Source organism: Vicia villosa, unplaced genomic scaffold (assembly GCF_029867415.1).
Source record: "Vicia villosa cultivar HV-30 ecotype Madison, WI unplaced genomic scaffold, Vvil1.0 ctg.001812F_1_1, whole genome shotgun sequence".
In the NCBI taxonomy this organism is placed as follows: Eukaryota; Viridiplantae; Streptophyta; class Magnoliopsida; order Fabales; family Fabaceae; genus Vicia; species Vicia villosa.
This window is the reverse complement of record NW_026705738.1, coordinates 295,172-367,260: the sequence shown is the minus strand read 5'-3', so window position 1 is coordinate 367,260 and position 72,089 is coordinate 295,172. Positions and strand designations below refer to the sequence as shown.

General features: G+C 34.8%; 4 protein-coding genes across 4 annotated transcripts in view; 1 reads left to right on the top strand and 3 right to left on the bottom strand.

The window, feature by feature from the left end:
- Window positions 1-25,117: 25,117 nt before the first annotated feature.
- On the top strand, window positions 25,118-30,622 carry LOC131636704 (auxin transporter-like protein 2). The gene is made up of 9 exons (XM_058907314.1): window positions 25,118-25,438; window positions 25,603-25,818; window positions 25,904-26,089; window positions 26,325-26,437; window positions 26,555-26,738; window positions 26,834-26,931; window positions 27,642-27,849; window positions 28,333-28,590; window positions 30,061-30,622. Exons 2-9 carry the CDS (start codon window positions 25,633-25,635, stop codon window positions 30,292-30,294), a joined length of 1,467 nt encoding a protein of 488 aa, XP_058763297.1. The 5' UTR covers window positions 25,118-25,438; window positions 25,603-25,632; the 3' UTR covers window positions 30,295-30,622.
- A 6,960-nt stretch (window positions 30,623-37,582) lies between these two features.
- Window positions 37,583-43,483, bottom strand: LOC131636713 (T-complex protein 1 subunit beta). The gene is made up of 11 exons (XM_058907323.1): window positions 43,327-43,483; window positions 43,180-43,236; window positions 43,019-43,084; window positions 42,812-42,923; window positions 42,487-42,615; window positions 41,908-41,979; window positions 41,627-41,742; window positions 40,858-40,934; window positions 39,942-40,427; window positions 39,105-39,420; window positions 37,583-38,048 (listed from the first exon to the last, which is right to left on the bottom strand). Exons 1-11 carry the CDS (start codon window positions 43,330-43,332, stop codon window positions 37,902-37,904), a joined length of 1,584 nt encoding a protein of 527 aa, XP_058763306.1. The 5' UTR covers window positions 43,333-43,483; the 3' UTR covers window positions 37,583-37,901.
- Window positions 43,484-49,248: 5,765 nt separating this feature from the next.
- Window positions 49,249-49,875, bottom strand: LOC131636714 (uncharacterized). The gene is made up of 2 exons (XM_058907324.1): window positions 49,690-49,875; window positions 49,249-49,608 (listed from the first exon to the last, which is right to left on the bottom strand). Exons 1-2 carry the CDS (start codon window positions 49,870-49,872, stop codon window positions 49,336-49,338), a joined length of 456 nt encoding a protein of 151 aa, XP_058763307.1. The 5' UTR covers window positions 49,873-49,875; the 3' UTR covers window positions 49,249-49,335.
- A 20,888-nt stretch (window positions 49,876-70,763) lies between these two features.
- LOC131636712 (pentatricopeptide repeat-containing protein At4g28010-like) overlaps window positions 70,764-72,089 on the bottom strand; it is a 2,525-nt gene continuing 1,199 nt past the window's right edge. The window contains exon 1 of the mRNA XM_058907322.1: window positions 70,764-72,089. This exon is cut by the window's right edge and continues 1,199 nt beyond it. Within this exon, the coding sequence (XP_058763305.1) occupies window positions 70,936-72,089 (1,154 nt within the window). The 3' untranslated portion in view covers window positions 70,764-70,935.

Genomic DNA, 72,089 nt, shown 5'->3' with positions numbered 1-72,089 from the left:
AACCTTGTACAATTAAATTAAATAAGAAAACAAATCTATTGATGAACTCAGGAATTCAAAATCATTACAGAGTCAAATCAGGGACACCCCCTAGCATTAGGGTTTAGTTACTCATATTGTTCAAAGAAAACAAATTATAAAATAGATACATTACAAGAATTGAGATGAAAGTTGATCTTCAATCGCTTCCGTTCATGAAGACCTTCTTCTCTCCCAAACCCTTGTTTTCTCCAATCTTCAACCGTGTCTTCTCCTAGCCAAAAAGTCCTCTAATTCATCGTTAAAACTCTTCTAAATAGTGCAGACTCACTTAGGTTGGTTGGAAGTACCCAAAATGCCCCTTGGGTCAACACTTAATAAAAAATCACAAAAATCAGCAAAATCAGCGTTTTAGCCAACACTGGCCGTGTCAGGCAACACGGGTGGCCGTGTTGGCCTCCTGAACTTAATTTTTCAAAATCACACTCAGCACTGCTGACACGGGTGGCCGTGTTAGGTAACACGGGCCGTGTTGGTCCTTAACTTCAGAATTTGGATTTGCGTTCTTCATGAAAGTTGTAGCCCTTTTTGTTAGCGAAATTTTGCCACCGGAACCGCGTCATTCCGTGTTACGAAGCTCCAGTTATGATCAAAATACTACACGCCTGTCACGGTGAGAAACATGCTGAAAATTTCTAGATCTCACACTTGCTAACACGAGCCGTGTCAGCCCCGTGAATTTCATCTCTTTTGCATTTTCTTGGCCACGCTTCATTCTAACACTGCCAATTTCAGGTGACACGGGTGGTCGTGTCAGACCTAATGTCGCTTGATTTTTCACTTCCTTCGAAACTCCCCTTTTTGTACTTTTTCGCATTGATTTGTCTCGATTTATTCCTTTGAGCCTGCAAACAGTAAAATACACAACCAAAGCATAAAATGTAGAATAAAGAAATAAAACACTCAATAACATAACTTAAACATACTTAAAAACAACGGTAAATATATGTGTGAAAACCACTGATCACCTATAATTTTACTCCATGAGGCCAACTTTGAACAAGCATAACTCCTAGCTCAAAATGAATTTGGAGGAGGTTGAGCACAATTTGGAAAGCCCTAAACATCTATTTCAATTCACTAGTTTGGGGTTTCTTCATAATCATTTGGGAAAATTGTGAAAAATGATCCCCAAGTTGGAAGAAAACTAGGTCAAAAACACTTAGAAAAATTTCCTAAGTTTTTAAGGCCTATAACTTCCAAATCTCAAATCTCTTAAATGATTGATTTCTTGAAAAAAGTTGCATTGTAAGATGTTATTTTATTTTGCAAGATCTACAACTTTCATGTTGGAAGTTTTTTGAGTTGTGTAGGTGAAATTTTGAGTTCCCATAATGCCCTCAAAAACCCTAACTCCTAACTTTTTGATCCATGATGAATTTTCTTGAATTTCTTTTGCCAAATTACTTTAATAATCATATATTGATGATATTGATCTTTAAAAGTCATGGTTTGACTAAAAATCCCAAAAGTCAAAGGTAATCTTGTACAGTTGACTTTTTCCAAATGAAGTGAAATCTTGGATTTTTGTGATGAATCAAGTTCTCCTCCTTAAATGAGTGATGTGAATGGATTATATTGAGGTGATAGAATTTCTTGAGCCATGTTTTGATTTTTGGATCCATGTCCTGATTAAAAGTCAACTATCTTGGTGAATTAGGTCAAAAACCCTAATTGTCGACCAGATGAAATTGATGACTGTAGACCTTGAATTGAAGTATAATGCCTTATGGATATTGTCACATGGATCATTTGAAGATGATTGAAGCCTTTGAGTGATGTCCTGGAGTTCTCCAGGGTTTCCCAAATGTGGTCCCTGATGATAGTCCCTGATAGGCTTAAAACCCTAAATTGGTGATCTGAGTAAACCTGAGCCCTGATGACTAGTGTCTAATCAATCATAGGTGAATAAAAATGAAGCTTTTGAGTCCTATGATTGTATTAGAGACTAATCCTTCTATTGATTGATCCTTTTCCTGAGCTCTTTTGTCCTTGAACACCCCCGATTAAGTGCCAGATGAATAAGTGACTGCTCTGAGCATTTGCTTTAATCTGATGAAAAGTCTGGAGGTGTGACATCTCAGGGGGGGTCAAAATTAGGGTATGACAGATGGTGAGTTGTCTCTTGGGCCCACCAGAGACGCACGCGTGAGAAGGCAATTGGACGGTCAATAAATCTTCCTCCTCTCTCACATTCTAATTGGTTTGTTTCGTGCGATGGGGCCCGTGAGATTTGTTCTTTTGACTTTTCCAATTTCCATACATTTTTAATATTTGTGTATTTACGTTAAGTTAATTAAAAACAAATAATTATGTCTCAGTTGGCAGGTGGCGTGAACTGATCCCACAAGGGGCCTGAGTTCGAACCCAGCGCAGTTGGCAGGTGACTAGGATTTAATCAATTTAGTCCTTAGATTTTTTTTAAAAAAATATTTAGTTAATTAATTAATTAGGAGTTTAATTTAGAATTAGGATTAGATTACTAATTAAATTAATTTAGGTTTTCATCTAATCTCCTTAACCCTGATTTTTCCAAAGCGATTCTCTTCTCATCCCATATTCTATGAATGTCACATGCTTGTTCTTTGTTTTTACTTATTTAATTTCCGCCATTTAAATTCTAGAAGGTGTATAGGTCGCTCATTCGATTTTTTTTTATAATAGTAAATTAGGATTTAATTCCTGCCTTTACTTTCCGCATCTCCCCGGCAGGTTTTTATTGTAATTCCCCCTAACCCTCGAAGCCTTGCAATAGCTTAGGATTTATCTTTCTGCATTTACTTACCGCACATTATAACTGCTATTAACTGCGTGGTTAGTAAAATAGGGAGTGACAAAACAATTTATCGAATTTAGCTCACTTAATGCAAAGATAAATATCTGAATTTAACTCACATGATTGATACATCCACACACCTCTAGGGTAACTCGTCTTCGTTGCCTTTCGAATAATAGTCAAGTCCCTTCGAGCGTAGGGTTACCTTAACAAATGCTTCCTTCGATTCAAATCATCGTAGTCCCTCCGATAAAAGATCACAGTCCCTTCGAGTTGCCTACAATTAAACATGCTTTTGTCCCTCGATGTTGCCTCGATAAATGATGAACGTCCCTTCGAATGCTAAGGTATCTTTACTGGTTGCCTACAAATGACTATTCACATCCTTTCCTAAAGACTTCCTGCCTTTCTTATGGTATGGATAGCCTTATGGCGAACGATGACCCTTGATGACCCGATACATCCAATGAAAAGACTAAAAGAACAAGACACACTTAGGGTAGGTGCTCTTAATTGTTTGCTCAACATTCAAATCAAACTTTCAAATGCTTTTCACACCTCTATTCAAAACAATTTCCAAAAGGATACACTTATTTACAAGTTAAAGTCCTTATTCAAGAATCGTTGTTATACACACACTACACTCTTTTCAAACATTTCAAACAAAGTGAGCTAAGCAATTAAGAGCCCACGGATAACCATGGATACAAAGGATGCTTACACCTTCCCTTTGTATAACCTACCCCTCAAACTCAAAATCTTTCAAAGGTCTTTCTTGTTCTTTTTGCCTTTCCAATTGGATAAAATAAAAGTCGGTGGCGACTCTTGCTATCCGCAACTGAAATTCTGGTATGACAGACTCATGAGGTCAATCACGATGTCAAGACATCTGATCTGTAATTAGCTTAGCTAAGGCAGGACAGAATGATCCCCAATTTTTAATTACCCCTAAGAGGAAGGAGTCAATGAGTACTGGGACCATGTTAGTTCAGTCAACATAACTAGATAGTAAACTTTATTGGTTCTATGATAGGACACACTGATAAACCAGATCCTAATGTTATACACGATGTTATAACATCCACGACTGAACAAATAATACATTGCAGAAGATAAATAACACAGTGATTTTTTAACCCAATTCGGTCTAACTACCTACTCTGGGGGCTACCAAGCCAGTAAGAAGATTTCACTATCAGTAGTACTATTTTATGCAAACAACCTCTGGTTTACAAATAAACAACCTCTAGTTTACCTAGTCACTACCCAATGTAACCTTTATCTTAGAACTTCATCCAAGACAAGAGAACCTCTGCTCACTCCCTAGTGATACCTAACTGTTACAACCCTGCAACAGCTATTTAAACAATTAACAATAAAAGCTTACTTGATATTGCTTCATAGCTTCAATCAAGAACATAATACTCAACTCTTACCTACAAGTTTCGAGTGAGAATAATAACTTCTCTTACCTACAGGTTTCGAGAAGGACATGGCGGCCATCCCACAACCTGGGTGGTCTACCTTTACAAATCCTAATGACTACATCTTTTCAATACTTGGTTTGCTTACAAAACTAGGTTATAAAGGTTTCTATTTATAACCTATTCCCAATTGGACTTGGGCTTACAATCGCAGCACTACTAGCTGTTACAAATCACCAGATATCTTCTACTAAAAGAAATGTCTTCAATCACAAGTTTCCTAATTTATCTCCTAAATTAGAAACTGCTGAATCTTCAATATTCTGATTTGATTATTCAATATTTTGACTTGATTCTTTTGACCTTTAAATTTGTGCCACATAGGATTACATAATATTCCATAGAATATTCTATATCTGTTGAGTATCAGACTGAATCTTCATTCCAGTTCTGCAGGCGCGATGTCATGAGTTGATGTCATGACATTCCATATAACATCTTGCTTTTGTACCTGTTTTATTCTTTCATATTTGCTAGACTTATACAATATATTACATTTTGCTGCTATTATATTTTAGCCAAACATAGATGCCAATCAGCCAATAAAACATCAACAACAACATTTCAAAAAGTCAGTTCTCCCATCGTATTACAATCTTGTTTTGGTTTTGTCGTTAAATATTGATAAATGTTATTGTATATTGTTGTTGTCAATAAATGTTTCTCAAAACAAGAACAAAATATTGCTAAGTCAAAAACAATGAGTGTGGTTCACAAATGTTTTGTGTTGCTATGGAGAAACAATACAAGAAGAATGAAGCTATTGTGAAAGCTTCATCCTCCTTGTATTATTTCTTTATTGAAACACAAAATAGATCAACTTCAGTCCATTCTAAGACAAGTAGATCATTTCTTCATCTTCATTTTCCATGAATCTTTGCAATAAAAGGTACGTTCGTAAGACATTTTATGAGTTGATATATTGTTATAAGTTGTTGTTATTTTATTGATCAATGTTGATAAACGTTGTTGTATGTTGTTGTTATTGATAAATGTTTCTCTTAACAAGAACAAAACATTGCTAAGTTACAAGAAAAAATCTTTCTTGTGACTTAACAGTATTTTGTTTTTTTGAATCTTGCAGCATTAATTTCTTATGTAGATTGAAAGAAGATCCATGAGAGTTTGTTATATCGTGTGTAGATTTCTTATTTCACAAATCCTTCACTGAACATGTATTCATTTAGATCGATTTAAAAAATTATAATATGAAAACTAAGTTATATTTGAAAACCAACTTAGATCAATCAATACTTTTCGATTTACATGCATCTCGTAATTCATATCTCGCTCTTTGCTAGTTTATTTTGAAAAGCATTAATTTGTTGACTAATTCAGAATCATCATCATTATTATTAAATGATTATAACGATGATACTGATGATGATGAATCTGAATTAGTGAACAAATTGATGCTTTTCAAAATAAACTAGAAGAGAATAAATCACTGCTATGAAGAACTTAGGTCTATGGATCAAATTCTCTATGTTAAAGAGCAAGAGATGAGTTACGAAATGCATGAAATTCAAAAAACAGTGGTTCGTTTAAGTTGTTTTTCAAAAATAATTTAATTTTTCTGATTATTATCTTTTACATCAATAGTTGTATATGTTCACTGAGGTGTAGGGAAAAATAAGTAATCCACATATTTTATAATAAACTCATGTATACATACCACAACAATTATCTTTTATAACCGTTGTTATAGGTAGTGCGCTACCTACTTTATTACCACGGTCACACGTTTGTGGTAGAAAGTAACATACTTACAATCACATTGTGCCTAATAACGGATGTACAACCGTCATTATATGCATTTTAACACCGTTGTGAATAGTGTTTTCCATAGTAGTGAATATGGTTGAAGGGTTGCAAGACTCAGAACAAAAGACCTTCGGAGAATTAGTCAAAATAAAAGATAGTCAAATATTCTTGATGGCGGTAAATTATGAATTAATTCACTAATGAAGAAGCATATTCAGGAACTTCAGAGACCATCTAAGAAAAAAGGTTGGTTGTGTGTATCTTCAAGAAGAAGGAAGGTATTACAATAATTGAAGAACCAAAGTTTAAGACAAGATTCATAACAAAGCGTTTTACTCAGGTGAAAGGGATTGATTAGAATGAAATTTTTTTTCACCTATGGTAAAATATTGTGGTATAAGGGTACTTATAGAAATTATAAATCAAATACAATATTGGGCTGGAACAAATAGATGTTAAAATTACTTTCTTACACAGAGACCTTGAAGATATAATCTACAAGGAACAACCTGAAGTTTTTATAGAAGATAAGGCTAAGGTTTGTGTAACTTTAACATGCTTAAGCCGGGTTGATGCAGTAAAGCGGCAAGCAAAAGATTTGGAAGTATTACTCCGGGATTTATCGTGTCCACGGAGAATGGTCTGATAAGAATGTCATTCAACGGTTTCCGCGTTATTGAGATTGGGTTAAAACGAATTAAAAGTATAAAGTATGAACAGGAAAATAAAAACATTCTTTAGAGAGAATAACTTATCCGACATGAATATACACTATGAAGAAACGAAAAACACAATAAGGGGGTTGGATTGGGTTTTTCAACAAATTAAAAACTTATGACACTTTTAGTTATCCTGGTTCGTTTGAACTCAGACTACTTCAGTACACCCTGTTAAGGTGATTTCGCCTCTCTCTTACGAGGTCTTAATCCACTAATCAAATCTTTGATAAAAATATCACTTAAACAACTGTTTAAGTCTTCTCAAGAACAACCACAATCCGGTTTTCTCAAGGTAACTATTACACGATTAAAACTTTTATGTATTTAAAGAATTGCTTCTAATAAGCTATATCACAACTGTGATATGTACACAATTTTTAGCACAATATACAAATATGAATAAGATAGAATGATAATAAAAATTTGAGAGCTCTTTGAATTCGTGCGTGCATGAGATGAAGTTCTACGTTTTCTTCAGCGATGACTTCTTTATATAAGATGAGCTTTTTGTTCCATTGAGAGACATGTGTTCTTGATTTGGAATGTTGATGAATTGTTGATTAAGGCTATTTCAAAAAATAAAGACTCTGCCCACTTAATTAATTTCGAGTCGTTATGAATTGATCTTGCATTAAAGATTGTAACATTATAGATCTTCTGATCATCAGAGTATTCTTTGCCGCTTTTGTTTTGTTGGCGCTTGAAGCGTTTTAAGTATCAGTATTTAAGACCTTTTCGTTTGTCTTCATAACTTCTTGTTCTTGTAAACTTCCTTCAATCTCTAGAACTTCTTGTTCTTATACACTTATCTCAACGTCTAGAACTTCTTATTCTCGTAAACTTCTCTCAATGTAGCCTTCTGCTTATGAGAAATCACTTTAATATGCTTCATAACTTCTGCAAGTTAAACCATACGATTAGAGTGCATATTTGTTCTTATTGAAAATTATGTGTTTGTTATCATCAAAACTCTTTCAAAGATATAGAACCAAACTGTGTTCTAACACACTACTCGTCACAGACTTAAATTTATCAGTCAATTGCACTTAACCTACAATACTTATCAAAATCATCACGTATCTCTCACTTAGTGTCCATTTCTGCAACACCTACGAGACTTATCATAACCAAGGTTATGTCTAACACAAAGTTGCAAAAACAAACATATTCTCGCGTCGAAGATGTCTCACGCAAAACTCAAACACGAAATCATTAAGTTTCGATACAAAAGTGATTGTTATCCCCAAACCTATCTCTAAGATCTAGAAACTAACAAATTTCTTCCCCCAATCAAGACTTGTGATTTCTATTTCTATAACAACGCAAATCCAAACATAAATGCAAAAAGATTAAGGAAAACATCAAGATTGATTTGTAAATAGGATTTTATACAACGCCATGAGCGATAAATATACATAAGCTCAGAGTAAATATACAAACAAAACCCAACAAAAAATACACAGAGAGGAAGAGATAAAAACCAAACATCTCACAGGTTGTCAGCTCTGATTGATGAAGAGTCCACCTCCAATCATCCAAATGCAAGACTCGATTGTTGTTTTCTAAGATAATCTAACCTAAGAACGAGATTGATAGAAGCCTAAGAGATATAAGTCAAAACATTACAGGTCCTTCTAGAAACTCGCAAAAAGATATTTTTTGTCAGGAGCCATATCTTCAAGATAAAATCCTCAAATGCAAAAAAGGTTCCAAAGTGGCTTATAGAGGACATCTTGAGCTTTCCAAAAAGTCCTAGAACACCTTCATAAGACAAAAATTGAGAGAGTTATGATTGGTGCAAGTTGGGAAAAATTGGAAGAATGCATGAAACCATAATTGACAAAATTCAACCTTTTGAGTATTGGGCTTTTGATGTTGAGTTCTCCACGTGATATTAAGGTTTTAAGGAGCCCATAAATCAACTTCCTGTAATTTTATGATTTTATTTCTTTTATTTTTGATTTTTTATTCATTTAAAATCAAATTAAATTCAAATAAGTCATAATTAAATGGGAAAGATTATGTGAGGCATTTTACCAATATTTAATCAGATTTTTATTGATTCAAAAGGCCAAGGATACGTGGAAAGCGAGCATGAAAATAAATTTGTATCAAAAAAAGAAAGTTTTCATGCAATTTTCAAAACAAATATTTTCTCAATCAAAGCAATTGGTCCCTTCCAAACTTGTAACCCTAATATGATGCCCTATATATCCCCACTTGATTCAGTATCAAAGGAGGACGAGGTCAGCAGCCAAGGAGCTAGGGTTTGCATCAAAAATTTCCAAACAAAGTTGCACCATCAAGTTTTATATTGGAACCAGTTTCAAACACTTTCAAGTACATATTCGTGTTCCTGAGGTAAAAGAGAGTAAGAATGCATCGATTTCTATAGCCAAAGCATTCTGAATCATGCCATGTATGAACATGTTTACACGTTTCTTTTTCTTGAATTCGTATTTTTTAATTACGTGATGATTTGATTGAAACTAACGTGGCCAATGTGTTCTTGAGGTTCATTAGAACAGTTTCGATCCATTGTTTGAAGCTTTCTGGGGCTGAAACACACTCTACCATGGCTAGGGCAAAACAAAGCTTCCTTTTCGTTCTTATGATTGCTGACATTTTCAGGCCCCAACGATCACACCATTGAATTCTTAGCGTCCTATTTGGTAGATCTGGACGCCCTTGTTCTTCCACTAACACGTTTTATGAGCATTTGTTTGTTTTCCAAAAGTCGCAGGAAAATTTCGCAGGAAAAGACATAGAAAAATCCGCAGGAATTTCCGCAGGGCTGGGGGAAGATGACGATGAACAGTGCATGGTCCTCTGACTCGTATGCGTGGCGCTTCTGCGCATTGGGATTGGTTGGTAAGCGTTGCTGAATTTCTTGTCCGTGCGTGGCATCTCCTAAGTAGCCAGTCAAATCTTCTAAGAATCTCTCTCCACCTGCGATTGGTTCGTCCAAGGCACCTGGGGCCCACGCGTTTGATTGTGTTGAAAATTCCATTTGCTTTCAATTTGTTTTATATAATATTTTCAACCAATGCCCTAACGACTAATGAGTAACAACACTATTGGCAAAGTCATTCTTGACTTACCATTCTAAACCTGGGTTTGATCCTGGTTGGAGTGGTATTATTTTTCTATTTTGCTTGATTACAGATCCCACGCGCCTAGCTCATGCACGCTCACCGTGGACCATCGCTTCTCAGCCATGTGATGCTCCAAGATCCAAATCTAATGTCTACAAACCTGCAAGTCCACCGTAGACTCTCCAAGGCCAACAACACTGAATTGTCGCCTGGTCCATTTAAATTCTTTTTATTAGTTTTTTTTTATTTCAATTGTTTTTTTTTCTCTTTTTCCCCTTTACTTAAATGTTTTTTTCCCTTTTAAAAAGACGTTAGACTTTTTTTTTACCAAATTAGTTTTTAGGTTAATTCACTTAATTAATTTTTAAATCAACAAATTAACTAGTTTTTTTAATTAATAGAATAATTAGGTTTTGTAGTTTTTAATTAGGTTAATTAATTTAGATTTAAATATTTAAGTTTAATTTTAATTTAGTTATAATTAGATTTTTTTAGGTTTCCTCATTAGCCCTAATTTTCCTTAACTAATTTTCCTTCGCGATTTCTCTTCTCACCTCATACTCCAATGTTTGACGCATGCTTGTTTTAATTGTAATTATTTAATTGTTTATTTATTTATTTAAATATTAGAAATCAATGTATAGGTTGCAAGGTTTTTATGTAATAACTTAGAATTTATTTTCGTCGCACGTTTACTTTCCGCACTCCCCCGATTTTTGGTTATGTATCCCCTAATCCCGAAGCCCTGTAATAGCGTAGATTTATTTTTCGCATTTTACTTTCCGCACATATTAACTGCTGATATAACTGTTTAGATGTATGTTCTAGGATTGTATGCTCAAGACTAAAATCAATCGCTAGCTAACTTTAACTCAAAGATAAATCAAATACTCGAATCTAACACACTCTTCGCACCCACGCACCTTTAGGGTTTCCCCTCTTCTGTTGCCTTTCGGAAAATAATAGTCAAGTCCCTCGAGTGTAAGGATGCCTTAGCATATGCTGCCTTCGATTTAAAATCACCATGTCCCTCCAATTTAAAGATCATAGTCCCTTCGACGTCGCCTTTGGTATAAATGATCTTGTCCCTCGATTAAATGGCGATAGTCCCTTCGATGGCTAAGGTATCCTTACTAGTTGCCTTTATGACTATTCATATCTCATAGGACTTCCTACCCTCTTTATGGTATGGATAGTCTCTATGACGATTCGATGACCCTTCGATGACCCGCACATCCAATGTATAGGACTACCTACCCTCAAATGGTATGGATAGTACTATCGCCCAAGGAAAACCTTAATGAATAGGAAAGACCTTACAACTTAGGGTAGGTAACTCTTAAGTGCTTGCTCACAACAAATCAAATGCTTTTCACACCATGTTTTCTAACATTGTCTTTTCAGACATTCTCAAAATCAAACTGTTTTTCTAAACACACACGACACCTTTCAAACATTTCAAACAAACAAGTGAGCTAAGCAGTTAAGAGCCCATGGATAACCATGGATGCAAAGGGTGATTACACCTTCCCTTTGCATAACCTACCCCCCGAACTCAATCTCTTTTCAAAGAAGGTCATTCCTGTTCTTTTATGCCTTTCCTAATTGGATAAAATAAAAGTCGGTGGCGAATCTTGCTTACCGCGACATTTCTTTAAAAGTCAGTTCTTCCACCGTATTACATTGTCACACTAATCGTGCTACTTATTTGCACAATTATTTTATACTTCTTTTTTTTCCAAAACTTTTCTCTTTTTTCTTTCTTTTTCTTTTCTCAACCTCGTAGAAATAACCAAATAAGTAGCAAACATTTCTCTCCCTAACTTGAATTCAACCAACATCAAAGTGTGAATACTCCATACTTTCTAAGGCAAGGTAAAATTTCAAACCAAAGATCATGGTTGAGGGTTCAAGAAAATAAAGAAAAATCAAAATCCATGCAAAAAAGGAGAACTAAATACTCATAGACAAGCATCGAGTTCAAATAAAACATGGATATTGACTAAAGCTCAAGAGGGTTAACAAATGATCAGACACTCATAAGGTGAATTAACTATTTGGTTAGGGTGATTGTGCTCAAAATGAAACAAATGCCTTGATTTTTTTTCATGCTTTTATACAATCAACAAAAATAAAAGATTAAGCATAATAAAATCCAGTCAAAACAAAGATTGTGGCCTCCAACATATATAAACAATGGAAAGCTTCCTCACATTTTGGGTTTGGGAACTAAAGTGATTCAATAAAAAACAAGTAATGCAAAAGAATGAGTGACATGATAATTATACAAATAATTTTTTTTTCTAAACATGTTATGCTCTAGAAATTGATAAACGAGTATACTCTTGCATATTTACTTTTGTCTTGCATTTTTATAATATTGAAGGGAGTAGAATATACTATCTAATCATGTAATGGGGAGTTTAAACACTCAAATTTTTTATTCACATGTTTTCTCTATCAGCACCTCATTGAGAGATGTGTTGTCATCATAAAAAGGGGAGAATATGAAACTATAAGCTTGCAGGTATAATCAGGAAGTAATCAAGCAAGACTGACTTGGCCCGGATAATGTCATAGTTTTGATAAAAAAAAAAAATTTATACTGGTTGAGCTTACAAATCAAATTGGCGATTTAGAAACTAAATCCACAAATAAAACTTTGGTTTATTGAGCTTTACTGGAAAAAGTTCTGCTTTTGGTTATTGAGATCAACCTGAAAATCGCTAAGAAGGTTCGTTAGCTTAGCATGGGGTAAAATCTATATTTCGTTAGGCTAAGCTTGTAAAAATATCAAGATTAGCTTGTATAAAGGTTCGTGGGCATAACCTTCAAAAGCCTAAAGTTTATAGTCAAACTCTTGACAAGACCTCTTAGGACAAAACTAGTCCAACATTCGGCCAAACTTGTTTATATTCACTCTTAAGAAACTGCTACCACGATATTAAATGAGAAAAATATAAAAGTAATCAGGAATTTTAAATACCACAATTCACCTCCCTCTTGTGCTTGAAGTCACATGTCCAAAAATTTCTAACATTCCTAAGTTTGGAGAAACATTTATCAATAAAGCATTCATCTTATTCTCCTTATGTGTTCATTTATTCTTGTTTGATACTTAGAGAAACCTCATATATTGCTTCAAGAGTATCTCACATTTCCTTGACATAATTGAAATTAGAAACATAAAGGAGTTTGCTATCATCTAAGGACATTACTAGTAAATTCTTGCTTTTAAGATATCAATTTCAAATTTTCTCTTTTCCTCTATGGTCCAAAGAAAATTAGGTTTATATACTACTTCTCCATATATTTGGTGAGTAGGGATAAACAAACCAATGATTAGAGTTTCCCACAATTCAATATCAATACTTTAAATAAAAATTTTGAACCTAGCTTTCCATAGTTCAAATCTATCACCATTAAATAGTGGACGTGTGTCTAGGAAAAATCTCTTGTTAGAAAAGGTGTGGGAAGTCATCTTTCCCCTGAGACGATTAGTCTTTGAACATAATTTAGGCTTTGATGCCATTTGTTCGACATGTGACTCCACACACAAGAGAGGGTGAATTGTCAGTTTTAGAAAATTTATAATTTGGAACTATTTCATTATCATTTTCAAAGTTTAAAACTATTTTTAAAATGTTTTTAACAAATAGCAGCTGAAAGTAAATATGGAAAAAATTAAGAGTTAAGGGTAAGAGAAATGACACTAGATATTTATACACGTTCAGTCAAGAAAACTCAATCATGTCCCCAAGATTTGATCTTGAAAGTATCTAACAATGCTTAAGATCTTTTAGTAGGTTAAACTTTTTAACCTCCTTAAACAAGGAAAAATGAACTTTCAGACTAACTTATAACCAAACAACAAACAACAAAGAGAAGTGCTTAGCGTTCCTTCAAACCATGAACTTGTGGAGAGAAGCAATTAGTCTCCCTTCCAAACAAAAACGTGAAGAGGTTAGTCTCCCAGCTAAACCGAGATTTTCTATGAACTTATCTCATACCAAAGTGAGCTTTTAACTAGGTCGAACTCATGAACCGACCCACAATTTCGGCCAAGCTGACCACGAATCAATTTTAGATTTTAAACCATGATAATCTTGAACCAAAGTGAGCTTTTGATTAGGCTTAACTCATAAACCGAGTTGAGATTTTAAATTGAGCTGATCTCAAACCAAAGTAAGATTTTAACTTAGGTTGTGCTTACGAACCAAATTAGTGACTCAGAAACTAAATTCCTAAACCAAATCTTTTAAAGTGTTTAGCTTTTAACCCAAATAAACACTCCCTTAAGGATAAATCATTCAACCAGGAGAAAAATATTCTTTAGTGAATTTATAATAACACCCTATCCAGAATACAAACGACCATACTTAAACATAATAACTTTCTTGAAGCTTTATGGCTAAATAGAAGTGAGAGAAAGCAAAAAAATTGTTTTTCGAGAGATAGCGAGGAGTGATATAGAGAAATCATGTTTCTTAATGATAAAATTTTAAAATAGAGGCTTCTATTTATTGGTTAGAGGTTGGCATACAAAAGGAAAGATTCATGGGCTAAAATAAATGATACAATCGATTAAGAGCCCTCAATAATCATTTGCAAAGGCTAAAAATGGAAAGGATGGATACATAGACGTTTCCCTTCATTAAAACAATGTCACAGTCTCTTATGGACAACGCTTGCATCGACCCAAATGATTGACCCAAAACATTATGATAATTTCAGATTCAACTGGATATGCTACAAAATGCTTTTGGGTTGTTTACTTTGATAAATAAAGGCTTCAAAAAATTTAGTGTGTGTGATTTAGCCATAGTTCTTTACGAGAATTCATTTTTATTTTTGCAAAACATTGTTCACTCAGACACGACTAGACGAGCTTTCATACTTCCTCTCTTTCACACTTTGAAGCTTCAAGATTTTCCAAATATACTAATCATACAAGAACTTGCTTGAGTCTTTTTGGATATGAGGCTTGAAATGTCTTCACGTTAAATTCCATCATCATATAATTTTTGCAATGATCACCAAACCTTAATCCGACTACTTTCATCTTTAACCGTTTATCATACTTGAATCCCCATAGGTTATAAAGGTTATCATTAGGTTGTTATGCAAGTTGACATTCAAGTTGTCATAATCAAAACCACATCCTCAAAGGAAAACCCTAATTTTCATATTTTGGCTTTGATCACTTCTTTAAAAGATCTGCAAAACATGTTTCCACATAAGGGGGTTTGTTGGCTTAACCTTATAAAATCACTCAAATATTATTGAATACTCTCAAGATAAGTTCTTGAGGAAAGGAGTATGTCACTTCTTTAAGACCGAAACTTTATAAATATCTAGTGTTATCTCTCTACCCTTAAATCTTTTATTTTTTGCTTTAATTTCGATGCATACTTTTATTTTAAAAATTTTAAACATTGTTTTAAAAGATCATTTTTTAAACTATCGTTTTTCAAACCTCCAAAAATCACCCCTATTGTGTATGGAGCCACATATTCAAAAAGTGACATCAAAGCATAACTCATATTTAAAGACTAATTGACTCCAGAGGAAGATGAGTTCCAACAATGTTTTTAACTACACCTGCCATTTAATGGTGATAGGTTTAAGTTCTGAAAATCTAGGTTTAAAATATTTACTCAAAGTCTTGATTTAGAATTATGGGAAACCATAATCAATGATTTATTTATCCATATTCACCATGTAAATGGTAAGGTAGTAGATAAACCAGATTATCTTTGGATCATATAGAAAAATAAAAAGTTTAAAATTGATTTATGGAGTTTCTTGAAATTTGGAACAATCTTGAAATGATATATGGAGTTTCTACAAGTGTCGAGAAAGAGCGAATAAACACACATGGTGAAGAAGATGATTGCTTCATTCATAAATGATCTTCAGTTCTTAGAAATGTTAGAAATAATAATAGAACCTTCGTTACTACTAAATATTTAACAATTAGTATCAGAAATTTGATTCAATCCTTAAGCTGAGAGATGAGAATGTTAACGATTTTCAAGAAAATCCTAGAAGTAAGAAATTATCGAGAAGTTGAATAAATTATTTAAACTGATAAAGGGTGAAGGCTTGAGCTCAAGTCTAGAAGAATATCTAGTAATTTTATCAATAAAATCCTATGAAGACAGATCAATTCCAACAATCTACTTCAAAAGACCAGTCTCAGTGGTTAAATGATCCTCGGAGAATTCAACATCATATGAATGAACTTAATCAAACGAAGAATATAAAGAAGAAGCCTCGTCCAATGGAATATTCGAGACAAGATGGAAGAAGGAAATCTCAACAAACAATACCTTCAGAGACTTAACCTCAAGGAGACACGTAGGAGAGTCAACCTTTTGTAGAACCTTCGAAGAATCCTCTTTCAACGAGGAAGATGAAGTTTGCTTGAAAGCTTCTCACGGAGAAGATGAATGTGAGGTAACAGAGTTATCATACACGCAATTGTTTAAGTTAATTCTAAGTTAATCAAATACAATGATAAGATTAAGAAGCGTCATTTAGATCTTAAAGATTATCTTAAATTTCTAGAAAAGAACAACGAAACAATTAAGCATGAAATAACTAATATTAGAAATCTAGATGGAAAATGTGATATTTGTGTTTCAATGAAAAAGGAAGTAAAAGATTTGCATGAAACCCTATATAAATTTACTAAGGGGAAAGAAAACTTTGACTTAATTGTATCAAGTCAAAGGGCTTCCTTGAATAAAATTAGATTAGGGTTCAAATACAGTGGAACACATAGCAAAAGGAAGAAAGCAAATTGATTTGTCTATAAATTCTCTCACTACAATAAATTTGACCATTTATAGCCATTTTGTTATGATAAACTAAGAAGGTCTAAATGTAGTAACCCTAGACCTCTTCTTAATACTACTAACACACCAGGACCCAAGAAAATATAGGTACCAAAGGTAAAAACCTAGTTTATGTTGCAGGGATGCTTTTCAAATTTAATAAAGTTGTAGTGCATATTAAAACAAGTTATGCAAAGCAAAGGGAATACCATAAAGTATACGACAATGTATGTTAGAATTGATTCTTGTGGTCCCTTAAAGATCGCTAATAGTGTATATCAACGATCATGATCAAAGAAAATTTAGCATCTCTGATCTATGATTATCAACTGACCTCTTAGTAGGTGGAGATATATTTGTCTGAAGTGGCAAAGAAATACAATGCCTTTTCATCTCCATAACAAAGAAAATAGGCTAGGGGGCTAAACACCTTGGTAGTTGTTAAACCTTTTTGAAACTAGATGGACTCCTCATGTTGATGATAACTTGATACTTATCAGGTTTCACTTCTATCCCTCTTTTAGTTATCATGAACCCTATGAACTTTCCTGACTGCATGTCAAAAGAGAACTTGGCGGGGTTTAAGTGCATGCTATACCTCATAAATAACCCTAAGATATATTCTAGATATGTAACATAACTTTCCCCTTATGATGTCTTCACAATCATATCGTCAATGTAAACCTCAAGGTTACGCCCTATCTGCTTTGAAAATACTGTGTCATTAAGCCTTTGGTAGATGGTTTCTGCATTCTTAATTCCAAAAAGACATGGCATTATAGTAGTAGCTATCATAGTTGGACATGAATGCTTTCTTGGGCGCATCCATGGGTTCCATCTTAATCTGATTATATCCAGAATAAGAATTCATAAAACTCATTATTTTGTAGCCTAAAGACCAATGAACTAGACGATCTATGTTGGGTAGTGGATATAAATCTTTATGATAGGTGACATTTATGTTAGTGAAGTTGACGTACATACGCCATATGTTTGACGACTTACACACCAATACGATATTATCCATTGAAGATGGATACTTAAACTTTGTTATAAAGTTGACACTTCTCAGCCTTTAAACCTCTTAATCAATAGTTTCTCTCTTCTCCTTCCCACCTTGAACTTTCTATGAGATAGTGGCTTCATGGTGGAATCAATGGAAATGTGATGGTAAACCCCCATTGGCATATATCCCTAAAATGTTGGAGGGCTCCCAAGCAAATAAATATACATTCCTCTATAATAAGGCGACCAACTCTTCCTTCTTAGCATCAGATAAAGATGTGTCTAGCTTGGTGATTTGATAGTCTAAGGATCCAATATAGGCCTCAATTAGGCCCTATGTGGGAGAGATCATTTTGTTATTTGCCTTCAATCTAGGACCCTAACTTGTTGCATTTATTTCCTGTGTGCCTGGTTGTGGGGCGGGGATTGCAGCGATTTGTTCCATTCTCATTTCCAAACTACTTCAATTGCATTATTGGGCTATATATTGGTCCCTCTGAGCTACCTCAACTCACTCGTTGGCAATCGGTACTTCATGCTCAAATCGAGGTTGGTCATAACCTTTCCTAATAGGTTGAGGGCGGGCTGTCCCAAGATGGCGTTGTATGGTGATGAGGCGTCTAATATCGGATATTGTGTCCTGACAACTTTGTGCTCACATCTAACCCAAATGTCCTTTCAAAGGGTTTTGTGACTTTTCACATATACCTCCTTAAGTTATAGACTAAATAAGGAGGCTTAGAAAACACAAATTTTGTCTAGGTAAATCTGGAGCCTCTTAAAGGCGTTCTAGGACAAGATGTCTGTTGAGACTTCAGGGCCTATGAACTCTGGTTTTAAATCCCAATTATCATAGTGCATCATGATGACCATGGGACCATTGTCGTGAGGGGGGATGCCAATGGAGTTCTCGTTGGAAAAGGTGATTTTGACTCCTTTTCCAAACCTACTTCTAGAATGGCTAATACAGTACTTGCCATCAAAATTTGCTTGGCATATTTCTAGCGGGAAGAACTGGATCCTCCACCATCGGCAAAATTACGGGGTATGGTACTGGGGATGATATTTGAGCTCTCTGTTGCCATTCTTATGGATGAGATGTCCAATGAGACTAGTGAATGACAATGAGTGTGGCTCGTGTTATTTTTACTGGGGTCCCATGATGGGTGCCAATTGTACTTACTAAAAGTACAATGAGTGATAATCCCTAGTTGTGTAAGTAAACAATGCACCTAAGAGGGGGTGAAATATGTGCTTTGATCGATTTTGGTTATAGAGATGTGTTAATTTAATTTTCTAGTTTTATGGTGTTTATGAAAACCGTAAAGCGCGTAAATGTAAAGAACACAACGGGATTATACAAGTTCCTCTCACAGTCTGAGAGTACGTCTATCCCCCTTACAACATGTACGAGATTTCAATAGTGTTATAACCTTGTACAAACCTAATCTCAGTCTCTATACACAAGTTATTAACCAAATCACTAAGGTAAATCACCTTATGATTCACCCAAGTAGAAAAAATAACAATCCTCTCTTTTTCACTCTCTTGCTTCCAACAATATTGGACAGCAAGGTATACAAACACAATTTTGGATTTTTATAAGAAATTTGAATATGTAATAAGTATATCAATTACTAGAAATGATCTTCCCTTTCAAATAAGCAATTCACAATATGTTACGCAAGTGCTCAGAAGTAATGTTGAAACTTTAAATGATGCAATGAAATTGAATGCAGTAAGTTTCACACAAAGGTTTATGACACAAAGCACTTGTTTGAAATTTGAGAGAAAACGAGTTTAAATTAAATTGAAAGAGGTGAGTTTTCAAAATATGAAACATAAAGTATTTATACATGCATTATACTAGTATGCAATAGTATAATATCATGAATCAATACCTTGATTGATGGATGAAATTTGAAATGCGTTTGAATCATATTTTTAGCCAAAAAGTGTCACTACTTTAGTGGTAACCGGTTAACTCATCATCATAACCGGTTACAGCTGAAGCGTTTCATAAAATTTGAAAATTTTGCATATGTAACTGGTTAACCAAAAGGTGTAACCGGTTACACATGATACTTTTTCTGAAAAATGCATTTTTACAAATATGTAACCAGTTACACCTGCTACCAACTTGAAAAATACATAAAAAAAATCAGTTTGTATGCAAATTTCATAAGTTCAAAATCAAGTTATGCATTTGAATGAAACTGACATGATATTTCTGAGCACATAATGGACTTGTAACCTGTACCTAAAATGATGATCAAACTCCAAAGAGGTCTAAGCTCATCTTGACAAAATTGCTTAAGATACAAGTCTTAATTCCATAGCTTTGACTCATGATGCTTATTTTCATAATTTTACATTTTCACAAGGTCTTGAGATATTAATGTTATCTTCATCAAAACCTAAAGTTAGAGAAGCTCAACTTTACATTCTCCCCCATTTTTATAATGACAACCATTGAAAGTCGAAATGTATGAATCTTGTAAGTGAATGCTCTCCTTAATTTTGATAACTCCCCATCGATCAAAGCTCTCCCTTGATTCATAGAGAATTTGACATCTTTATTGCTGCAAAAGTTAGAGACAAGCATACATATATATCTTCTCCCGCTCTTAGCAAAAAGAGTGTGGAAAAGAGTTTAAAGTTGATGTACATACATAAAAATAGAAACTTGAACACAATGATATAACATAACAAAAACTTCATAACATACTTAACATTGTTTAGGAGTACTTACCGAAACATACGAAACAGAAACAACATAGTACGAGACAACGAAATGATTCAGAAACAAAAACAATGTAACAACATGACAGTTCTAGACCAATAAGAAAAGAAAAAAATAACAAAATAGAATAATGCAATATAATGGCCTTCTAGTTACTATCTTCCTCCATCTCTTCTTTCTCACTTTCCTCCTCTCGGTTTTGGTTACGAAGCTCGACTATTCCAAGGAGGATGTCATGAAAACGAGTAGTCACAAGGGTCTCAATAGAGCATATCTTGTTGTAGATAACCTCATTAGTGTAGCTGTCTTCGAGAACTGGAGCATCTGAATAAGAAGAAGAAGTAGAGTCTTTATACTTGAAGATGTCATCCTTGTCTTTGAAAATTCCCATGTTCTTGCTTGTAGCTCTAAGAGTGATCTCATATTCTTTTAAGGTCATTTTCTTATTTGATTCTCCTCTTAAGTAAATGCCATACAACTCCATAATCTTGGTTATCAACCTAGCATAAGTAATACCACCACTAAGCCCTCTTTGGTGATGCATATGATACATGATAACGCACACCCAGTTGATCTTTAGCCTATTATTCATCGTATAAATGATTTATATCTCTGCATCATTGAATTTGGAGTGGTTGGAATGCTTAGACATTAGGATGTAAGCAATGAATTAAGGGAGCATCCTATCACTGACGGACGTGTTAGAGGAGTACAAAATGAGCTGGTTGGAAGCAATGTAACGAGCTCTCTTGTTGTACATTTTGTGCCCAGTTAACCTGCTTATGCTAAAATAATAGTTGAGTTTACTATATAGATTCCGATCACAAGTAAACCATGAAGGATTCGTTCACCTTCAAAAGGAACACCTAAACTCTGCCCAAATACTTCCATTGTTGGCAATATCTCTTGTCCCTTGACAAATGAAGAGACAACACACCCATTTTAAATTGAAAAATTGGAGTAAAAAGTCTTAACCAATTCAGGGTAAATTGGTCTGGAATCAGCAATTAAGTCACTTAAACCTTGATAATATAACAATGCTGGAAAATCTAAATTCATAGGAGGGAAGGTTTATAAGTTACCATACTTTGGTGGTGTGAGAGTTTTGTTCCTTAAACTAAGTACCAATCTCTTTTCTTTTGGGGTTTGCACCAATCTTCCAAGGTTGAGAGGATTAGGAGCTTGGTCAGAGGAACCTTCACTAGCTTTTCCCTTACCTTTCTCTCTTCTAGTAGGAGCCACTGAAAGCTATTTTGAAAAAGTTCTTTTTTGAACAGTGTAACCGGTAACAGGTATTCTGCTAACCAGTTACCAACACACGTTGGGCAAAATGATTTAAAAATTAAAAAAAGTTTTCCAAGTGGTAATCGGTTAACCAAATGGTGTAACCGGTTAACCAAATGGTGTAACCGGTTACATGCAGAGAAAATTTGATTTTTTTTTAAAAGTGTCTGCATAACTAGACCATAATGAAACATAAAACAAACACGATACTTCTAACACACAAAGAACATATAAAGACAACATTTAAAATATTCTACATAATGATGATATATGAAGAATTGTAATAAAAAGCATAATTCACAAATGAAATTATGAATTGTCACAAAAATTATATGAGATAGCATGTACCTTTTATGTATGAGAGTTGATGTTCTTAAATTATGATTGTAGAATGTCTTTGTATTGATAATTACACATCATGCTCATCCAATAAGCCTAGTTCTCTTTTAATCTCAAAGAGCGATTCATTTGCAAGCGGTTTTGTGAAAATATATGCTAATTGGTTATGAGTATCCACAAATTTTACTTCAGCATCATCCTTAAGTACATGATCTCGTAAAATCTGATTTCGGATGTCTATATGTTTGGTTCTTGAGTGCATGACAAGATTTTTGGTTATAATTATAACACTTGTATTATCACATTATAATGGAATGCATCCAAGGTTTACGACGTAGTCGCTAAGTTATTGCTTTAGCCAAAGGATTTATTCACAACAACTTCCTACTACAATATATTAAGCTTCAGTTGTACTAAGAGCCACACTAGTTTGCTTTTTGTAGGACCAAGAGACTAGAGAATTTCCTAGGATATGACATGTATCACTTGTGCTTTTATGATCAGTTTTACAGTTTGCATAATCCAAGTCTGAATAATCAATTAAGTCACATACACTACCTTTAGGATACCATTGACCGAAGTTTGTTTTCCATTTGAGATACTTCATGATTCGCTTCACAAAGGCAAGATTTGATTCCTTTGGATTTGCTTGAAATCGAGCACAAAGACAAACACTAAACATAATGTCAAGACGACTTTCCGTCAAATACATCAATGAATCAATCATACATCGATATTTTGTAATAACAATTGAAACACCATATTCATCTTGATCTACATATGTTCCAGAACCCATTTGAGTAGCCATTGCTTTGCAGTTGTCCATGTCAAATCTTTTCAACAACTCTTTGCAATATTTGGATTGGTTTATAAAGATATCATTCTTTAATTGCTTAATTTATAGTCCAAGAAAATAATTCATCTTACCCATCATAGACATCTCAATTCTCCTTGCATCATCAATGAAAATTCTTCACATAGATCTTGGTTTGTTGAATTGAATATGATATCGTCAACGTAGACTTGAACCAATAAAGTAAGACTTTTAATTTTCTTTATAAACAAACTTTTATCAACTTTACCTTTTACAAATCCTCTTTCACATAAGAAGTTGCTTAATCTATCATACCATGTTCTTGGTGCTTGCTTCAAGCCATAAAGAGCTTTCTTCAACCTAAAGACATGTGAACGATTCTTGAAGTCTTCAAAACCGGGAGGTTGTTTGACATGGGCTTCCTCATTGATGCATCCATTCCAGAAGGCTCTTTTGACGTCCATTTGGAAAAGCTGAAAACTTATTGAACATGCATAAGCAAGTAATAAACGAATAACTTCTAACCTTGCAACCAGAGCAAATGTTTCTTCAAAGTCCATTCCTTCTTCTTGATTATAACCTTGAGCCACCAACCTTGATTTGTTTCGAAAAATTATACCATTCTCTCCAAGTTTGTTCTTAAACACCCATTTGGTACCTATGATGTGTTTACCACTTGGCCCAGGAACAAGTTCCCAAACTTGATTTCATTTGAATTGATTTAATTCCTCTTTCATGGCAAGTATCCATTGGTCATCTTCTAAGGCTTCATTAATCTTCGAAGGTTCTATTTGATAAACAAATGCCATATTCAAGAAAGCATCCTTGAGATTTAGCCTTGCTGAAACTCCTTTGCTTATGTCACCAATTACTTTGTCAATTAGATGATCACGATGGGTTCTTCATTCTTGAGGAAGATCACTTTGATTTGACCCTTGTTGTGAAGATTATTTTTGGTGTTTTGATTAATTAACATTGTTATCTCTGGAAACATTTTCTGAAGGCATTTTTAAAATATCATCATCACCACAAACAACTATGTCCTCATTAGACGTGTTAGATTCATCAAAAGAAACATGCATAGATTCTTCAATAGTTAAAGCTCTTTTGTTATAAATTCTATAAGCTTTTACTAATGAGAAAGTAACCTAGAAATATATCTTCGTCGAATTTCCCATCAAACTTACCGAGATTTGATGTGGTTGATTGTCTGGTGACAAAAAAATAATTTTGAATGAAATTGCAATGTTGATTAAGATTAAAAGTGAATTGTTTGTAAAAGATTAAAATTTGGATACACTTTTATAAGGAAAGAATTGAACAAATAAATTTTAAATATAAAATCAAAGTTGAATTAAGAAACTAGATAGTAATATATTTTAAGAACTTGACAAATCAACAAATAAGTGAAGATATTGGATTGCTCACCCTCCTAACCGATGCACTACTAGTTGATTTTAGTCGGTTCTTACTAGTTAAATAATTTATCCGATCCAACTATCAAACAAGACCAATAATACTTTGTTTTTCGAGTTCGATTGATTCAAATAGGCTCTCAAATCCGATTTTCAAAACACTTCTGCATATTTATTATACACTTCTACATATTTATTACTCCTACCTTGTTTATTACTCCTACCTTGTTTATTACTCCCTATGCTAAAGAAGAATTCAATTAACCAACCCTATGCTAAACAATGTAAACACAGATTTTATTCTTTCAATAAAAGTGTAATCTTAACCTTTCCCATTTGAATCTTACTTTTTGTTGCCTATCAAAACCACAGTACCTTTCCTTCACTTCACTTCTCACTTACCACACCAATATCTCACTCTCTTCAATCTCCTAATTTCTGCGTCATCTCTCACATCACCACTAACCACACCCATTTCTCTCCCAAAAATTCCAAATCCAAACCCCAAAAAGCAACAAAAATAAATTCTCCATCACTCACAAGTCACAATACTATTCACTAGCACCAATCACACATTGTACTAAATAATACTATACCCTTTGTTGCTTCATTTCAATCTTTCTCCTACTTTACTTTACTTTTCACTATAATAATAATACTAAACATTTTAATATTATAATAAAAAATAAAAATAAAAAAATCATCCACATTCATTAATCTATTTCAAAATATACTACAGTAACAAAAAGAGTCTTTTACACTTCTTTCTCTCTCTATATATAATATAGTTCAGTTTAGTTTCTTCAGAACAATAGAAAAAAAACTCAGAGTCTAGTTTCTTTTCCTGCTTTTGCGGCTTCTCGCCGTCTTTGCCTGCTTTTCTCTGTGCCAATTGGTGGCGCACATTAAAGTGTTGCCTTTTATTACTCTCTTCATTGTTGCAGTGAGCCTTCAAATTTGCATTTAAAGCTTCTTCTATGCACAAAAAGAGGATTCTATTGCCATTAATCTCTCTGCCACTTTTCTGAAATTGCTTCTACATATTCAATTACTCAAGCGGTTTCCTTCTTAAATAAAGGGCTGTGCTTTGAAGATAGTGAGATAGAAAGAGACTCTATAAAGGTTGGTTCATAGTGTTTTGCATTACAAAGTTTCTCTGGCCCATTTGATATTTTGGTTAGAACTTTTTATTTTTGATTCAAAGTTGAGATTTTTTTGAAGTTTTTGGATCTGGGTTGGTGTTTTTTTCTTGTGAAATTGATCATGTTTTTTTTTGTATGTTTCAGATCCATAAAGTTTGTTTTTGAGATAGAACAATGTTGGGTCAGAAACAAGCAGAGGAAGCAATAGTTAGTAGCAGCAGTTTCAATGAGACAGATCAACAAGAAGGAGTACTAGGAAAAGAAGAGGAACAAGAACAAGATCATTCATTCAGTGTCAAGAATTTTCTATGGCATGGTGGTTCTGTTTGGGATGCATGGTTCAGTTGTGCTTCTAATCAAGTATAAGCAACTTTTTAAAAAAAATAACTTTTTTTTTCTTCTGTTGGGTTTTCATTTTGACTCATTTTGATGGTGTGTTTTTTAGGTGGCTCAAGTGTTGTTGACACTGCCATATTCCTTCTCCCAACTTGGGATGCTATCTGGGATCTTGCTTCAAATATTCTATGGAATTCTTGGAAGCTGGACTGCTTATCTTATCAGTGTTCTCTATGTTGAGTACCGAAGTAGAAAAGAAAAGGAAAATGTTAATTTCAAGAACCATGTTATTCAGGTATGTTTCTTTTTGTTTTCTTCCTACAAACCACTAATTTCAAGATCATAGTTTTTGCCACCGTCACTCCAATACATAAAAGGCCTAAACAAAATAGTATTGTTGGTCCAATAAACAAATCAGTTGATAGTTGTGTAGAGACATGACTGCATGGCTCGGTTGATAATCGTGCAGAGACATCGGAGTTTATTGTAATTAACAAATTTTGATTGAAACTTGTTGAAATGATTTTCAGTGGTTTGAAGTGCTAGATGGATTACTGGGTCCAGTTTGGAAAGCATTGGGGCTAGCTTTCAATTGTACTTTTCTTCTCTTTGGATCTGTGATTCAGCTTATAGCTTGTGCAAGGTTAGTTCTTTCTTTTTCTTCTTTTCATTTCTCCTACAAATTTGTCAACACTAGAAATATGATTTCATTGATTATTTTTCTTACAACAATTTTTTTTACATATTGTTATTTAAACAGCAATATCTACTACATAAATGACAACTTGGACAAAAGAACTTGGACTTATATATTTGGAGCATGTTGTGCTACAACTGTGTTCATTCCATCGTTTCATAATTACCGTATTTGGTCTTTCCTTGGACTTGGAATGACCACTTACACTGCTTGGTATCTCACTATAGCTGCTATTGTTCATGGACAGGTAAATTAATAAAATTAAAAATCTTTATAATTAAAACTATTACTCCGTATTATTTTTAGTATATATTTATTTATACTAAGATATGAATTTTGCAGGCAGAAAATGTGACACACACTGGTCCAAAAAAGCTAGTGCTATATTTCACTGGAGCAACCAATATACTATACACATTTGGTGGACATGCTGTCACAGTGTAAGTTAATAGAATTAATTTTTTTTCTTCATTTTCATCATTTCAATCCATTTTTTCTTCTTCTCTTACCAGCTTTTGCCGGTAAAATCTTTATATGAGATTATAGGACAAAAAATCATGGAAAGATCCTTTGTTTTTTTTGGAAGGAAGAAAACTATTTCAAAGGGAAAGATATTATTATAGTGGATAATAAAATTTATGTAAAGTGTATAATGTAATGTTTCACTAGGTAACAAAAAATCATTATTATAGTCTATAAACTAGATGTCGTCATGTAGGGTTATAGCATAGGCTTTAGTCATAATAGCATTTGTTCTTTTGTTAATCACCGTTACTTAATTTAGTTAATGAAATACAATAATGTCCAATTCAATTATAATCCATTGGAGTAATTTTTGAATCCATCATAGTTAAGCATGTTGCTCCTAAGTAAGATATATAGATTTTTTTAATTTATATTTAACCTTTTTTTTGTGGTTTTTATATTTATTCTAATTTAAATTATGAGATGATATTTGGTTGGCTCCACACCTTTTTATGATTGCAATGTAATTGAAATAATCTTGTAAGTAAAAACAAAGTGTCAATGGTGTCAAAAGTGTATTATAAAAGTTCCTTTAATTTTCTTTAGCTTTTTATAGAAATTCCAATGTGACCAATAATTGTGATTATTCCATTTTCTAACTGAAAAAATAAAATTAAAATTGCAGAGAAATTATGCACGCAATGTGGAAGCCACAAAAGTTCAAATACATATATTTGCTAGCAACTTTATATGTCTTCACCTTAACAATTCCATCAGCCTCTGCTGTTTACTGGGCATTTGGTGATGAACTTCTTAACCATTCCAATGCTTTCTCTCTTCTCCCCAAAAATGGATTTCGTGATGGTGCTGTTATTCTCATGCTCATTCATCAGGTAATTTGATTTTTTAATATTAAATAATATTTTTTGTATTTTTGTTACAAAATGTAACAATTTCATGAATTGATGTTATGCCTTGTTATAGCATTGCTTTTTATTTTATAGAAAAGGTAGAGGAATAAATAAAAGGGGGAATGTTTATAAACTTTATGTAAAAAGAAGAATATAATTCCGTATTTATTTAAACTACTTCAATAGATGCCTATTACATCACTTTGTCATGTTAACATATAGTAATTGGAAAATTAGTATGTGAATTTTTTTGTTACAATTATTAATATGTTTAATTTGATCAAATAATAAAATTATACTAGTCAAATCTCGAAGTGATTAAAAAACAAATTTATACAACAAAAGCAAAACAAATAAATGCAGTGGTTGGCATTGAAACTTGCTTTAATTAAATTATTGAATATTTTTTTCTATATATGTACGAAAAAAAGGATTCTAATTTTTCTATCCAATAAATGTGTGCAGTTCATCACATTTGGTTTTGCTTGTACTCCATTGTACTTTGTATGGGAGAAAGTAATTGGAATGCATGACACAAAAAGCATTTGTTTAAGAGCACTAGCAAGGTTACCAGTGGTGATACCTATTTGGTTTTTGGCCATTATTTTTCCTTTCTTTGGACCCATTAACTCTGCTGTTGGAGCTCTTCTTGTTAGCTTCACTGTCTACATCATTCCTTCGGCCGCTCATATGCTCACTTATCGAAAAGCCTCCGCGAGACAGGTAAATCACCCGACGATTTCTTAATATTTAAGTATCCGTTTAGTTTGTGAGTATGATGGGTGCTAAGTCACTTGGCGATTTCTAAATTTTTAGTATCTATTTTAATTTTAGGGTTTTTCGAACGTTCGCAGCCTTGCACGTGAGAAACCCTAAATATAAATTATATTATAATTTTAAAGTGAATATAGAAAATGATGTCACAAACAATATTTTTTGCTAGACACTTTACATCATAGGACTAGATTTAGTTTTTGCATTATGTAGATTCATGTGGTGACATAGATGTGTACTATTAGGATAGTTATACTTTTATAGGCTTTTATTTTCATGTGAGTCTTTACATACTCTAAGGTTGGTTTTGTTTGGGCATTTGAAAAGGTTTTAATTAGTATGATCTTATGATTGTTACCTAATCATCTTATTAATAGTCAATAAGATGGCTTTTCTTTTAATAATAAATCTTAATTAGATGTGTTAGGGTAATGTCATGTCACATGGTTGAATATGCTTTCTCTCATAACATTTGACTTATTCACATGATTGAAATAAGTGTAATATATAGTATCATGATATGATTGTTGCCTAATCACATGCCTAATAGCCTTTTAAGATGTTTTTTTTAATGAAAAATGCATTATGCACAATTAGAGTTATGCTATCACATAGTTAATAACTAAGTGAGTGGTTAATTATGAAATCAAACTTATACGTTATGTGGTCAGTTGTTCTTTCACAATGGTCAATTGAACCTCTGTAGTCAGTTGTTCTTGTATAGCGGCCAACTGAGCCGATTTCACACGATATATTAAAAAAAATTACACATGGCGTTAATGTAATAAAGAAAGTTTGAAGGAGGGTATAGATGTAATTTAACATACCTTGGACATGATGGGGACTTTCTTCTATATTCCACCATTAAATTGAAGTGACAAGTATAGTTTAAGAGAGAGAAAGAGCAGAAAATGTACAAAAGCATTTAAGACTTGAATTTGGAACATTAGGAGAAGAGGTGGAAACTGGTGAGATGTCATTTTCGTTTAGTTATTTGCTACATACACACTACACTTTCACTACCGTACCATATCTCTTATTCAGCTGGCTTATTTCTTTCACATCTTTCCCCAATTATTCAAAAACTTTGGAACAAAAGTCCAATAATATATTCAACATGATGCCCTTGTTCTTGTTTGCTATACATATATAATTCTTAGTTCTATGTAGTTTCATCATTGCTTCCTTTTTTGGCAATTTTCTGAGTAATTCAATAGTATGTGTTTTGATCTATCACAATTTTTAATAATGTAGATATTGATGTGTCTATGTCGCAACAAGTGTTGAGTGTTGAATATCAACACAACACTGATACCTTTGTTGTATTTTATATTGACGTGACAACACTGGTACCTATGTTGATGTGTCAGTGTCGTGTCTGATATATTTACGTGTCTCTAACTTGGTATTATTTTGTAGAATGCTGCGGAAAAGCCTCCATTTTTCATGCCAAGTTGGACAGCAATGTATATTTTGAATACATTTATTGTGGTATGGGTTTTGGTGGTTGGATTTGGGTTTGGAGGATGGGCTAGTATGACAAACTTCATTAGACAAATTGACACATTTGGGCTTTTTGCAAAGTGCTACCAATGCAAGCCTCCACCACCACTAATGGCTGCAGCACCACCTCCTCATGCTCTTCATCATTGAAATTACAACTTACCCACTTCAAAATCATACAAGAATCTAGCTCAAGCTACTCTTTATTGTAATCTCTCATGGGTCCCTCAATATTTTGTAACATACATGGAGGGGTATAGTAGTAATACTCAACCTTCATTTGGTGTGTGTGCTGGCTGTGTGTTGTGCAAGTTTTTTTTCTTTCTCCTTTGTTTTATTATATAGTTTTTTTTTCTTTCTTCTACCCTTTTAAGATTAGTTGATTAAAAATAGTGTGGATGAATGAATGGTTATGATTCCTTTGCTATAAATGCATAGGCTAATTAAATTACATGTGTTTTGGTATCTTCCTTTATTATTATTTGGTATCTTACTTTCTTTTATGTCCACTTTTGAGATAGTATAAAGATTTTGCTTCCTTTTAATTATGCTTTAAACAAATTTTTGATATCTTCAAATTGATCACATAGACTCAAGAACAACTTGGATGACATAGTAAATGATCTTAAAAGATTAAGTCAAACCCTAGACACGCATCATTGATAAATTTTATTGAAGGAGAATTTTGTTGCATATTCGGATCTTTGATTCGAGGAATTAGTCTCTATAGTTGCACATGATATAACAATGATAAGTGATAAATTTTATTGAGGTAGAATTTTGTAGTCTAATGTGATTCTCTCTTATTCGAAAGACTAGTCTAAAAGTTAAATTTTATTGAGGGAGAATTTTGTAGTCTAATATGATTCTCTCTTATTCGAAAGACTAGTCTAAGAGTGAGTTGCACACTAGTCTAAGAGTGAGTTGCGCACAGGATAATCAATTTTTGAAAAAACACATACTTAGTTGGATTGAATCCTCATTATTACTTTGCATGTTTCCAAAAGATACCAATGTGCAAAGGGAAAGGTTTTGTAGTGTTAATGGGTTATGTGTGGGACTTGTATAATCACTCACTTCATACAATACTCTTTAGATTTGATTCCACACTCTTTCATTCATAGTGAGAGGAATTCGAACGTGGACCCGTTTTTATTTATTCACATGGGCAGCATGTGATTTCTTTTGCTCTTCATGTGCTATTATTGAGTCACCAATATTTAATTTATACTAAATTATTTTTTATGTTTCATTATGTCATAATTCATGATTCATGAACCACTCTGCCAGCATGTTACCCATATTTTCTTGTCATTGCATTTGTTTATTTGTCTATTTGGTGTTCATATTATATTTTGGGAAATGGAGTTTAAATGAGTGAATCTCAAATTTGGGGTGGAATTAGATTTAATTGGTTCCCTAATTTGAGGCATAGAAGGGGAGTCGTGGGGTTTTCTTTATTTGGAATAAAGTGAAACTACTTGAGTCTCCAAGAGCATCTCCAATGGTGTAACCCATTTTTGGGTTCTTTATGGGTCCCACTAGCCACATCATCTTAAAATAATTTTTATAATTTTTATTTTAATTGTATAATTCTAAAAAGTTATTATTGGGCCCACAACTTTACCTCATAAACTAATTTGATTGGGTACCACAATTTTTTCATAGTTACATTGCAATGCAATGGTACTATGATGTGGCATGTCTAGGTGGAGAACTCAAAAGAAAATACCACCATTGAAGATGCTCTAAGTTAATAAGATAAACCTAATAGTACTCAATTGACTTGGTAAAGTAAACTATTTTAATGTATATTTATTTGGTTTTACTTTCAGATATATTAAAAGATATTTTGAAATTTTTAAGTAAATTTAAATTTTGTTTATTTTATTGCTATTTGAAGTTAGAATTTATAATTTATTTATTTTTGCTCGAAACACTTTTTTATTTACACCATCAATATTCAGTTTATTAAACAGCCTAATTTGATTCGGAGTCAGTTCTAACATCAAATAATTTCAACCATCTTCCAATTACAGTTGCAGGAAATTGAACTGTAGTCCTCCTTATTAAATTCAGCGTCAATCACCACTTAACCAACTAATGATTGGTCGAAACACATCTTTTTACATATAAATGTTTTGTTTGAACTCATTGTTTTTGGTTAATTCAATCATAAATCAATTAAAAGTTACTTAAGTTGATTTTAACTGTTATAATTAACTTTGTGAATGGTCGCTAGTTATGAAAGCTTGTGGATGAGGTAGTTCAACTGATATGTTAGTTGAGTTAAATGAGTGTAAATTACATATTTAATATTTAATTGTTAGCAACAATATTTATTTATATTAATACACAAATTTTTAGTTTACAATTCTTTTCAACTAAGTAAAGATGACCGGTGGTATTGATCTTCCTAACACACTTCCAATTCTTAGTAGTAATAATTGGAAAAGGCGATACAAACAGATGTAGGCTTTATTTGATTATCATGATACTCATGAGGTAGTTACCGATAAATTTCAAAAACTCCCCTGCAAATGCAATCGAAACATAGAAAATTCATAATAAAGATGAAAAGAGAAAGAACTGCAAGGTTTGTATTCAATTCAAGGTGATCTTTTGATCTAATACTATGAAGGGAGCAAAAAGGTAAATAATGTGAAGTTGCAATCCCTTAGATGGGGATATGAATTACTACATATGGACAAGAATAAAATTGTTGCACCTTATGCATTAAAGGTTCAAGGTCTAGTGCACATTATAAAGAGTTCTGGTGAAGAGATTATTGGAAATATGGCAATTGTAAACGTAATGAGAATACCCATTTTTCACTATGATCATATTATAGTTTCTATTCAAGATTCTAGTAACTTAGCAACTTTGAAGATGGAAGATGGAATATCTCATATGGTCATCAGAACTCAGAAGCACGGGAATTAAGGATTCTTGAAAGAAAGAGAATGCAAGAATAGTTTCAAGCACCGCAAGCTCGAACATTCAATAGAAATGATGATTTTGAGAATATAAAGGTAAAAATAATCTCAAGAGAAATCCAAGGAATGTGCAAGACCAAACTTATAGAATAATATGTTTAGCGGTGAACATGAATCCTTCAAGAAAGGAGGGGGGTATCAAATTTAAATCAACAAATGAGTAAATGCAAGGAAAAGAAGCGCATTTAATGTTATAAATGTGAGAAATGAGGTCCCTATGTTTCAAGTCGATAGAAAAAAGGAAAGGAGAAGACTCGAGACAATATTGTTGAAGCCAAAATGGTACAAGATGATCTGATGATGGCATTGTAGTTTTTCTGGATACGGGTTCAGAAGATAAACATCAAGTTGTTTATAGGCAATTTATTACGTGTTGGCCAAATTGATGGGTTACTTCCGTAATTTATTGCTACAATGTTTATCTAAGTCGGTCGTTAGAAGGTTTGGAATAAACATAACAAAATAAAATAACAAACTTTGAATAAATTCAGGGATATAATAATGGAATGCGGCTCTCATCGAACAACAATACTCTTATTATTTCTAAGTAAGATTACTTACGGGGCAATATTTTCTAAATTATACCATCCACTCTCGCGTAATCGGAATCGGATTTTACTCTCTTAATTATACCATCCACTCTCGTGTGCCCGGCGCCTTATGCGTTAAAGTAGCAAAACCCATTTTATGAAATTAGCTCCTTTACTCAGTTGAAAAGTAGTTTCGATTGGAAAGTTTAACTTAAAAGGGTTCCCGACTTTCGCTCGGATAACCGGATCCTAAAACTATGAACGCTTCCGCATATAGTTTTAAAATCACTTTGTAGAGATATTAAACTCTCCTAATTAATTAATAAAGATCTTTCGCGGTGTTTATTAACCAAAAACAAACCAATTTTAGTCTTAAGTATCAGACGACTTTCGATCTTACCCGACGTGTTCACGGTTCTACTTTCGTAGTAACCAATCAAATTAAGTTCAAAAAAATGCATTAAAACCGAAACATCCCTCAACTGTAATTCTAAAGAAACAACAGACATAGTACCACTGAATCAACGGTCCTCACATTCCAGCACTAACAAATTAGCTGGACATGCTTATGGTAAACGTTAAAGCTTTGGATTGAAATGCGAAATTAAACATTTTAAGCAATTCAATTTGAAATAAAGAACAAGCAGTGGAATAAATTAATAAAGTTGTGGGATTAAAGTAAAGCAAGGAAATAAGCGTGCGAAATAAAATAGACAAAGCAAATAAAACGTAAATAATGTTGAATATAATAAGAACCTACTTCAAACGTGGACTTGAATCTGGTACAATGGAAATAGACGGAATAAACTTCAACGAAATGTAAATGGCGGGAAGATCAAAACCTTCATAATAAAATGCTCCAAACTTAATGACAACAACAACGCAATAATTCTCCGATGCAAAGAATTAGAGCTTTCAAAATGTAACTTTATGCCTAAGTTGTACTAAGTTTGAATGCCTTGAAAAGTGAAGTATTACTTCTATTTATAATGTTATAAAACCCTAAAATGTCAAGTGGTCGTTGTTGACTTCGTGTGAGAATGCAGGGAGAAGTGGAAGACCATGCAGAGCTCTTTTTCCAACTACTGCAAAATACAAAGGATGGCGAACACCATCCCCTTATGGAGAACGCCACCTTCACAAAATGGCATGACTTGGTCTTTGTGACCGTTAGAACATGGGACACGTCATTTGCCTCACGGCCACCTCCATGGCGAACGTCATGTTGGACGCCGTGAGTGCAAATTACTCTTTTTTTTTCATTTTTCCATTCAATTTGCTACGTTTCTCCGCGTATGATTCTCATATGGTCAAGTACCTGAAACACAAACAAAGCACCAGCATAACACTAGAAATAAAGATAAAACAACGATAAAACGTTTGCAAGTCGAGTCAAATATGTAGTGTATTTCAGTGTTATCAAACTCTCTCACACTAGCATCTTTGCTTGTCCTAAAGCAAAACAAGCCAAACAGTGGTGTTCAGATAGTTATTTCAGACTATAAACTTTGCATTGGTCATGGTTGTGTCGATAGGTACTAACCCGAAAATTAAGGAGATCGTAACAACATATTCTGCAGTTGCGGTCATAAGTCTCATTCTTATACAAATCGATCTGCATCATGTTATTGTGCTTATGCCTAATTTACTCATCTCATTTTTCTGTCATTTTCATTCAAGCGCAATCACGTTAAACTCATTATCCATAAATGAATTTAGTTACTCCCTTCGCCTCTAATATACGTGGGGGAAATTGAGAGTCTTACAAAAAGAAGAGGAGAAAGGAATACAAAATTTGGTGTTTTTGCATTAATTTTATTCAAATACATCTAAATTAGTTTTTGTATTTAGACATAGAAGTATAGTATTTGCAGACAATTTGAGATGGATAAAGAAATATTTGTGAACTGAAATACTAATTAACAAAATTATTATTTTCTAGGTAAATAAAGAATAAAATATCCTTTAACTTTTAAAATGCAACATTATATTCAATTCTCGATACAATTACTCCCTCCGTTTTAAAATGAGGGTCGTTTTAACAAATAAAACTTGTTTAAAATAAATACTTCCTCTATTATTTGGATGATATAAAGACTAGATACATCATTTATTATTTAATGAATGTAAAAAGTTAAAATTGGTTTATAAATAGGAATGGAAGAAATATAATTTTCACTTTTCAATATAGTGATGATTGTTTTTTTCCAACTATACCTAGAGCTATCAAAATGGGCTCGGTCCATCGGGACCTATATTTTAACGTGGGCCGGGTTACAAAAACCTTTAAAAACACAACCCTAACTTTTTGAACAACCCATCGGCTTATGTTTTTCTTGGATCGGGTCGGACAAGCAGTCTTCGGGCTAGCCCATTTAAAATAAAATTTTAAAGTAATTTTAATTAATTTTAGAGAAAAAATATTGAGTTAAGATATAATTGCATAAGTGTATTTCAAGTGAAAAATAAAAGTTAAAAAGAATGGATATATGTTTCAAGATGATGATTAAAGAAATAGTTACGAGATAAATAGAAAATTTGATATATATATATATATATATATATATATATATATATATATATATATATATATATATATATATATATATATATATATATATATATATATATATATATATATATATATATTGATTTGATGAATATTTTATGCAAAATGCTAAGAACACTTTCTTTCCAACACTCTCTCAAACACTCACTCTCTTGTTGGTTGAAACACGTGTGGGTCCTATCATTTTATGTGGGACCTATTTTTAAAGTGAGGAACCCACATATGTTTCAACAATAAGAAAGTGGGTGTTTGAGAGAGTGTTGAAAAGAGAGTGTTGCTAGCACTCCTCTTATTTTATATATCACTTAATTAAATTTATCATTACTCTCTACTTATGTTATGTAACTTTTATCTATTACATCCCTTTTATAAATTTAAAATTATAATATTGAAATCCCTTTTATAAATTTAAAATTATAACATTGAAATAATATAATGATGGGTCCATCAGGCTAGCCCGCCGACAACTCATCAAGTAATTGGGTTTGGGCCCCCGGGCCGAAGCAGACAGGGCCGAGCCAGCCTATTTGAGAGCTATAAATATATTGTTTAATTATGACTCTATACACGACTTTCAATACATTTATAAAGTTAAATTAATAAAAGTGTAGTGTTTTATGACAGGATCATTACATTCTTCAAACTATATGCATTTTTTTTTGGATACAGAGAAGGCCTAAGTCCAAAAGGAAAAACAACTACAGAGGATCATATTGTAAGAAGAAAGCCCAATAGAATCAGCAATCAAATAATTGGATAAAAAGGGAGGAACATTGCTATAACTAACAAATTTCCTATCAAGAAGAGCACGCTTTGCTAGCATATCCGTACAAGCATTCGCATTACGATAAATATGAGAGACCACCACCGTATCTAACTTCAACATAGCCTCCAAATCTTACGAAGAATGGCAACACATTCCACCTAATCTCAATACCCTTGTACCCATATTGAACAGCTAAATTAATACCTTCCAAAACTCCCCAAAACTCTGCCAAAAGAGCATTGCAATTCACCATGTATTTACTAAATCCTCCCTTCCAATTACCTTTGTAATCTCTTAATACTCCACCACAGCCAAAAACTTTTAAATAACAATTATTTTGAAATAGAGGAAGTATAAACCATGTTTGGTTTATGATACGGCAGAACAGAAATTGTTTGCCAATTGTCTTCGGAATACAAGGAATACGAAGTACATAAACATGTGTGGACTGAAAACTATAAGAATCATCGTTTTTTTAATAAATAGAGAACGGCGGTAAATTTCAATTTTTTTTTAATTGTGAAAACACACTATGATATTATAAGAAGTCTATACTACCTAAAACAATAAATCAAGATTAGACACCTAATACAGTCATAGAAGATTCAAATAGTCAACTCCAATCCGCAGCTTCACTGATGCACATTACAGACACATGAAATATAACAGAATATTTCAAAGAACAAAAAGCTAGCACCAAGGCGAAGCAGGAGATATACATAATCATCAAAATTTAAACAAGCACAAAAAGTTCAATAGCGACCACTGGATTTTAACTGTAAGGGCACCAACTCTTTAGAGATTCGCTTTTGGTTGCTGTTGCAAATAACAATTTTCTAGAATAAGTCAGAATTCGCCGACGCGTGGCAAGCATCTGATGTTTGATGACCACTAGATTACATTCTGTCTTCCCTCCTCCTTGGAGCACAAGTTATGATTTCATCAACTCTAAGAATCATCTCAGCTGCCTCTGTTGCAGATAGCAATACAGCCTGCTTGACTTTGAATGCTTCACAAATGCCCCTTTCAGACATGTCTCCAACCTATCAGAAGTACACACCAATCAAACTATATTTGCGAAAGAATACTTCCCTAAAATACACAACATAAACATTGGTAAATCAGCACTGTTCTTCATCTGAGTAATATTACACAGTTAAGCCCCGATAGCAACCCTTAAAATCTAGAAGGGTGTGTAGATGGGGAAGTTAACCAAAACCTAAGTGAATAAACCAAAAATAAGGTTGGCTTTTAATTCCATTCAAGTTAAATCGGTTTATTTTAGTAAAGCAGTTTAAAACAGGTTCAAATTCAGTTTATTTTTTGTATATGCTATAGTCAACTTCACAGTTTTATTCTTTACTCTTCTATTTAGTAGGTGTTGAATCCGCCTTATTGTTCAAAAAACAATAAGTGCCCATTCCACTGTTATCTGGTTGCATTCCATTTCAAACAACCGACCTTAACCAAAGGGATATATTTTTTCTAGATGTTGTTAACTGCGGAGGGATCTAATCTTGAAGAACCAAAGGAGAGGCTGGCAGATATATGCCTGTTATGAACAAGTTACAAACCTTAACCTCAAAAGGGCATTGGGTTTCTTTGCTTTTGGGTTTAGAATACCCAGTTTAGATTTTTCTAAAAGTCGGTTAGGGTTCTTTTAATTGGAGCCAGCCTGGTTAATGAGTCAGTTAAGGGCACCCAATTTGTACACCCCTAGTTAAGGGGTAAGAACAAACCACGTGAGTGCTCCAATAGGCATCTCATAAATACTACTCAATGTTGGATTTAGGCACCCATAAGTCCCACTTAACTCCACCAGCACTTAAGCACAACCCTTCCCCCTAGGATGGACAACGTCTACTATGGAGTAGATCTAATTTAGAAACGCCTACATGAATGCAATTATCAAAAACAGAGCTGCTACCAACAAAGAGACAACAAATCAATATAATCAATTCAAAAATTAAGACATTCCTGCTAATTTGCATCTTGAAGCAATCAAACCAAAAGAAAAAAGAAACGATAGTAGAAAGATATATTAGGCATTTAAATTAATTTCCAGACAAATAAAGCCACTTATTCACTATTGTACTTACAGAACCAGAGATGACATCAATTCCAGAATTACATCCCTCATTCTGGTGCTCTGCACGGAGCTGAGAAATCAACTCAGCACTGTCCAAACCAGCATTATCAGCAATGGTTGTTGGGATAGCCAAGAGTGCCCGGGAGAATGCCTCCATTGCGAGAGACTTTTTACCCGGAGTTTTCCTAGCCAATGCATCCACTTCCTGTGCCATCACCATTTCAGGCCATCCGCCTCCAAGCAACACCCTGCTGTCATTGACAGTCTGAGATAGCACACACAAGGCATCATGCAATGATCTCTCAGCTTCATCAAGAACATGGTGGCTACACAAAAACAGATGTCAGACTTAAAAAGGGTTTCTAAAAATGAAAACTTCCAATCAAATATGTTGATATATAGTTCTCTACATATGCACGCAAATAAGTCTTACACTTATACATGCCTAGCTCAAATGCACTAACTGAAACAAAATCTATAGGGACAGGACAATTTAAGGACATAAACTAACTCTGCGTGATAATACAAGAACATGTGTGCATAAAAGCAATAAATATTTGACATTACATCAGTCTAGTTAAGCCATTGGACTCAATAATTGTAATCTGAAAATTATAAAATATTTTATACGAACAAAATTATAGTTAAAATCCTTTAGCCTTTGAATAAGCAGCACATAAACTGAATAAAATGGTCATTTGTGAGGTGAATTTTTGTTTGTAATACAAATGACTCTTCTATTACAAACATGATGATCGGAAGTGATATGTTGTTAGATTAAAGTCCCTGAATACGTAAAAGAACAACATTGGAAAGGAATTTACAATAACAACATATGAAAAAGTACCTGGCACCTCTCAGAACTATTGTGCATGCCTGCCCCATTGCAACACCAGAAAACTTAATCAATTTATCCTCACCAATCATAATCTCTTCAATGAGGTCACAATGCCCTAGCTTAACAGACTCGGGATTGTCAAAGGTTGAAGCAATATCACCACCAGTAACCAGAGCCAGACGCTCAATACCATCAAAATCAGCATGCTCAATAGCCAATATTCCAGCATCAGCAAAGAGCTCCTCTGGAAAATTGTATATCAACTGTCTATTAACAAAACAGTTGATGCCATGATTTATTATCTTGTTCACCTTTTCTTTCATTTTCTCTTTCTCAGCTCCTTCAATCTCAGCAACTTTAGCCATAGAGTCAACACGGACACGGGCTCCATAAATCTTCACCTTGTCTGTGTCCATTGCAGTGTTTGCAACTAGTATCTTGGCATTCTCTATGCGTTTGGGTTGTCCAATCCCAATTTTCTTGTCAAGAATAAATCTAAACAAAAACACAATCCAACTCAGAAAGACAAAGATTATTTATTAGCCAGAGACTAATGCAAATAGTTCATTTTACAGGATAGTGGTGTTGCTGATAATCATTTGGTCTAATCCAAATTACTTGAAGACTACCTATGCAACTCAAAACAATAGAGAAACTTCCGGATTTCAAAAAGGATAGAACAGAAGCATGTGATACCAGTGTTATTGATGGCGGTCCATGGCGGAAAGCCAAAATCCCACCATATCAGCCGCTTTGCTGCACTGTTATAGCGGATTATGGCAGGAAAACCCACAATACCGGCTGATATTAACCATTGCACAGAAACCAAAAACCACCATGTATTCCACCATAGCGCCGCCACGGCTGATATTTGATAACATTGTATGATACTCAAACTAAATATTCTAATTGTCAGAAATATTACCCTTCATCTAAAAATGAGTCTATCAGTGATCCTCCAGGCTTCTTTATAATCTGGATAGATTCTAAATTTGTGCTTCCCTGCAATTATAAAATAGAAATGAAAATGTGAAAAGGTGTATAATTAATTTTATAACAATAGAGACCGCTACAAAAGAAAGAAAAAACCCTAAATACATAGCTAGCATAGAAGCACAATAAACAGGAATCACTATAAAAATGTAAATTGGGGAACATTTTGCATTTTAAACCATTGGAAAAAATGGGAAAACCATTGTCATAAACGAAATATAGCTAGAACCTGGCAAAAATATAAGAGCACTGTAATCAAAGTTGTGAATAAAATACACTTCTATCATCTATGTATTTAGCCAAGCATGCAAAGTTTATAGATCAAAATTGTATCTATTGTTTATAGACTGTAATTTTCCACAAACGAACCGATGAAAAAAACCAACAGTCCATAACTATTTGCTAAATCCATAAAAACTGGACTACGTATTAGTAGGGAAGTCATTGTTTTCCTTTAGTCTTGTTACAACATCTACAGCTAATTTGGCAAAATATATATCATGCTCATAAAAAAACAGAGTAACCAAGCTATGACTAAAATACACTTATAACCTATAAGTATTATATAGATCACAATTGTAGCTAACTTTTATTCTGAGGTTTTTCCACATAGTCCAAAACAGAAAACTTAGCAACAGTAGTTGCACGTTTTGCTAAACCTGACAAAATTGGACTCTGTTAGTTAGGTAGTAACTGTTCACCTTTAGTCTCATTACAGCATCTACAGCTAACTTTGCAAAATGCTCCTTGTCTTGTGAGAGAATTTTGGAGCTCAAAGTAGTCCTGGCAATGTTCATCAAGTCTGCCCTGAATTTCTCTGCACGTACATTCATGTATAAGATTTTAGACAAAAGAAGGCATATCAGAGCCTGCTATAAACAAAATAATAAAACCAATTCTAATAATAAAGTATTCAAAGGCTACAGAACCAATGGTAAAACCTAAACCCCCAAAAGAAACATCAAAAAGGGAAAATAAATACCAGCATCTCCTTTGTTGTCCACAACCTTCGCAACCAATGTATCACGAGCACACTCAGCCGCCATTCGGAAACCTAAAAATCATACCCAATAATGTCAAATACAATGATGTTAAGCACATCAAGGCATCATTTGAAACCAATCAATACAAAACACTTCCCTATGTAGAGAAGCAACAAACATGCAAAATCTATCAAAATTATAAATGGCATTTAAAGCACCATTATCAAAAACCTGTGTGCTTATGTTTCTGATGCTTCCCACATTTTTCCTTTTTACAACAAAACCAAACTAAAGGAAGAATATTTGTGGTAGCCTTGGAAAGAATAAAATGAATAAAAAAATTCATTGACTGCTTCTATTACCACCATTAGTTCAACTGTATTGATAAATTGATTCCAAATGTAACTACAAGTATGTAAAGAATAAATTATTGAAACAAAAACTTTCTACATATATTTGCTCAATATCAACCATAAAAGTAGCTTTCATCAACAACTCAACTAACTTATGGGTAATAACTTCTTAACCCTATCACATGGGAATCGAACCATTGTTGAAAAGCAAAGAAATAAACTAACCTGCTATTATAGTCATTGGATGAATTTTAGCAGCAACCAGCTTTTCTGCCTCCCTCAAAAGTTCCCCAGCCAAAACAACAACAGAGGTTGTTCCATCGCCAACTTCATCATCTTGAACTTTTGAAATATCTTAACTTATATTAAGGATAATTAACTTCTAATATAAACTTATATATATTTCCATTTAAAAAAATAATAATACCACAACAATGGTTTATCAGCATATGAATGCTCAGCGAAACCGGTATTGCTACTCAAAATCATGTACTATGCAACTAATAATATCTACACACTATCACCGCTACTAAAAAATTGTAAAGGATACCAACAAGAACTTTAGCAGCTGGGTTATCAATATGAAGGGACTTCAAGATCGTAGCACCGTCGTTAGTAACTGTAACTTCACGGCCTCTGCCAGTCGACTGCAAAATCTTATCCTGCAATCATGATCCCATATAAATGAATTAGTTAGAAATCAGTTAAAACTTAAAATCTTAACCAACATATTAAACTAATAAAAAATAGATTTTACCATTCCCTTTGGCCCTAACGTAGTCTTAACCAAATCAGCAATAGCCATGGCACCAACAAAAGATGACTAAATCACAAAACACAAAACGCAGTCAGTTAGGGTTAACCGCGCAGAGAGATTTACACACTGTCAATACAATTTCAAAATGAACTCAAACTCACCATTCTTGCGCGTTCTCCTTTTTCTTCACTTGCTTCATCTTTGAAGATTCTATCGATCTGTAGCATTCACCATACGAGAAATTTGAAAATGGAGAATAAAAGTTGTAAAAGGAAAAGGAATGAGAAGATCGGCGGGAAGTTACTTACCGCCATTGTGGGAACTCGAAATAGAAGGGAGAGAGATGGTGAAGAGGAAATGGAAGATCGGAGTAGGAACGAGAAGAATGAAGCAGCGTCGTGCTCGAGTTACAGTGGCTGCTGCATTTGCTAGGTTAAAGGAAATGGAAGCCCTAAAACCCAATATGTGAAAATGAACAAATAACCCCACCCTACTTTGGACTACCAACACCCCCACCTTTAAAAAAGTATAACTAATCAAATAAAGAGTGAATATTCTTCATAATTTCTAAGAAAAACCTTAAGACCTCATTCATTCTTAAAGAAACGCATCTTCATCAATAGAGCTAAATATTATAAAGAGTTATTAAAAAAGGTTGGTGTAAAAAATTGTAAAACTAATCACCTGTAGTGAGCACTTCATCTATTTTAGATAAGAATGGAGGAGAAAAAATAATTGAAGCAATTAGATATCGAGGTATTTTTTTATTATTTACCTTAATGTGTCTCGTCTTGATATTATGTTTGTTTTTTTTGTCTATGCACATGTTTTTAAGCAAATTCTAAAGAATCATATTTATTTACGATAAAACGTGTTATGAGGTATGTCGTTAACACGACACTTATGCATTTATAGAATCCTAAAGGACCTGATTGTGCTTTAGTTAAATATTATAATTTTAATTTTGTTTGTTGTAAATTGGATTAGAAAAGTACCAATAGTACATGTCACTTGCTTGATAACTCGCTTGTCTTATGGCATAGTAAGAAATTGACAGTTGTTGTGTTATCCATAATTGAAGCACAATATGTCGCTGCAAGTAGCTGTTGTACACAAGTTATCTTAACGAAACAACAATTAAGAAGTTAATCACTAAACTATCCCGATAAAGTGTGATAACACTAGTGTCATAACCCTCACTAAAAATTTGATACTTCACTCTTAAATGAAACATATTGATATCATGCACTATTTTATTAGGGTTCATATAAAAAAAAGTAATTGTGTGATTGAGTTTAGGTCTTCATTTAAACAACTGGAAGATATTTTTACAAAATCCTTTCCTAAACAAACTTCTATTTTGTTTTGGTTTTCACAACTAGTATCCGACCCACTAGATCGCCTAATCTAGTTCAGGAGTCAGTTTTGACATCAAGTGGTTTCAGTTTCCTTTTTTATTGCAATTGCGGGGATCAAATTATGGTCCTCCCTACCAAGTCCAGCGTCGATCACCACTGGACCAACTAAGGATTGGTAAAAGAACCATATATTCTATAAGACCTAAGTTATGAATTTTAAATCAAACATGCATGGATTAATATGTTAAAATGTTTCATCTCCTTTTTTTTCTTCCCCTTATCAATGTGAAATATGTGTTATATGTGATGTTTATTTATTATCTCTGTCTTTCCCGCTTTTGATAATGACAAAGGGGGGAAAATATACTCTCAAAAAGATTATAATATGCTCTTTTATCTACGAGGGGGAAATTAATAATTCCAATTTTATTCTTCTATACTTTTTTGGTTTACCACCTCCCTCAAAAATGCAATGTCATCATAAAAGAGGAAAAATGTGGTCCTATGTGTTATGCAGGTTAATGGCAGATTAGGATAATCTCTAATGTGATATTTCTTTTCCTATTCTTTAATTTTTTATTATTTATCTTTTTCCATACTTAATCAATGTGTATACCATCTTCTAAAAATCAATTTTTTTGGCAAAATACCCTTTTTGGTCCCTTAAGTATACTCCAAGGTCCATTCTGGTCCCTTATCTCTAAAAAGTGTCAAAGTGATCCTTTAATTGTCCAAAAAGGACCACGTTTGTCCTTTCTGTCAGCTCCGTTAGTCAAAGTCAAAGGAAAGGCATGGGTGGCATACATGTGGCATTTACGTTTTTATCTTTATTGCCAGGTGGTTTATTTTAATTGCCAGATGTGTAAATCAGCAATTGACATAAAATAGAAAGGAAAATGAAATAGAAACCTCATTGTCTCTTCGTTGGTTCTTGAAGGAAACCCTAGCGCAGCTGCCATTGACGAAACTCCAATCTCTAGTTGATGCGAACGAGAACGAAGACGACATTCAAGGTGAAAGCAAAGACGAAGACGACATCAGAGGTAAGTTTCTGCATCTCTATGCCTGGTACTCTATTATGGTTTTAATTCCATGTTTCTGAAGTTTATATCGTGCGCTTCTATTTAGGGTTTCGTTTGAAATGGACGAGTATCTAATCATTACAATCCACCATAGTGGTGAATTTGCGAGTGAGGACTTGAGCGTTTACGTAGGAGGTCAGATTGCTAAACTGAGGGTAGATGCTGATAAGTGGAGTTTTTTTGAGCTGTTAGGTAGTATCAAGGAACTAGGTTATCGAGCCATAGAAAACATATATTATAAGGATCCAACTGGTGGGATGAATATATTGGTAGATGACAGAGGGGCATTAGAGATTGCTGATTTATATAGGGTTCATCTTAGTGTTGAGGTCTTTATTAAGCACGCATTGTCCCAGGCTGTTTTTGCTGATGAAGCTGAAGTTGTGTTAGATGATATTCCACTTAATGAAATGCCACCTAATGAGATAGTAGATGAGGTAGCAGTAGAGATTGAGGAAATATTGAAGGAATTTGATGAGAGGGCCAATGATGTAGCACAGGATGATGTGAGGACTACTGATGTAACACAAGATGGTGAGAGGGCCAATGATGTAGCACAGGATGATGTGAGGACTACTGATGTAACACAAGATGGTGAGAGGGCCAGTGATGTAGCACAGGATGATGTGAGGACTAATGATGTAACACAAGATGGTGAGAGGGCCAATGATGTAGCACAGGATGATGTGAGGACTAATGATGTAACACAAGATGATGAGAGGGCCAGAGATGTAGCACAAGATGATGTAAGTGCAGTTGGAGCTGATAATGGACCTGTGGGTGGTGAGGTTGATGATGATTTAAGACTGACTGATGATAGTTCAGATGATAGCAACTTCGAGTATGATAGTGCAATGGAGATAGTATTTGATGATGATTCTGATGAGTATAGTACTGAACTGGAAGAGGAGGATGGAATGGACTGTGATATTGAAGATTATGAACAAATGAAAAGTAAAAAAGGAAAACAAATGTCTGATGAAAACAAAGAAGATAGTAAAGGGAGTGATAATGATAGTGAGGATCTTGGAAGTGATTGTGATAGTGATGATACCAGTAGGGCTAGGAGAAAGAAGTATCCAATTTTTAAGCTTTTAAAGGATATGTCCAATTACAGATGGGAAGTGGGAACATATTTTACTACAAAGGAAGATTTCAAGGAGGCAATTGTTACTTATGCAGTCCATTCTGGCAGAGATTTAAGGTTCACTAAGAATGACAAGATAAGGGTTAGGGTCAGGTGTAAAGATGGATGTGAATGGGAATCTTACTGTGCTAAGTTGCCTACTGAGGATTCATGGCAACTAAGGAAAGTAGTTGACACCCATAGCTGTAGTAGAGAGTATCATGTAAAGTTACTGAAGACAAAATGGTTGAGCAAGAGGTTACAGAATTCACTTAAAACAAACCCTAGACTGAAGCTGAAGGACATTAAGGAAAAGGTTCAGAAGAAGTGGAATGTTGGGGTCAACAAAACCAAGGCTATAAGGGCTAGGTTTGCAGCCAGAGACATGGTTGATGGGTCATTTCTAGGGGATTATACAAGGGTGTATGACTATGCACATGAGTTACTAAGATCTAACCCAGGTTCAACTGTTAAGGTTTGTGTCCAGCCTGCACAAGAAGGTTCAACTGTTGAGAATTTACATTTCAAGAGGTTGTACATATGCTTGGCAGCTTGTAAGGAGAGCTTCAAGTGGAGCAGACATTTCATAGGACTTGATGGATGTTTTTTGAAAGGCTTATGTGGAGGTCAAATACTTGCAGCTATTGGCAGAGATCCCAATGATCAAATGCTACCAATAGCATTTGCAGTTGTTGAAAGTGAAAACAAGGATAGCTGGACATGGTTCTTGGAGCTTCTTATTGATGATCTTGGTGGGAGGGAAGAGTGTCTCACATACACTTTCATTTCTTATCAACAAAAGGTATGACATTTTCATTTTACATTTTCATTTCTGATCAACAAAAATGTATGACACTTTCATTTTTTATGACTTAGGGTTTATTGCCTGCAATGGAGGAACTTCTTCCAAGAGTTGAACAGAGATTTTGTGTTAGGCATCTATACAACAATTTTAGGAAGAGGTTTGCTGGAAAAAAACTAAAGGAGATTATATGGAAAGCAGCCAAGTCAACTTACTACCAAGCTTGGGAGAGAGAGATGAAAGTAATGAAAGAGGTCAATGTAGAAGCATACAAGCACATGATGAGCACTCCTCCAAGATTTTGGAGTAGATCATACTTCAAAACTCATAACAAGTGTGATGCTGTACTGAACAATATGTCAGAAGCCTTTAATAGTGTCATATTGGAGTCAAGGGCAAAACCATTGATCACCATGGTGGAAGAGATTAGGGTATACATGATGGAAAGGTGGGCAACAAACAGGATGAGGTTTCAAAAATTAGAAGATGTTGATGTGTTACCAAACATTAAAAAGAAGATTGAAAAAACAAGTTCATACACAAATATGTGGCTTGTAAGGTAAATTCTGATTTGAATCCTGATTTGTTAAATTCTGATTTGTTAAAATCTGATTTGTTAAAGTCTGATTTGTTAAAGTCTGATTTCAATCTTGTTTGTTGAGTTTATATTGAAATAAGTTCTGAAGTAATACTGAAATAAATGCTGACTTTATTCTGATATAAATTCTGATTTTTAGGATGTCTGATGAGTTTATATTTGAAGTGAGGAATTTGGAAAACAATGCTGAAAAATTTACAGTCAATCTGAAAGATAGGACTTGTTCATGTAGAAGGTGGGAGTTGACAGGCCTCCCCTGTGTTCATTCACTATCAGCAATCAAAAGCAGGAACCAAAAGATTGATGATTATGTCCCTGAGTATTACAGGAAATCAAGATATATGCAAGTGTACCAGCCAGTTATTTTTCCAGTCAATGGCTCAAACCTATGGGAGAGGACAGAGTACCCTGATGTTCTGCCACCCAAATTTAGGAAAATGCCAGGAAGACCCAAAAAAAGGAGGAATTTGGAACAAGGTGAACTGGATGGCACAGATAGAAAGATGAGAAGAACTGGCTTCATTGTGAAGTGCAGTAGATGCAAGAAACAAGGACACAACAAACTTACTTGCAAGGTACCATCAACTACTGCACAAGCAGCTCCATCACAAGCAGCTCCATCTCAGACTACTTCTGTACAAGTATCCCAAACAGCTCCTTCAGCTCCATCACAGTCATCTCAAGCAGCTCCTTCACAATCATCTCAAGCAGCTCCATCACAATCATCCCAAGCTCAGAAGACTACTCCAAAATCAGCCAAGAAGACTACTCCTAAAGCAAAGAAGTTGGCAGTTAGAAGGCCAAATGCCCCTTTTATCCCACCTGGTCCAACCACAAGGCTGACTGCTGCAAAAATAGCTATAGGTCCAACAACAAGGAGGACAACACCTACTAAAAGGGCCACACCAAAATGGAAACCATAGTCTCTTTATTTTATGTAGTGTTTTGGATTTTTAGACATCAGTTTGAATATTTTGTAATGTGTCTGAATATTTTGTGTTTTTAGAACCTGGTATGCAGTATTTTGGCCAAGTAATTTTGTGCTTTTGAACATGTGATTTCTGATGGCAAGGTTAATGTTAAAGTTAATGCAATATTTTGGCCTATAATTTTTGCCTTTTTCTGTCTTATGAATATTTGTGGTTTGTGTCCTTTAGCAAAAGTCAATACATACTTAGCAGTGTGTAACAAATCATAACATTACAACACTAAACCATAACATAATTTTTGCCATTGATCACTTTAAAACATTACAACACTAAACCATAACATTACAAATGACCAACACTAAAATTCGATACATGAATAAATATCAAATTCAGTACATACTAATTCATAACCTTACAACATACTAATACAGACTTTTCCAAATGACCAACACTAAAATAACACAGAAAAGCCTTTTCCAATTTTTCTCAGAATTCATCATCTTCTTCAACTCTCTTGTCTTTTGTTTTAGTCTGTCATTTGTTGCCTTAAGAGTTACCAACTCCATTTTTGCTGCATCAAGTTCAATTTGAATCTTCTCCATCCTACTATTCTGCATCTTCATATACTGGTCTTTCTCATCCATCACATCATCAAAGAACCATTGAAAATAGCCACACCCTGTTTGGGTTGAACCCTGTGAAATTCAAAATACCAATCATTCGAACCCTGCTAAGGCAATAAATGACATGAACAAACAAGTGAAGTTCGTTTTTACCTTGTAATTACGACAGCCCCAGAATTGCTTCCCGAAATTCGTGCTTGTTGAAGCCCTACGAAGCAAAGCTATCTCTCCACACCCACATACGGGTCTCCATCTCAAGTTTGCAGCAAAACCATCATTCTTCGTGTTAGATTCGTATGAACATGGCCCTGCGATTGATGATGATGTCTGCTTCATTGGAAACTGATGAACCCTAGAATTTGGGGAAGAAAGGAGGCAAACGATGAACCCTAGAATTTGGGGAAAGGAGGCAAACGATGAACCCTAGAATTTGGGGAAGAAATTCTGGAAACGATGAAGAAGAGAACGTTGAAGAACGATGAAGAAGAGAACGTTTATATCATTCCACGTCACCTGCCACGTATACAGACCTAACGTCCGTTTGTGCCATTTGGACAGAAAGGACAAACGTGGTCCTTTTTGGACAATTAAAGGATCACTTTGACACTTTTTAGAGATAAGGGACCAGAATGGACCTTGGAGTATACTTAAGGGACCAAAAAGGGTATTTTGCCAATTTTTTTCTAAAAAAAATTGAGAATCAAATATGAACACATTCACCTTGAAGGGGATTTAAATATGATTCAGACATATTTATCATTATCGAGCCTCGAGAATGTAAAATATCGAGGATGTGACAATTGGATCTCATGAATAAATAAATTACTTTCTTTGACTTAGTTTTTAACACCATGATCGTGTGGCCTACTAGAAGTCATTGGAGGGGGTGTCACTTGTTTTAACTAGTACTAGTTGGTCACTCTATTGTTGAATGACCTCTAACTATCTTTAGACAACCAACCAAATATCTTTCAGGATATTGTTGGTCTTCTGATCAGTAATCGAGGCCTTTTGGATCTCCCATATGTGCGAAGGAATCCTTACGTGTTGGGGTTGGATAGGAACTTCAAGAATAGACAACGACAAATGCAATCTATCATATGGTTCTAAAGTTCTTCATATAACCTCGTTGGCCATGATGTGTTACACCTGAGGGTTTCTACCAACGGTCATTTAAGTTATTGTTCGCCGCGGATTAACCATCGAATATTAAGTAGGCTAGAAGAAACATATAGGATGATTCCCACAAACATCTTCAACTAATCTGGAACGATATTAATATTCAAGCGATGGTGGTGATATCTCTAATGATGTGACAGTGCTTCATATGTTGTGTTCGACAGCAAGAGGTTTGCCTACAAACATTCTATCAGTCAAGTCAGTGAAAGTCACAAGTGCAGAATTTATGGTTTAGAACAATGTAGAACTTATTTTTACCCTTTCAATAAACTTTATGGTAGTAGTTGTAGTATATGTTTAAAAACCTTAAAACCTTCCTAAAAAACACCTAGTATTGTGTGTACCTGGGTCAACTTGGATTGAGTTTGACCAAAACCATGACTTAAAACATATAGAGTACTCTAGTTTGAGTGAAGTAAAATTACCACCCATAATTTTATTGGGTTTGTTTGGGTAAAATTGTAAATATTTTGGGTTGGATTGGATTAGGTAATGGGTTATCGTTTTTTCCTTATATAATTATAAATCATGTCATATTTTTTCTAGAATTGTATAAAGCACTTACGCTTTATAAGCATTAACATCAAAATATTCAAAGTGAAACATCATAAATAAATTAAAACCACAATTCACAAAATAACAAATATTAAAAGTCTAAAATTGAAGTAATCAAGTATAAATACATCAAAATTATCAAAACAGAAAATTAAAACCAAGCAACAGTAAAATTTTAAATTATAAGCTAATATACAATGGAACTGAGTGCTCCTCTAGAGCACACCAAGGAAAACAACAACACGAACAAGGAAGATGATGACATCAAGGAGAGGAATACAAAGAAGATGAAAGAGATTGAGATAATCATAGCATGTGACCATGATTTTACAAACGAAGGAAAGAATATGGAGGAGGTGCATGTGGGAGAAGTGCCTGAAACATCTTCAAGGAAAATAGAGAGAACATATAAAGAAATGGTTATGGAAACAGAAAATTTGCACACCGGCGACAAAAATGAAATAAAAGATGGGATAAAATGAATGAAGGAGAATATGAAGGTGGGAAATATGAAAGTGGAAGAACACATTAAATGAAGGTATGCATGCCCTGAGTTTATCTTTTCAAATCAAGAAGAGAAGCAAATTTATAAACCATGGCGCAAAGGAGTTATTGTGAAGCTTCTTGGAAGGCGAATAGGGTATAAGGCGTTGGAAACAAGACTAAAAAAAATGTGGGTGGGGATGGGTGTTATAAACATCATAAATCTGAGCAACGATAATAATCTCATTATTTTTCCGTCATGATGATGATCATAATGCAGCAATGTCACATGGACACTGGTTCATATATGACCATTCATTACAACAATAACGCTTTTTAATGACAAAGCTTTCACCTCATCCAGAAAAAAATCGAGGTATTATGCCAAGGCACGTCATTGTTAGAACAAGAATTGTTCTGATCAAATTATCTTAGTTTTGATGATAACAATGTATATGAATTTTGCTTAAGATAATGTGGTACTCTAATCTAATGCAATTTCCTTTTCAGGAAATATATAAAGAGTATGCACAAATCAGCGCTCAGAAGCTTTGACTCTGAAGGTTCAACATGCAACATCAGAACATGGTCTGGCAAGACATCAGAAGATGGTCAAGCAGAATCAGAACATGGTCTATGGAAGCATCAGAAGGACTGGAGTTCAGAAGCAGAAGCACTGAAGTAATGGTATCACGCTCAGAAGCACTTCAAGGTCAGAAGATCAGAAGATGCTTATGCACCAAGCTGTTTGTACTCTGATGATATTCAAACGTTGTATCTACAAAAGATCAATCAGAATCAAGTACAAGATGGCAGGCTACGCTGACTGACAAAAGGAACGTTAGAAGCTATTAACGGCAACGTCAGTAGTCACAGCAAAAGCAAGGCTCGAGGTAGTTGACAAAAGTGTGAAACATTAAATGCAATGCTGTACGGAATACGCAAAGCATTAAATGCTCCCAACGATCATCTTCTCATGCGCCTATAAAATGAAGTTCTGAAGAGAAGCAAAGGTTAACGAAACTGCATACAACTCTTAACAAAAACTTTGCTGAAACGCTGTTCCTTTTGAAAGCTCTCAAACTTCATCTTCAACCTCACTTATTGTTGTTGTAATAATATAGCGAGAGTAAGCTTTAAACTGTAAGAGAAATATCACAGTTGTGATTATCGCTTTTAAGAAGCATTGTAATACTCTTAGAATTTTTTTACATTAAGTTGTAAAGGACTAGAGTGATCAGTTAGATCAGAAGACTCTAGAAAAGTCTTAGAGGGTATCTAAGCAGATTGTTCTTAGAGTGATCAGGTTGTGATCAGAAGACTCTAGAAGACTTAGCAGTGTCTAAGTGGAAAACCATTGTAATCTCGTGTGATTAGTGGATTAAATCCTCAGTTGTGGTAAATCACCTTATAAGGGTGGACTGGAGTAGTTTAGTTAACAACGAACCAGGATAAAAATAATTGTGCAAGTTGTTTTTATTTTACAAGTTTTGATACTACACTTATTCAAACCCCCCCCCCCTTTCTAAGTGTTTTTCTATCATTCAATTGGTATCAGAGCGCCGGTTCTAAGGTGCAAGCACTTAACCGTGTTTAGAAAAGATTCAGGAAGAGAAAAACGCTTCAGTAAAAGATGGCTGGTGAAATTCCAACAAATACATCTACATCTACATCTGGCTCTGCTGAGCAATACAATGGAAATGGTAACAATGGTTATACTAGACCACCAGTGTTTGACGGTGAAGACTTTGAATACTGGAAAGATAAACTTGAAAGTTACTTTCTTGGTCTAGATGCTGATCTATGGGATCTTCTGTTGGATGGTTACACACATCCAGTTAAAGCCAGTGGTGTGAGGCTCACAAGAAAATAAATGACTGATGAGCAAAAGAAGGAATTCAAAAATCACCACAAGTGCAGGACTGTTTTGCTGAATGCTATCTCTCATGCTGAGTATGAGAAGATATCTAACAGGGAAACTGCCCATGACATATATGATTCTTTGAAAATGACTCATGAGGGAAATGCTCAAGTCAAGGAAACCAAAGCTCTTGCGCTAATCCAGAAGTATGAAGCCTTCAAGATGGAGGATGATGAAGACATTGAAAAGATGTTTTCAAGATTTCAAACTCTAACTGCTGGATTAAGAGTTCTGGACAAAGGCTACACCAAGGCTGATCATGTGAAGAAGATCATCAGAAGCTTGCCCAGAAGATGGGGCCCAATGGTGACTGCATTCAAGATAACAAAGAATCTGAATGAAGTCTCTTTGGAAGAGCTGATTAGCGCCCTGAGGAGTCATGAGATTGAGCTTGACGCCAATGAACCTCAGAAGAAAGGTAAGTCTGTTGCATTAAAATCTAATTATAAAAAATGCACTAACGCTTTTCAGGCTGAAGAAGTAGATTCTGAAGAATCAGAATCAGAAGAAGAAGAAGATGAATTGTCCATGATTTCCAGAAGAGTTAACCAACTCTGGAAAAGCAAGCAGAGGAATTTCAAGAGCTTCAGAAGCTCAAAGAAGCCTGAAAGAGGAGAATCTTCTGGAGGCAGAAGATTTGACAAGAAGAAGGTCATGTGCTACAAATGCAATGAGCCTGGACACTACAAGAATGAGTGCCCAAAACTTCAGAAGGAAAATCCCAAGAAGAAGTTTCATAAGAAGAAAGGTCTTATGGCAACATGGGATGAGTCAGAAGATGAATCAGACTCTGAAGATGAGCAGGCAAACATTGCACTGATGGCCACTGTCAATGATGGATCAGAATCTACGTCAGAATCAGATTCTAAAGAGGTATTTTCTGAACTAACTAGAGATGAGTTAGTTTCCAGTTTAACAAATCTTCTTGAACTAAAAGCTCATCTTAGTATCAAATACAAAAAGCTGAAAAAGCAATTTGAATTTGAAACTAAGAAGCTTGAGTTGGAAAATTCTGAATTAAAAGAAAAAGTTTTAAAATTATCCAACAACATTGGATCTTCTTCTGATTCAGAAAAGTCCACTCCTAGTCTAAATTAAACCATATTCTGAAAGAATATGATTTAAGCTTCAGGAAGTTCCTATCTAGAAGTATTGGCAGAAGTCAGCTAGCTTCTATGATATATGTTGTTTCTGGAAACAAGAGAGTTGGCATTGGTTTTGAGGGTGAAACCCCATACAAACTTGAATCTGTAGATGATATGAAAATCACATACAAGTCATTGTATGATCAGTTCAAGTATGGCCACTCACATGATATTAGGCACACATCACATGCTCAAAGCTTTCATATAACACACACCAAGAAGCATGTGACACAACCTAAGAAATATCATGGAACTCAGAATAAGAATTATCATGTTGTTCCTCCTATTGCTTATAATGCTAAACCCAAGTTCAATCAGAACTTGAGGAAAACTAACAAGAAAGGACCCAAGAAAATGTGGGTACCTAAGGAAAAGATTATTCCTATTGCAGATATCCTTGGCTGCAAAGAAGACAAAGCACAACATGTCATGGTACCTGGACTCTGGATGCTCGCGACACATGACAGGAAGAAGGTCTATGTTCCAAGACCTGGTGCTTAAATCTGGTGGAGAAGTCAAGTTTGGAGGAGATTAGAAGGGCAAGATAATTGGCTCTGGAACTATAAAGTCTGGTAACTCTCCTTCCATAACTAATGTACTTCTTGTAGAAGGATTAACACATAACTTATTGTCCATAAGTCAATTAAGTGACAATGGTTATGATATAATCTTCAACCAAAAGTCTTGCAAGGTTGTAAGTCAGAAGGATGGCTCAATCCTATTTACAGGCAAGAGGAAGAACAACATTTATAAGACATATCTTCAAGATCTCAAGAATCAGAAGATAACTTGTCTTATGTCTGTTTCTGAAGAGCAGTGGGTCTGGCACAGAAGATTAGGACATGCTAGTTTGAGAAAGATTTCTCAGATTAACAAACTAAATCTTGTCAGAGGACTCCCTAATCTGAAATATAAATCAGATGCTCTTTGTGAAGCATGTCAGAAGGGCAAGTTCTCCAAACCTGCATTCAAGTCTAAGAATGTTGTGTCTACCTCAAGGCCGTTAGAACTCTTGCACATTGATCTGTTTGGCCCAGTCAAAACAGCATCTGTCAGAGGGAAGAAATATGGATTAGTCATCGTAGATGATTATAGCCGCTGGACATGGGTAAAGTTCTTAAAACACAAGGATGAGTCTCATTCAGTGTTCTTTGATTTCTGCACTCAGATCCAATCTGAGAAAGAGTGCAAAATCATAAAGGTTAGAAGTGATCATGGTGGTGAATTTGAGAACAAATTCTTTGAGGAGTTCTTCAAAGAAAATGGCATTGCCCATGATTTCTCTTGTCCTAGAACTCCACAGCAAAATAGAGTTGTAGAGCGAAAGAATAGGACTCTACAAGAAATGGCCAGAACCATGATCATTGAAACCAATATGGCTAAGCATTTTTGGGCAGAAGCAATAAACACTGCGTGTTATATTCAGAATAGAATCTCTATAAGACCTATTCTAAATAAGACTCCTTATGAATTGTGGAAGAACAGAAAGCCCAACATTTCATATTTCCATCCTTTTGGATGTGTATGTTTTATTCTGAATACTAAAGATCATCTTGGTAAGTTTGATTCTAAAGCACAAAAGTGTTTCCTTCTTAGATATTCTGAACGCTCTAAAGGCTACAGAGTGTACAATACTGAAACATTGATTGTAGAAGAATCAATCAATATCAGGTTTGATGATAAGCTTGGTCTTGAAAAGCCAAAGCAGTTTGAGAATTTTGCAGATTTTGATATTGATATGTCAGAAGCAGTAGAATCAAGAAGCAAAGCATCAGAAGCAGAACTTCTCAGAAGTAAAGAATCGGAAGATCAAGTTGCAGCTTCTTTTGGAGAATCTAAGCATTTCTGAAGAACCAACTGTCAGAAGATCTTCCAGACTCACTTCTGCTCATTCAGAAGATGTCATTCTTGGAAAGAAGGATGATCCTATCAGAACAAGAGCATTCCTTAAGAACAATGCAGAATGTCAATTAGGTCTTGTGTCTTTGATCGAGCCAACTTCTGTTGATCAAGATCTAGAAGATCCAGACTGGATAATTGCTATGCAAGAAGAACTTAATCAGTTTACAAGGAATGATGTATGGGATCTGGTTTCTAGACCAAAAGGATTCAATATCATTGGTACAAAATGGGTCTTCAGAAACAAGCTGAGTGAGAAAGGAGAAGTGGTAAGAAACAAAGCCAGACTGGTTGCTCAGGGTTACAGTCAGCAAGAAGGGATTGACTATACAGAAACCTTTGCACCAGTGGCCAGGTTAGAATCTATTCGTCTGTTAATTTCCTTTGCCACTCAACATAACATCACTCTTTATCAGATGGATGTTAAGAGTGCCTTCTTAAATGGTTATATAGATGAAGAAGTCTATGTCCACCAACCTCCTGATTTTGAAGACTCCATGTCTCCAAATCATGTTTTTAAATTAAAGAAATCATTGTACGGATTGAAACAAGCTCCTAGAGCTTGGTATGAACGTTTAAGTTCTTTCCTTCTGGAAAATGGTTTCACTAGAGGAAAAGTGGACACTACTCTCTTTTGTAAAACCTTTAAAAAGGATATTTTAATATGTCAAATATATGTAGATGATATTATCTTTGGAACATCTAATGCTACACTTGGAAAGGAGTTTGATGAGTCTATGCAGGCTGAGTTTGAGATGAGCATGATGGGAGAACTCAAGTACTTCCTTGGGATACAAATCAATCAAACATCAGAAGGAACATATGTTCACCAAACCAAGTATGTGAAAGAACTTCTGAAGAAGTTTAATCTTTCTGACTACAAAGAAGCAAAAACTCCCATGCATCCAACGTGCATTCTAGGTAAGGATGAGGTAAGTAAGAAGGTAGATCAGAAGTTATACAGAGGTATGATTGGATCTCTGTTATATTTGACTGCTTCTAGTCTTGACATACTATTCAGTGTTTGTTTGTGTGCTAGATTCCAATCAGACCCTAGAGAATCTCACTTAACTGCTGTTAAGAGAATTCTGAGGTATCTGAAAGGTACTACTAATGTTGGTTTAGTCTACAGAAAATCTAAAGAATACAACTTAGTAGGATTATGTGATGCTGACTATGCTGGGGATAGAATGGAAAGAAAGAGTACTTCTGGAAGTTATCAATTTCTTGGAAGTTATCTGATCTCCTGGTACAGCAAGAAGCAAGCTACCATTGCTCTCTCGATAACAGAAGCAGAGTATGTTGCTGCTGCTGGTTGTAGCACACAAATGCTCTGGATGAAGAGTCAGCTAGAAGATTATCAGATATATGAGAGTAACATTCCTATCTTCTGTGATAATACTTCTGCTATATGTTTATCTAAAAATCCTATATTACATTCAAAAGCTAAACATATTGAGATCAAACATCATTTCATAAGGGACTATGTTCAGAAGGGTGTTCTATCTTTAAACCTTGTGGATACAGACCATCAATGGGCTGATATCTTTACAAAACCCCTGGCTGAAGATAGATTTAAATTCATTCTGAAAAATATCAGTATGGATTTATGTCCAGAATGAGAAGATGAGAAGATCTTACGTATGGTTATATTCTGAAATATGATTGGATTAGTCTTTTATAAGAAGTTCTGATTTTAATCAATTAGAAGTAATGATCCTGTTATTACTAACGTTTCATTGTCTAAGTTGATTCAGAGTCTCTTTAAAAGAAAAACAGCTGTAACTGGCTTTCCAGATGGTAAACACGTGTTCACTATTTTTGGACAAGCATGCGTGCAGTTGAGGTGATGCCGCCCTAGGTAACTGTGCTAATCACTTCATTTGTCATAAGTCTCTCTCCTCATGTCACGTAACATTAAATGCCATTCATCATTTCAGTTTATTTCTTTATCATTTTATATTCTTCAAACGTTTCATTTCCCTCTTTTTATTTCTCTCTCTCTCTTTGCATTCATTGTCATCTTTGTTCGCTCTCTCTCTCTCATTATCTGCATTTCGCATAAACCTTAGTTTATTCATCTTCAACCTAGCATTCACCATGAATCCGTCTTCAAGTTCCTCTCAACAAGTATTCAACAGGCAAGAGGTTACTCCACTGAGAACTTGCTCCTCGACCAAATGGCTTTTTAAGGCAAACAGAAGATTTCTGGTTTACTCATCTTGGTGGAAGATTATGTCTTGAAGAGAAGCCATTTGTGGATGAACTTGAAGAAGCAAGACTTGCTGCTGCTATGGAAGCTAACCCTTGCAGAGATATTATGGTTTGGAGACCTCAGTATCCAGTGCTACTTGGAGATTTCGGATGGTTGTTTGACCTTCTGAGAGCAAATCCTTCTGCAGAAGATCCTGACATGGTGATTCCAAAAGTTGCTGCTCCTCCAGATGTTGAAGGTCCTTCTGCCCCAAGGAATCTAGCTGTCATTCTGCAAGCTCTTGAGAATGGAGATTCTGATCTTCCTACTCCAGTGAACGGAGATGATGTTGAGATGGAAGATGCTGATGCTGAAGCTGAAGATCATTCTGTTGAAGAAATTCCTGTTGAGGAAAATCCTTCTCATGATCTCTCTCAGAAGATTGCCATGGAAGCAATGGTGATCAATGCTGATCCTCTGAACAGAAGTTGTGAAGCTTCTTCTGGTGAACCCTCTGTTCTGGCAAGGACTCTAGAGGTCATTCAGAAGACCCAGGCTGAGATGGCTTCTCGGATGCATATGCAAGATGAAACCAATGCTGAGTTTCGCGCCTTCATCCAAAGTCAGAATGAGAGTAATGCTGGGATTCAAGCTATGCTGGCCAAGATTATGTCTAAGCTAGGGTCTTAGTCTTTGAGTCTTAGTTGTCTCTTTGCTTCTTGCATCTGTCTTTCTCTGCATTTCTTTTGTACTTCTGTTTGTTTGATCAATGAAAAGTTATTCTGTTTCTTTCCTTTGTCGTTTTCTACATCTGAATCTTTTATATTCTTTTTGATGTTATAACAAAAAGGGGGAGAAAATGTGATAAATGATCTGATTTATTTTATCAGTTACTGGGTGAAAGTCCCCACATTTCTAACAAGAACTTGTAAGTTCTGTGTTGTTTAAGTGTTTTGCAGGATTGAAGACATCTTTCAAAGCTCAACACTAGAAGCAAAACCATGGGAAACGCAATTCTGTAAAAGGGAATAAGCTCATGGAAACTGAAGCAAGCTGAGTGCTATGAAGCTTCAGAATCAGAAGCAAGAAGGAAGGATGTTATGATATTCTAATGATGGAATATGCACTAACTTTTTCTCTGTCCTTATATGCTCTGATATATTTTGTTTACACTTTACTATATATATGATCTGATGCATTCTGTATGTTCTGATACATATTTTATGCTCTGATATATATATGTGTTATGCTCTGATTCATTCATGCTCTGACTTTTGTCGTATAGTTTGTTCTGTAACATTTCAGAATGTAGAAGATGCTCTGATGATGCTCTGGTACATTCAACAAAGTCCTGATACAATCTAAGCATGAAATGATTCAAGAAGAAATTCAAGCTTTGAAGTTGTCCTCTAGAAGCAAGAAGCAGAAGCTGTGAATATTCTGAAGATCTAAGCATGTGTGATCGTCTCAACTGAAATAGAAGATACTCAGGGAAGTTCTTTATGCAAAATTTCTTCCAGTATTTATTTCAGGGGGAGATTATTTATCTCAGGGTGAGACACATTCACACATTATGTTTATATGCTGTTGCTATAAATGTGTAATTGTCTTTTGCCCTCTGTTATTCTGATTGCAAATTCATATCATTTATATATGTTTTTGTCATCATCAAAAAGGGGGAGATTGTTAGAACAAGAATTGTTCTGATCAAATTATCTTAGTTTTGATGATAACAATGTATATGAATTTTGCTTAAGATAATGTGGTACTCTAATCCAATGAAATTTCCTTTTCAGGAAATATATAAAGAGTATGCACAAATCAGCGCTCAGAAGCTTTGACTCTGAAGGTTCAACATGCAACATCAGAACATGGTCTGGCAAGACATCAGAAGATGGTCAAGCAGAATCAGAACATGGTCTATGGAAGCATCAGAAGGACTGGAGTTCAGAAGCAGAAGCACTGAAGTAATGGTATCACGCTCAGAAGCACTTCAAGGTCAGAAGATCAGAAGATGCTTATGCATCAAGTTGTTTGTACTCTGATGATATTCAAACGTTGTATCTACAAAAGATCAATCAGAATCAAGTACAAGATGGCAGGCTACGCTGACTGACAAAAGGAACGTTAGAAGCTATTAACGGCAACGTCAGTAGTCACAGCAAAAGCAAGGCTCGAGGTAGTTGACAAAAGTGTGAAACATTAAATGCAATGCTGTACGGGATACGCAAAGCATTAAATGCTCCCAACGGTCATCTTCTCATGCGCCTATAAAATGAAGTTCTGAAGAGAAGCAAAGGTTAATGAAACTGCATACAACTCTTAACAAAAACTTTGCTGAAACGCTGTTCATTTTGAAAGCTCTCAAACTTCATCTTTAACCTCACTTATTGCTGTTGTAATAATATAGTGAGAGTAAGCTTTAAACTGTAAGAGAAATATCACAGGTGTGATTATCGCTTTTAAGAAGCATTGTAATACTCTTAGAATTTGTTTACATTAAGTTGTAAAGGACTAGAGTGATCAGTTAGATCAGAAGACTCTAGAAAAGTCTTAGAGGGTATCTAAGCAGATTGTTCCTAGAGTGATCAGGTTGTGATCAGAAGACTCTAGAAGACTTAGCAGTGTCTAAGTGGAAAACCATTGTAATCTCGTGTGATTAGTGGATTAAATCCTCAGTTGAGGTAAATCACCTGATAAGGGTGGACTGGAGTAGTTTAGTTAACAACGAACCAGGATAAAAATAATTGTGCAAGTTGTTTTTATTTTACAAGTTTTGATATTACACTTATTCAACCCCCCCCCCCCTTTCTAAGTGTTTTTCTATCCTTCAGTCATGTTTTATTTTTTTATAAAAAATAAAAATAACATATTCCCTCAATTTCTAATAAAACCGAGGGGTAAAACAAATCAAGACATGCTTCGAATCCCACATCAAGATGTTTATATTTTTATTTGTTTATAAGTGAATACTAAATCATCCAACCCTTTGGTTTCCTTAAAAACTGAGGGGTAACATAATCATATTTTACTATAAAAGCACTCGTTAAATAGATTTTACCCTAATCCTAACGTATATGTTGCCGCCCCAAACTAGTACGCATCATTCTTTGGTATAGATTGCAAGACTGAAAAAATCTTTATTGTCCTTCTACCTTTGAACAAAACATTTTTCCACCCTTGCAATCTTTCTCATATAATGGTGTTGATGTTGTGTTTTTGGAATAACTCTTTGTTAAAGACTTCTTAAAGAGTGTTGGAAAAGTTCCTTATGATATATTGCAAGTGCAAAAAATCATTCCTGCTTTCAGGTTAAACAAAGAAGGTTATTCAACCTTTGAAAAGATATAACCAACAAAATTTTCAAGCAGGTAGCAATGGATTATGGAGTGAAGTCATGTGGAGTAAGTATAACTGGAACAACATTATTGATGAATTATGCATGAAGCATACTGACTCAAGTTTCTAGAAAAATCTAGTGAAACTTTGGCTAATGTTGAATGATATTTGCATATGGAATATTAGGAATGGCGAGTTAGTGGACGCTTGGAAAACAAGTTGGATTGCTCTGAGTATTAAATTTCGTGATCTGAACCCTCATGTGCCAACCACAATCATGAATGCTAACGTCTCGAAGCTTGTTGACAAGAACGACGACTAGAACTGGCAGTTGCTAAACAATTGGCTTCTAGAAGAAATTTTGAGTATAATAACCGACATTCTTCCTCCTTGTAAGAACGCAGGGGATGATATGAAATATTGGTCAGCAAATAATAATACAGGGTTCAAGGTAGGGAGTATGTACAAAATTCTTACAGGGATTAATGATGAGCATGAGCTCATGAATTGGAAGATCATTTGGAAAATCCTAGCTTTTGAGAGAATTCAAAGTTTTATGTGGTTGCTTTGTTATGATGGTTTATTAACTAATTGGAAAAAGAGTCGCATGAGGGTTGGTAGTGCAATGTGTAGGTTCTGCCTATATGAGGAAGAAGACTCGTTGTATGTGTGTTAGCTAGGAATTTCGACCAGCCTAAAGTGTGGCTTCATAGAAGCTATTTCTGTTTTATATTTACTCTTATGAGAACTTGATACATCAAAATAAAATACAGCTTCAAGTGTGTAATTTGAATATTCTTGAATATGGAGAAGTATGCTTCGACATCTACGTTAGATGATTTCAAAAAGGGCTTCGAGTGGGAAAAATTGAAATTTGAACACGCGTCTGTTCGTCAGAAGAACATGTGGTATCATCAGAAGATCCTTTCGTTTGAAATATCGAATGTGGCTGTAACACCCCATACATAACTGACTAGTATATTATGCATGAAACGTTAAAATTGATATTGAGTGCATACACGAGTCAAGGTACAATATTTGATCCATATAAAATACAACATGAAATTCTAGTAAGTAGCACAATACATGAGTCTTCAATGGATCTTGCACAGCGGAATGTTAAAACCAACGAGGTCTTCAAGCCGACACCACTTCAAGCCATCAATCCAAACCTGCTATCTATCAAAAGCTACTAAACTGAACCTGAAAAAATATAAATTGATTGGGGTGAGATTACTAAATCTCAGTGAGTCCTCCTATCCTATGGGTCCACTCGGTTCTACAGGGTACATGCATCAACAAAACCGAATCCACAATTGATCTGGGGTTTATCCTCACATCCGGTACAAGTACGGAGCAAACACATGAATCATCCACCATAGGAGTCATCGCATCACAAGTACACAAATAGTACAACAAACACGTATGCAGACCCATACCCATGTACGGGGAATCCAGAAGTGGTAACAACCAATCTACCTAGGCCGCACACACACCCTCGGTGAGTTCACCAAGTACCTGTCGTCAAGAAGACTCACACAAGACCATCGCTAGATGAAGCGGACAAATTCTACATGGAATCCTATCTGTGACGAGTTACAGCGGTGACATTGCCTACACGGCGTCACGGCCCCGTCATCATCCATACGCACTATGGTTTCCGCAAGTGTGAATACGCCTAATTGACTGTACAAGCCCATCCGGTTAGGAGCCTAGTGGTGTAGCCTACATGGCACCACTAGAGGTGAGTATCCAGGTGATATCGCCTAAGTGGCATCACTACTCCACCATACCAATCACGCCAAGTGTGTTCTGCAAGTGAGACACGCCCTAAAGACTCTCACAAGCATACTGCAATGGTAGCTTAGGTGTGTTTGTCATACCAAGAACGCCGATGTGTTCTGCAAGTGAGACACGCCCCATAGACTCTCACGAGCACATTGCAATGGTAAATTGGAAACTAGTCCATATACAATGATGCCTTACCACCTAGTAGTGGCCCACTTCGATTCTAGCATACCACTCGCATAACAAGCGTCAATCTCACAATACAAGCAATCCCGAATGTTTAACCGAAACAACGGGCATTAATGATCATTATCACACAAAGCATCATGCCACAAACAAGCAACCATCTCCGAACGTCAATCGAACGGACGGATAGATATAATATGATCATCATGAAGCATATCAATATAATGCATTAATTAATGATCCGCATATTGAGAATCAACACATTCATTATCATATACAACATTAACATGTTAAAATATAATTTAAACAAGTCTCACACGACTAAGGAGGCGTTCGATTCTCTATTCGGAACGGAACTACTCTCGGGGGAATCAGTAACGTAAAATCTCGACCGACAATGTTCACTAAGTGGTTTTACAATATTATTAAATCAAACATTCTGGTTTGGGGACCAATTTTATTAGAAAGTACACGTCGCTAGCTTTCCAACGATATAAAGTTTGCGCGAAACGGACTTACGACGCAAAAGTTACGAATTTCCAAAGTTTTGAAAAATCTGCCCAACAGTGATGTAACCGGTTACATGAATCATGTAACGGGTTACATGACCCAAAAACTGCGTTTTTCATCCTTTTTCACACATGTAACCAGTTACATCAACCATGTAACCGGTTACATGACTGACAGACCCCAAAAATCTGCATTTTAAAGTTCCAACTCTAATCCAACTTCACTCCAAATAAATCCCAACATGCCACAACAATTTAAATCATGTTTATACATACATATATCTAAATTTAGTAGGAATAGGCATAGAGTGTCAACATGCAACATCAATTATTTCAAAAATACCAAACTCATTGTTTAATTATGCATGTATCACATTGATCACAAGTTAAACCCTTGAACATGTAATTTCCCAAATCCTACCCACATTCCTAACTATGGGACTCACCTTGGATTTAGAGAGGTTAGGATGGTGTTAATGCAGCCTTTGAACTCTCCTCTTGCCCAAAGGTTCACCTTCTTCATCATCAAATTCGTAGCTGCATTTACACACAACTCAGCATGAATCACTCCACTTCAAACCTGCGTATCTCCCTCAAAACAGAATCCATGAATGCGAATTAGTATATCAAATCGAAGGGAATTTCGTTAGCTTTCCAAAACTTCAAGAATTACCTCAATCGGAGCTGTGAGCAGAGAGTTATGATCAATTTAGGGAGGGATGCCAAAAGGTTGCGAAAATGAAGATGATGAGGAAGAACATAAGCTTCTCTTACTCCACTTCAACCATAAAAATCTGATTTGTAAGCCAAACAACACTTAAGCTCATGCAAATAAAGTCCAATATCCATTATGCCCTCCAACTATACCATAATTACAATTTTGCCATCTTGTTGGTTTCTAACCAATATCCCTCCATTCCAACTAGCCTTTGGATTTCCTACTAATCCACTTATTCTTATAATAATCTTCTTAGATTAATACAGAATAAATCTATTGTGCCTTCCAATTACCAATTAACCAATTAAGTGATAATTTCCGGTGTCGAAGAATCGGGATGTTACAGTGGCGCTCATATGTGTAGAGACCGTTAGGGACGAATCATTATAAATAGGAATCTTAGGTTTTAAGATTTGTGTGTTTTTGACATTGTATACAAAAATCATTCAAATACTCGAAGTACCGGAGCGAGAGAAAAGAGTCTGTTGATCATGTATGTATGAAAACACCATTATTTTCTTTACCTTAAAGTTATTTACAATTTCATTAAAACTAGTCTTTCGTCATTTATTTTTCTTTACTTAAAACTAGAATCTTTTACATTTCGATTGAACCTTTACTTTTCTGCACTTTACCATTCTTGCAAACCTTTAAATTTGACCTTTACATTTTACCCAGTATTTTATAGTCGAAGACTTATTCTTTGTACTTAGACAATAATTAGTTTCCTTTACAAACAAATCTTGTTTCCCTTGATAAGTCAGAATCATGCTCACTCATAAAATGAACTTAGAGAAAATTAAAACTTTGAGACACATGTCCTAGGATCAATCTAGTCGATCGTGTAAGTTACCAAATTACAAAGTTTGGAGGACTAGCGGTGGTTTGTCAGAAATTACTGGTAAATAATGTGCTAAGAGATTGCCCTATGGTTATGTCTCTTTGGTTATTTCTAGTCCATGCAAATACGAGGAACAACTTCTTTTATGGAAATACGGATCAATGAATCAAGTTGAACATAAGTAGTGATTTGGGATGAAATGAGGAGGAAGATTTGAAGGCCTATTGGGCTACGTCTTGTTATAGTTTATGGGAATGACACATCAAAGAGGTCCGTGATGACAGCTTTAAGAGACCTTATTGCCTAGAAAATCATATTAGAAGATTGGTGAGATACTATGGTAAAGCAAGGCTAGCTTAAAAAATTGTTGTGAATTAGCCTAGAGAAATTCAACTGATCCGTTGGGAGTATCCACCTTCAGGATGGGTTAAAGTGAATACTAACGGGTCAAAGAACGTGAATGGAAAAGCAGGCTGTTGGGGTCTTATTAAAGGAAATGAATGATAATGGCTTGGTGGTTTCTCCAAGAGAATCGGTATTTGTAATGAGTTTGTTGCCGAACTCTGGAGAGTTTATGAAGGGATTAAGCTTGCTACTAGGTTGAGGTTCAAGTATATTGAAATCAACATTGATTCCCAGTTAGTAATGCTGGTTTTCCATTCCAAGAAAGTTTGTAGTGGTATGGGAAGAGTCTCGTCACCAAAATCAAGTCTTTTCTATCTCAGGGCAAAGGAAATTTTGCTAAAACGTGTGCATAGAGAAGCAAACTATTGTGTGGACACTTAACAAAGAATGACATCAATCTTCAGGAAGATTGTTGTTTCCATAATGAGTGTTTCTTTTTTGTCAATGCTCTCTTTGAAGGTGATTTATTGGGATTCTCTTTTCCCCGGTTATTCCCGGTGCAATCTCTCTCTTTTTGGGCTCCGACCATCTATTCAATAAAAAAATCAAAACATAGTCACACAATAACACATGAATTGAATGAGTTGGGTCCATGTTTACCCCGAATTCAGTTGTTTTGAATGATTTTTCATTTTTGAAAATGATGTTTGTCCAATAACCTGACCGACCCATTTTTTGGTCGGTTTAACCAGATTTATCCAACCAATATACACCTCAAAGGCATCCGGCTTAGAGAACACTAGTTGGAGGATCATGTGGATTCAACCATTTGGTTATTCAAAATATATCATCTTTGATCAAGTGTACTTCTGAGTTGAATTCACCTCCCAGTCGGTTTAAAAGCCTCAAAACCTTCTTTTAGCTAGTTCTCTGTTAGGAGTAAATTTATGGTATTTTCATGTGTTAGTATGACTAGTTTCAACTCTAAACTTAAGCAAATTGTGATAGTTGTATGGGTTTTTCACTAAGAATTGAACTTTGTAAGTTTAGTTCAAGTTGTGAAGCAAATCGAATCACTTTGGGTGCTATTGATGTAGGATTGGAGCTGAGAAGTAGATTTACAAGAACTTGGCGAGGAAATGATGCTGGAAGAATTTGAGGCAAGAGAAAAAAAAGAAAAAAGGAAAAAAAGTAACAGGGCGCGCCGCGCCAAACCCTGTGTCTTGAGGCCGAAATGTTTGGTGAACGAAATTGAGAGAGAAATTTGATTCTGAAGCAGAGAGCAACAATTGAAGGTGGAGTTTACACCAATTGAAGAAATTCCTTTGATTAAGATGAAGACCTCCATTAAATCTTGTGTGTTCTTCATAACTATGGAGAGCTAATTCTCTTGTGTTGAGTTTAAGGTAGTAGTCAGCCTATGATCATGCAATACCATTGATTAATTCCTGTGAACAAATTGTTTGAGTTTATTATCAATAAGAACCTTGTTTTTATGTTAAATTATTGTTGAATCTTTGATCGAAAGAAAAGGTTCAAACTTTTGCCCTAGGTTACTATATTGATTCATTCATAATTTGCAGAGATGGAATTATGAATGAGTTTTCATAATTATCATGTTTTATTACTTTGATCGATATTGATCTTCTGAGAAATCAAATTTCATAACGGTGAAAGATTATCTAACTTGATCATCAGACATGAGCTCAAGTTTGAGGATAAGTGAAGATAATAATTCAAATGATGATTCACTTATGATTTAATTAATAAATTGCATAGGAATAGGTTGATGAACCCTTAAGCTCAACATATCTCTTTCACTGTTAACCAATTTTCAGTATTCTAGTTTTAATAATTGTTTAGGTTTAAAAGCAAACTTAGAATAATACAACAAAACTAACTATTTTTACTCACTCAAAGTAATCTGGCTATAGAATGGCAGTGATATTAAACCAATCCCCCGTGGACACGATATATCAAAAATATTTACCGAAAAATACTTTCAACATTCTCTCGAAGGACATATCTCAAGAAATCTCGTGAGTTACCACCCTCTGATGGTTTCCAGGAGCCAGTATGCTCTAATTTATGCGCTTCTAAGGCCCATCCATCGCTTGATTTACTATGATTCCTAAAACTTAAATTGCTCAATTTTCTTCGGATTGAGCCTTGACCCAATCCAAAACATAAAGTAATCTTGATTTCAAACTATTTTTCTCACTCGCTTCTTAATTTTTTTTGACAATTACCTAATTGGGGGTATTTAGTATAATAACACATATTGTTCTATTGTTAAGGTTCTTAATAAGTTTTTTTTCCTAATATATTGAGTTGCTGAATTTAATTACTTCCATGGTCTACATGGAAAAAAATAAAATAAGAGTCTTGTGAAAAGAGGTGAAGGAAATACACAAAAAATTAGTGTGGCTAAATTAGTTTTTGTATGTAGCTGCTGCTCTAAATTTTGTGGTGGTACGTAAAAGTAATAATATTGGCAGGTTGAAAAAATGGATTTATATTACAAAATTTAATTTTTCATCATCAATTATAATAGTTTTAGATTGGGTTATTAACTTATGTGCAACTTTTGTAAGAAAAACATTGTGAACAACTTTATGGAGGGGTATAAATCCTTTAAAAAATTGCATGCATCTTTATGTTCAATTTTCTCTGTGAATCCACTGGTCACGCCGTGGCAAGCATCTGATGTTGAATGATCACTAGATTACATTCTGTCTTCTCTCTCTCCTCCTTGGAGCACAAGTTATGATTTCATCAATTCTAAGGATCATCTCAGCTGCCTCTGTTGCAGATAGCAATACAACTAACCTGCTTGACTTTGAATGCTTCACAAATCCCCCTCAGACATGTCTCCAACCTACCATAATAAGCACATACCGATCAAACTATATTAGCCAAACAGAATAGAAAGGAAGCACAATGAACAACGTCAGTGAGCTCAAGCGACACCACCATCAAAACAACCATAGATCTAAATCTGCATCCAAAAAATCAACAAAACCCTTCTCTTCTTTGTGAGAGTTTAACAACGGAGAAAGGTGGATCTTTAAGTGACAGTGTGATGAAGAAGAGTGTGCTATCCTACTCATGAACTACAAACTTCATCATAGTCATCTAGAGCGATGGTAACAGAGACAGAACGAGAATCAGGTGTGATGATTTTCAGATGTTTAACATCCTACTGATGACGTTCAATTAGTTTAGAACTGGTGACTTCCTAAGTTTCCCTTGAGAGGTGGTGTCAATCAAGAAGTCGGAGGTGGCAAAGGAATAGACTTATCGCTGTTGTTGACTGCAGAGGGATCTAATCTGGAAGAATCAATGGAGAGGATCACATATAACTTGTGGGGCGAAACCGTATACCCATTAATCATGAACCGGTTACAAACCTTAACCTCAAAATGGCATAGGGTTTCTTTTTGTTTGTAATACAAATGACCCTTTTATTACAAACATGATGATCTGAAGTAATATGTTAATAAAGATTAAGTCCCAGAATATGTACCTGGCACCTCTCAAAACTACTGTGCAATGCATGCCTGCCCCATTGCAACACCAGAAAACTTAATCAATTTATCCTCACCAATCATAATCTCTTCAATAAGGTCACCATGCCTAAGCTTAACAGACTCAGGGTTGTCAAAGGTTGAAGCAACATCACCACCAGTTACCAGAGCCAGGCGCTCAATACCATTAAAATCAGCATGCTCAATAGCTAATATTCCAGCATCAGCAAAGAGCACCAATCTCAGCAACTTTAGCCATAAAGCCGACACAGAAAAATCCTACATACATGGCTAGCACAGAAGTACAAAAAACTGAATCACTATAAAATGTAAACTGGGAACATTCTGTATTTTAAACCATCGGAAAAAAAAAGGAAAATCATTGTCATAAATGAAATACTGCTATAACCTGGCAAAAATATAAGAGCACTGTAATCAAAGTTCTGAATAAAATAAACTTGTGTATTTAGCCAAGCATGCAGAGAAGTTTATAGGTCAAAATTGTATATATTTTTTAGACTGAAAGTTTTTACACAGAAACATATACCCTTCATGTGATACTGTAATCAATTGGAAAGAAATACAGATTAAGATCGCATTAAAACAGGAAACATATTTTTACCTAGTCAAAACCAAAGACTGAACAAGTGTGTCCTAGCATTATACACAAGGCAATCTGAATTACAACTAAACCATCAATGACTAATTTAATGAAGACAATATAACTTACAAGAGCACCATGGTAGCACGTTCACTGTAAGCAAAAATCATCACGCAAGAAATAACTGAAGCTCTGGATGAACCCTATTCAGTTTCATCAAAAGTTCATTACATTTAACGCTAGCTCCTAAGGATGAATGTTTTGAAAATTTTGGAAGTATCTTATTTATATCAATATCTTTTGGGATGTTACAAAGGCAAGCTAAGATGGTAGAAGTTAATTTCGAGTCCAGAACAACATCTTTATCTGCCATTTCTTGAAGCATGGAAATAACCTTTTCGGTCTTCCCCTTTATACTATAGCCCTTTAGCAAAGAATCAAATAGCAAAGCATCTGGTACATGACCATAGGAGACCATTCTGTCGTAAAGCGACGTGGCCTCCTCCAACTTCCCGAGTTTTAAGAACCTGTTTATTAACGTAGAAAACGTAATATAGTCTGGGACCAAATTCATCTTAAGCATCTCTAATAGCAATTCCTTGGCAGATTTAACATCTCCCGCTTTAAGGGTTCCATCAATTATTATATTAAACGAGCCAACATCGAGATCGTGATGCACATTTCTCATTTCTTGAAATAAATTCTTAGCCTGCTCCAAACTACTTTCTTTGCATAAAGATGCCATTAGTGTATTGTATTCACTTACTGTCGGTGTAGTTCCAGAAGCTCTTTTTTTGTTGAAAAGTCCTTTTGCAATGCTTAGCATTTGCATTTTGCAAAGACCGTTAATCAAGACAGTATAGGTCATTGAGTTGGGGGAAATTCCCAAGTCTACTGCATATTTCCAAAATTCTAATGCCTTGGTAAGCTTTCCAGCACTTAGATAACCGTCAATCAAACTATTATAAGTAACTATGTTACCTTGTAACCCCCTTTCAACCATTGTAGAATAAACCCTTTTGGCATCATGAAGACGTTGTTCTTTGCAAAGTCCTTGAATTACCAAATTAAACGCGAAGACATCAGGCTTTATATGAAACTCCTTGCTTAATAATACGTTCAAAAGATCCATTGCCTCGTCAATTTTTCGAACACCACACAGTCCTTTCAATAATGTGTTATAGGTAACCACGTCAGGCTTCCTCCCCTTCTTCGCCATAGTTTCCAGAATCCCAAGTGCATCATCTACCCGGCCTTCCTTACAAAGTCCATTTATGATAGCATTATACGTCACATTATTTGGCTCTTCCCCCTTCTGAACCA

Excerpts from the sequence above, each read along its gene's own strand:
- LOC131636704 (XM_058907314.1), top strand. The coding sequence starts at position 25,633 with ATGTTGGGTCAGAAACAAGCAGAGGAAGCAATAGTTAGTAGCAGCAGT. Across the intron at positions 25,819-25,903 it reads TCAGTTGTGCTTCTAATCAA|GTGGCTCAAGTGTTGTTGAC; the intron begins GTATAAGCAACT and ends TGTGTTTTTTAG. Across the intron at positions 26,438-26,554 it reads CAGCTTATAGCTTGTGCAAG|CAATATCTACTACATAAATG; the intron begins GTTAGTTCTTTC and ends TTATTTAAACAG.
- LOC131636713 (XM_058907323.1), bottom strand. Across the intron at positions 43,085-43,179 it reads AAGGAGAACGCGCAAGAATG|TCATCTTTTGTTGGTGCCAT; the intron begins GTGAGTTTGAGT and ends TTTGTGATTTAG. Across the intron at positions 40,428-40,857 it reads GACTCATTTTTAGATGAAGG|ATTTATTCTTGACAAGAAAA; the intron begins GTAATATTTCTG and ends GTTTTTGTTTAG.
- LOC131636714 (XM_058907324.1), bottom strand. The coding sequence starts at position 49,872 with ATGAAGCAGACATCATCATCAATCGCAGGGCCATGTTCATACGAATCT. Across the intron at positions 49,609-49,689 it reads GGGGCTGTCGTAATTACAAG|GGTTCAACCCAAACAGGGTG; the intron begins GTAAAAACGAAC and ends TGAATTTCACAG.